Source organism: Echinococcus granulosus, assembly GCF_000524195.1.
Source record: "Echinococcus granulosus chromosome Unknown EG_S00002, whole genome shotgun sequence".
Lineage (NCBI taxonomy): Eukaryota > Metazoa > Platyhelminthes > Cestoda > Cyclophyllidea > Taeniidae > Echinococcus > Echinococcus granulosus.
This window is the reverse complement of record NW_020170382.1, coordinates 2322716-2382243: the sequence shown is the minus strand read 5'-3', so window position 1 is coordinate 2382243 and position 59528 is coordinate 2322716. Positions and strand designations below refer to the sequence as shown.

Here is a 59528-nt window from a genome sequence, read left to right as displayed (position 1 = left end):
GTCACGACGCAATTGAATTGTTTCGAAATTCATAAAATTTATCCCTCGCAACGCACCTTTTATAGGTGGACACGCCGATTCTGACCACCACGGATTGCGAGGGCGCCGGAGAGACCTTCCTTGTAAAATCATCTTCCACGACGGAGAAGGATCAGGTTGCAGCACCCCTACACCTCACCGTTAGCGCGCAACTCCATTTGGAGGCACTGGCCCTGGGCATGAGCAAGGTAGGTGAGTCAACTTCTAGGATGCGGCATGGTTATCTCACAAATTATTTGAATTGCAAGGTTTCTTGTGGAGAGTTTAGTCATTGTTGCGGTGACTTAGGATGCAGAATAGTGCCTTCTTCTTTTAGGTTTCCTTGGTCCTATTGTGTTTATCTTCTAGTGTCACCCGCATGCTTGAAAATAAACCACGTCCTAGATCACTGGGTACCAAGTGCTCCATTTCCTTCACTTTGAAGTTTGCTGTTCCATTCTTTTCATGCTTCACATTGACTATTCCTTGTTTCTATGTTTATTGATGTTTCAAGTGTTTCGGTTTATAATATTTTTCCTTAACAATTATCCTTCTAGCGGTTTTTGTGAAATTGAAGGTGATTTGTGTTTTTTTTTTTCGAGTCAATATTGCATTATGAAAAAAACACCGTCTCTGAAGGCATGGCTAACGGATATAAAGGTTTTTGAGAGGTTCTGACCTGGCGCTTTTAATTTGCGTACTTAGTTCATAGGAGTTGACAGGTGAGCTCAATGCGGACAATGATGCCCTGAATGGTGGGGTGGAGACAAATCATTCTAATACTACTCATGAGTTAGCAGCCAGTTTTAGCCTGGTTTCTGTTTCGGCAGCGTTGTCCTATTTTACACAAAACTGGTCGGAAAGGCGAATTGGGCAAGTAGTTGTCACGAGAAATCGTCACTGCATTCTCCAGATTTTACAACTAACTACCACCAGGAAAATGTTTATTTTTTAAATGGGATCTGTAGGATGCCCTTCACGTTTTCGGCGACCCCAGCCAACTTGTTGGTGGCTGTGTAAAAACTGTTAAAGTTATAAAAGTGATTTGATTGTTAGGACACCTTTGGGTTTAAACACTATTTGTGTACACAATTTAGCACTGTTCAAATTCGACGCCAAAAATTCCATGTTAACCGACCGGATTGTGATCCCTTAGCGGTTTAAGTCGAATGGCATTCACTCAATGCGACTGTCAGAAGCTTCTTTGTGAAATATTATGAGGCTTGTTTGGACATGCAGTGAGCACCATGAGGTACGGTTTTATTTTCGACCTCCAGAAAGGCCGCAATCGCCACTTTATGTAACGGTCACCGAAAGTCACTTTCAGGGTACAGGTTTTCATGTGTTTTCAGTCTATACTTTTAATTCTAACCTCTCATTCCCACTTCGTAGCATCATTTTTATGAGCTAGTCGTCATTATGGACTGTTACTGTTGTGGACAACTTTCCCAGAACCTCCATGAAACGTAAATCTTGAAATCTGTCCTTCGAGTTTAGGCAATTGAAATTCTGGGTTTCGAATCTGATCTTGGGAATATGCGCGGGGGGAGGGTTTCACTGCCTACCGGAAATTCCATTGATGTTATTAATCCTACCTATGAACTCACTGACCTAAAGACCTGCTGTGTATCACTTTCAATCAGCATTGATCAGGGTTTATAACCAAAACTTACTTCTGCCGTTTTTTTTGCCAGTCTACAAAGTTGTCTTCATGTTTTGCGATAAGTGAAAGCAAAGCATTGTGAGCAATCTTTCATTTGAAAGGACGAAGTGTCATAACGATAACAGCGACGGTGAATGGTTCTAGCTACCAAATAGGAACAGATAGTGAAAAAAAGTGAACCCAGGCCTTCAGGAATTGGCACTTTGATTTGTGACCTAGAGCGATTTGTGTGACTGCTTGCTTCCCTCTTTATGTTTTTATTTTAGCCTATCGTTTTACGGGCTTCAAAAACCATTCAACATGACGACTGTTTTTACACATATCGCTAAGGTTGTAGATTTTCTATCCTTTTGCATTTTCATCATGGAACCGCAATTGCTTTTGATTAGGGGGCTCTTGACCTTTGATACCATATACTAGCATATCTTACCCTGCTGCCTGTTTTGTTTGCAAATCATCTCTTTCTTGACTTATTTTTTGATGACTTTCTTCTGCACCATCACTGCAGTACCACCTGGAAAAGGACTATACCATTACACTTTTTGGAATTTTCCTGTTTCATTTTCCTCTCTATTCAGATCGTTAAAACCACAGACCGCCATTTTTAAGGTCGATGCTATGAGGGTGTAAGGCACCTTGATGTGGTCCATCTTCACGTCAAAGTGAAGTGGATTTGGGTTTTTAATCGGCTGTCGCCTTTTCTTCTATGCGTGCCACTTCAGCTGCGTTAAAGGTAACCCCTCCTGATCTTGCTGGAGCCTTTCACTGCAAATGGTGACATTGATTTGCAACTGCAGTCCAAATCTTCACCTTTTTGATTGTCTAAATATTTAATGTGGCTCACGACATTCGAAGTACACGACTCTTGTGCCTAGTGAACTGGCCCAGTGAAATTCAATTTCCATTTAAGCTTCGTCTGCAGTTGTGAATAAATCTTCGGTTCTTGGCTTTGCATGTGTGCGAGAAGGATTTAAACTTACCCACTGTGGTTTCAATCAGCCATTACGAAAGAATGCCTTAAAAGTTTTTTTACAGATAAGGATGTGCGTCACTGTCCAAAAGGCATTAGTATGATTTTACTCCAAAGGAACGTACTTTTACGCCTAATCGTGGGTGGGAATTCGATGCAACAAAAGCTTTAAAAGGTGAATCCTAAATGTTCAAAAAGGTGTAGCTGTTTGGGAAGCGGTAACTTTATCTTGTTTGGTCTTTTATGCGCTAAGGTGACATAGGATCAGTGGAAAGCACTGCTGTCTTTTTACCTCTACGTGCTACCTGATCTTTGGACTGTCATTAAAAAAATTCACTATTTTATGGATCTTTGGAACGGAAGCCCAAATTGTTTAACTTTGTTCAAAGTTAAGGCTTTCCCACCGCTTTTAACTTACGGACATTTAGGTCACCAGTTAGTTCTTGGGGTAGAAAAGTGTTGAGTGATGTAAACTGCTAGAGAGTGGGGAGTTTTTGGAAGGGAATGAAGCAGTTTCTAGTAATTAATTTCTTTCAAGTGATAGTTTATCCACTGACCAGTTGAAGACAGAAATTGATGCAAAATTTATAGAAGGGATATCATTTATGAAATTGGGGTTTTTACCCCCTAGGTGTACACGCTAAGTCCAACATTTCGAGCGGAGCCCTCGCATTCGCGCCTCCACTTGGCCGAGTTCCTGATGCTGGAGGCAGAGTCAGTTACTATGACGACTGTAGACGCCCTCTGCGACGAGATAGAAAGCATTGTGCGCGATATCGCATCCCCTTACCTCGATTTGCTGTCCACCATCTCGCAAAACGTGAGTTTGTTGTATCTAGACAATTTCTTTGGGTGTCCAAGAAGTGTGAAACCTAAGAACTTCAAAAAATTGTTTCAGAGGCACGCATGCTTGGCGCAATCCTGTGTTCAATTACAGTAGACGCCATGTGCTGGAGTCTTGTCGATAATCTTTTAGTGGTCTAACTAGGTTCCTCGTCTCAGTTCTTGATCGGTGCTAATGCCCATTTGTGCTGGTTTCCAAACGTGTAATGGAAGTTGCGTTAAGGTCTTGTCCTGGTGAGTTGAAGCAGTGAATAAGGTATAATAGTTGGCACAATTTTGTAAGTATCATGTGTCTCAGGCAATAATTACACGAATGAGTAGCCACGAGCATAGCAGGTTGTAACGACTAAATACGTTTGATAATATTACAATGAATAAAGCCTTTAAGGGCTACAATCCCTTACTTCATTACGAAAGGAGTCGCAGTGAGTGGATTTATGGAAAGATAACTGTGACTAGAAGTAGATAACATCATCACTCTGACCAAACTTGGAGCTCAAACAACGAAGGTGAAAGTCAACCTTGTAAATAACCTAATGTTGCATAATACCATGAAATAACAAAGTTTGATATCAATTTCTGAAGAAAGATGTCCTTGTTTCATTCTACTTTTGTAATTATCGGAGAACAAATGACGTTTTAGCGCAGCGCCCTGTTTGCGCAGTGGTCGAACAGGAGAAATCTTGTAATTATGCAGCAGAAAAATCAAAATGATCATGAAAATTAAGGATTGAGAAGTAGAGTACCGCTTGTCATAATTATCTTGAATCCCGAAAAACTGTCACTGCTGAAAGGAATGTTGTGGGCAATAGTAGGTTAATTTAGGTTGATTTGCTTAAGGAGTGAATTGGTAAAAGGGCTTTTAATACGATTTTCTTATCAGACTTCGAAGTAATAAACATGTGAAGCATATTGTGTAGCAGTTCATGATAACTAATTGCACCAAGTTGTATCCATAAACGGTCTGGTTGGGTTTAGAACAGTGCCATTGTCGTAGATTATTATTGGTCTGACAGAAATTATATCCGCTTTTATTTTTTAAGCAGCAGTCGAATTAGTCAAAAAAACTAATGACAATTGTCGTCAGATAAGAAAAGCAAACTACTTTTTGGCTGCGGTGGTCTACTTACTCTCGGAGACCCTAAGTGCACACGTATTGAGCGAAATCATGATATTTAGTTTTAAAAAGGATAGAAGCTGTGCCCTGGTTTGGTACTCCTTGCAAAAGTGTGGGAAAAAACGCACTTTTTACGTTCTTTATTCCCATGTTTACTTAACAATAAGCGACTAGAAGCCTGATAAAAAATACTACCATGGCCGGTGTAGCGAGATCATGAAATTTAATGTTGCTGAGCATGGACCCTAATTTTTAGTTACCCTTAGTTTTGCTGCACAATTAATTGGTCAATATAATGCTCCTGGGCATTTCTATCAGCTTTGTGATAGCTGCAAAATCCAACATTCCAAAAGACCAGGTAGGTGATATCGCTCATAAAATAAATGCTGTGACTTCTATGCAAATCCGCTGGCAGCTTTAGGAGCCACAATTTCTTTTGCAGTCCGAAGATGCGATTGGATGCAACATACACTAGATAATTTCAATTAGAATGCAATTAATATTGTGGCGTTTCCAGGGTCGATTTTGTTTTCGAGTGGTTTATGTGAGATGGTCACAACATTGTCATGTTTGCGTTCTACTGATTTAAGTCAAATTAGACGTTATAGGGGCTCTACCACCACTTTAAATAGTTTGATAAACTCACAGTAAGTAGTTATTCATGTTTCGATTCCGATGGTATTTTTTCGCTCATTTTACCGCATGTGAAATGGGTGTTTAGTGTTCAGCTGTCTTCGGAACAGCAATATTTAGGTAGTATCATGGAGCACACAATTTAATTCTAGGTGAGGGAAATGTGTTCTTCGAAAATGCTTCCATTATGGCAGTTTTCACGTAGTTATGCTGTTTTGTTTACTACAATTAAGGTTTTTGCCAACTTGACCCTACCTACTGATTGTCCTATAAGTAGGCACGAATCCGACTTTAAGACTGTAGTCCTGCGTAATCGCCCCTCAAAAAAGCGCCTTAACATGGTCGCCCTACATGAATTAGGCCCACTTTCAATCAGTAAAGCCTTCCTTTATTACCCTTCCAACTTAAAAAAATCAGGATCTGCATCACATTCTCTCCTATCTCTCTGAGACGCCGGGCGCAGTGAGTCCCTCGGAGCACCTTAAGACCCTCCAGTCCGTACTCAGCCGCCCATTCACGCGAATGACCTTCCATGAGGCCCTTGACTATCTGGAGCGTCACGGCAAGCGGAACTCCACCACCAACACCGAAGTTAGTGGCTTCAACAAGGAGGAGGAGCAGGCACTGTGCGTCACTGTCGGCGGTGGCGTCTTTGTAACCGACTTTCCCGCCGCGCAAAAGCCCTTCTACTGTGCACAATCACTCACCTCGAAAAACACCGAGCCTTCGGTGGCTGCAGTTGACTTGCTGATTCCTGGTGTAGGAGAATTGGTGGGCGGATCGGTGAGAGAGTCGCAGAAGGAGGTGCTGTTGACACGAATGCCCGGTGGTGAGACGGGAGCGTTGGGGTGGTATGCGAACCTTCGAGGGCATGGTGGTGCTCCACATGGAGGGTTTGGTCTGGGATTCGACCGGCTTCTGTTATGGTTATTGGGTGTCTACAACATTCGTGACACGGTAACATTCCCCAGGGAGATTGGGAAGATGTACCTCTAGTCTAAACTTTCCCGTCTACGTTTGCTGATGTCTCCACCCGTTAGTAATCAGCTTATATCGACAATCTATACATTATGATTATGAGATCTTACTTCTTCACCCATCGGTGTTGGAGCATTACTCTTTAGTGTTTCTTTGGGGAGAGAGCAAGGCAAGGCAAGCTTCAGGAAGATTCCCCCCTCTAACATCCGTGCATTTATGTCGACAGACCACATCAATCTATCCTTATTTGTGTCAAATTGGAAAAAAAAGTGGTGAGATTAGTTGAATTCAGCTGCCAAATCGTGCATATTTTGGAGCTAATGTATTTGATCTTATGGGGTCGTGTCTACTCCATCTCTTGACATCTGCGTGATTCAATTTCAAGGCTAAAATCGTCTGCTTTAATGGGATTTCCAATATCATGTCGCGAGGGCACTCTCTCGTGCCCTTCGTTCTTATGCTTTTCATAAGCTCACTCAAGATTCAAATATTACAGAAAGAGGAGGAATTCGCTTAAAGACATGGCTATTGATGTTGCGCGTCTTTAATTACTAATTTAAGGCCAAGAGTATTCACGACTAAAATGCTTTTACGATGGAACTTCCTGCAGTTGCAAGTGATTGACGATTTCTTAGCCCCCTAAAACCCACTTATTAATATGGGTGTTTGAAACTTTGTTCCATTTTGATGGGAATGAAAGCTCAAGAGCTTTACTGCTTTATTGTACACTTCCTTAACTAGTCGTATTTTGCACGGAACGAGCTCACATTTTAAGGAAAAATTCATTCGCCCGCCTTCTTCGAAGGGCAGTACAGAAGCATCGAGGACGACATTTTACCCATGGAGAAAATTGCAGGCTTCCATTTAAGTTATTGGTTCTTACATTTAAATGGTACTAAGTGCTTTTTTGCTTTTTTCTTCAGAATCAGCTAGGTTGTATTTCAACGTGTCGAAGCAATTAGACCTAATCAGTAAACATATTTCATACTAGAGATAGGTTTCTTATTCATTCGATGCTGGTGTTTTCGCACGGTCACCTCCAGTAAAATCGCCATTCTTTTTTTCCTTCAACGCACAACTCCAAAAGGACACAGTGAGATGAGCTTTCATGGTTGATTTTCTTTGAAATCGGAAACACTACTTTTTACCTCGGCTTTTTACTGTTATTACTATTTATAGAACATCTCTCTCAGTCCCTGTAGTTTTTGGCAAGCGGCTATTTAAGAGAGTATTGTCTATAGCTCATTTATGGTAGAATGACATTGTTAAAAAGCTCTTAGTTTTTAAGGTAGCAAACCGATGGGCGTTGTATCTATTAAAACCCTATGGCCTGTGTATTGCCGGATTACCTTGTGCTATTCTCACTGTGGCGACTGCGTTCCCCCTGAAAACGGGTTGTGAGATGACCTGCGCGCGGACCAACCTAGTGCTGGTAATCCATCACCAAAATGAGTTGATTTCGACAAGAACATGTCGGACTCATAATTTATTGGCAAGAGACGCTTTGCTAAGTGAATTTAAGCATTAAACGAAAAACAGCATAGCCAGCGTGTCCTAAAGAGTTCATTACTTATGTTAAATGATTAGTGCTAAGGATTTGCAATGTGTGCTGGGCAAAAGGTGGGCTAATCTGCAAAAACATTTATGTAACTAGTGAAAAGTCGCGATTTCAGTGAACGAAAAATGGAAGTAAAATATTCGTTTACATGTCTGAGGATGTCAATACCCATTTGAAGAAGTTTGATATGAAGAAAGGACCCGAAATGTTACTCGATTACTACAACCGGCACTTTCCTCAATTCCTTTGGAATTAAACTAGTATTCTTAAGTCCTTAAATAAAGCCTGAAAAGAATGTATACCTAGGGGAGCGATTACGAACTTTCTAATAAATACTGTGTCACTAAGGCGCTCAGTCAGCATTCATTCGCCAGTCGGCCCGGCTTTCAGGCAATGCCAGTAACCCCAAGCCCTACTGTACGTGGCTAAAAATATTCTGTCCCCTTTCCTCTTCAGGGGAGTCTCAAGACGCTGCAATGGTGGCAGCGGAAGGCGAACACGATCTTAAAGGATTTCTACCTTGATTTATTCCTGAATACTAAACTTTAAAGGAACGGAAGACGGTTATGTGCTACTGACGGGAGGATCGGCGACGGCCCATATTGAAAGGGCTGAAAATGACGCCCTCCTTCGATAACTGCCCCAGTAGTCTTGTGATCCGCAGAAAAGCTATTAACAGTGGGAGCGACGCCAGCCATGAACCATCTAGAAAGGTTACGTCACGGAACTGCTCACCATTTCCGTATAGAGATGCAACTGAAGTGAATACGAGACAACTCCTCCACTTCTTAAATAGGTGGATAGAACCTGGAGATATGGCTGGGCAGTACTTTAGTGAGAACAACGTGACAAGGAGGAATAGGCGTCAAACATTGCTTCTACGGAACTATGCTAGCATGTCTTTTGTTACGTGGCCCTGCTTTTAATCCAGTGTCTCTGCCACTAACGATGGACACGAGTGATGGCCAGCCCATCTTTTCTTCCTCCAGTATGGTTCCCCAACAGGAAGAAACTCCAGATCCGGTAGAATTTCCGTGAGGGACATGTACTAATCAGTTGCATGGAAATTCGATGACTGGAGCTGTTGGTTGGTGGGTATTTCTCTTACAGCTGACATGGAGTTGGACCAAGGGGATCGATGAAGACGATGCTCAAAATAGGCGGGGGGCTATGTGGTAACACTTTGTTTGTTAAACTCTAGTTCTCGATGAGGGGCCGCTTGAGTACACCAGCACCGCACCTTTGCCGAGTGGCCCGGGCTTTGAGCCATGTCAGTAGCCCCGATTCCCGCTCTGTCGACAGTGCACATTCAGCTCGCATATTATTTTTTTTTCCTGCTCAATTTAATCTCCGGGCTCTGCTTAGGGAAAGCTGAGGTGGATGAAAAGCATGTTGTCAGGCAAGAGCATAATCGACAGTGCTGAAACGTGGCTAGCTTATCGAAAATAAGAGGTATTCGACAGTGGCCATGAGTAGGGTTTTATTTCCATATTCATGCTTGCGTGGCAGCTCAGAGATCAATTAAATTACCAAAACGACAAGTAGAAGACATGTTTTTTTTTAACGAATTGTATGTGGCGAATTAAAACCTGTCTTATAGTGGGTAAACATGATTAAATGTTGCGTAGATGAAAATTAGTTTTAATTCATCGATGCAGGAAAATAACTTAACGCCACCAGATTTGTACAAATTCAAAGAGGTAGATTTGTGTAAGTTGCGTTATTCTTACAGATAACAGATTAAAAGAGTAGCACTGAAAGGGATAGTGCAGGTCATTTATCGCTAGCGAGTCCATTAATTGCTCATTGAAGTGGACCAAGTCGAGGCTACCCACGATGGGGTCATTTATTTGATAGATTTGTTCTTAATAAATAGCTCAAAGAAATTATTACATGTGGGTTTTACAAACTAGGGTTGTATTCCTACTCTTAACTAGAAGTGATTCATCTCAAACACTAAATAGCAAGCTTGATTTGCATGAGGTTTGACAGTTCCATTGAAATCTATTGACAAATCTACTGTTTGTCACTCAGCCTTTACAGCAGAGATCTATTCGACTAAGCAGAATAAGTGGATTTTAATCAGAAAAATCAATGCATGTTTGTGACTTTTGAACTTAGCGACATGTTTTTAAAATCTGTCCGAAAGTGCTCTTTTATCCTGGCTTGTGAAGTTTTGCAAGGCTAATACTATTTTCTTGTCGTCCTATCTGGCTCAAAAAACCTTTTGCCACTGAAAATTTCGATATCATTCTAGGGAACTTAATGTTTTTTAACGTTCTATCTGCATCTGCAAAGCTGAACACGTTAAAATCTGTACTCTGATATTAATTTACCATTTTAGATTTCATTAAAGACTCCCCATCTGTTCAATTCAAGTGCTTTAGAAGCACTGCGACCTAATCGATTTTAAAATATTATTTTGATGAGAGGGTTTTATATTCCCCCTTAGCATAATCATCATTAAATTACTTCATCTATTGAATAGCCCATACGTTACTACTGGCAGTGGCGGAGAAAGGATTCCAAGTTGAGTATCAGTTTCATTTGCCGCTAGTCCATTTCTGTTTAGCTGATTACTAGTAATGGAGACGAACCGTCCTTTACGTAGAGGTTCATGAGCGAGTTAATTAGTACACGGGAACTAGTTTGCAAACTAACAATTCCGTATCCTCCCAATTCAACGACTGTTGGGTGCCTTGTAGTAGCGGCAAAATGCCGCGACCACCAATCGTGGTGTGCTACATTTGCCACCGTGAATTCGGCACCGCCTCCATCGGAATTCACGAGAAGAGTTGTCTCAAAAAGTGGCGCGATGCTAATAATAAGCTACCACCCTCTGAGCGTCTTCCTGAGCCCATCAAGCCAACCACTTTTCCCTCCCCCTCTCCGGATACCCAAGTCGCCTCCGACACCACCGTGGGTTTCGTGGACAATCGGCAGATCAAAACCACCGGCCAAGACCCCAACGTCGAGGCCTACAACGCTGCCGCCGCACAGACCAAAACCCTCGCCACCTGTCCCAAATGTAGTCGTCACTTTGCACCCGACCGACTGAAGGTGCACCAGGCGCATTGCAAACCCCCACCCAAACTCGCTCGCCGACACACATATGAGGCGCGCAGACCCGATGTGGAGGTTCATCTGCTCCGCACTCCCCTGGGCGGCAAAACCTCTGTCCCCAAGACTTCCATTAAACGAGCGACCAGTAGCAAGGAGGGCCTTATCGCGTGCAAAATCTGCGGCAGAACCTTCGCTTCCGGTCGAATCGAGCGTCACCAGGCCGCGTGTCGCGCCACACCCGTAAAGCCACCCTCCTTTAAGTCCAAACCGACGGGACGCAGACGTTCAACCTCGACGAACCGCACGCAGCCGAACCAGGCCACGCCGACTTGCGGTAGCTGTGGTGCCAAAGTAACTGCGGGAGAGAAGTTCTGCGTGCGCTGCGGAACTCCAATACCCCCCATGTGCTCACAGTGTGGTGCCCCTTTGGTCGAGGGGGCAAAATTTTGTGCTCACTGTGGTCGACCAGTTCAGGCAAACAAAAATAACGCCAATCTGATGAAGACTCGAGCCTTGTTCGCGACTCTACGGTGCAAGAGGCCAACTGGTTCCCGATGACGAACTTATTGCCTTGTATTGTTTTGTTTAATCTACTTTTAACCCCTAACTTCACAAGTACTTACTTCACTTAGCGACGGTTGTTCACGATCTCTCTTCAAAAAAGAGGATGACGAATATTCTTTCTAACAGACATTTAGTTCCCTCCATCTACAAAGTGTCATTTTGAGAGAAAGTTCGATGTGATGAAGGAGCACGCTGGTATTCTTTTATTCAAACAGTTTGAATCGGATAGAAACTACATTTCAGCAGTGCTGAAAGATGAGTTAGCACCTGGGACAGCTTCCAGAGTCATCGGTTGCAGAGTGGTAGCTGGAGAAGCGGCAGCACTGCTAGGCGGGGATTCGCCCTCCCGTTTGCCGTAAGAGTGTTTGTTGAGATTTTCCATCCACTCAAACATGCTACACGATACAGGTTACGGAAAAATATCAGACCTATCGGTTGCATAGTCAATTCAAGCATGTGAGCGGTAACAAAAGGCGAACTTTTCCTTTATGGGGCTGACCCAACAACTTCGCCTCAGGAAAATGAATGCCGAGACGCTGTCAAGTGACAATTTGGAGAAGACTCTACTCGAGAGGATAGGTGCTTTAGAGCTCACTTAAGATGCGCAGCAAACGGCAAACTTAGTAGTTCACAATAAACCTTCTAGTTACCGTGGTTACTCCTACTTTAAGGCCGTCGATCAGCTTACAGTCACCAATGGCCGTCTTAGGTCCCTTTTATCGAACCGAGTTTACTGTATAGCGTCTTCACCTGGTTAGGGTGTGCTGCATACACTTTACTACTTCATTAACATAGTGGATTCATTCTTAAATAAGTGTTTGGAGTTATTTTGTTTTAGAAAAGGATACGAGTTGTCCTCGACTTCGCGCTCCACCATATGTCGAAATATGTATGCCTCCTTGAATTCATCAATTTGCCGCTAAACTTAGACTAAAGCCAAAGCTTTAACCTTCACCTACCTTATACCTCTCCCAGTCAATGGATTGATGGCTTCCATCAGAGCAAAACCGCTTATTGTAGTGGGTATAGTTAACCTGGTCAAGCAGCAGTCCCAATCCCGGTGCCTTTGGGATATCCATCTGTAACCAAAACATTAAAATTTTAGCATTTAATTAAATAAACTTAGCCCACGAGGCTGTAAAACCCACCTTTTCAGCCTTGAATACATTCTCAAATACAGCCTCGGTTGCGCAGCCCTTTACGATAGCGACGACTAAACCTATCATTTTTCGTATCTGGTGAAGCATAAACGACTGTCCCTGGACGGTTATAACTGCGAATTCTCGGTCTCCATCAAGCAGGAAGGGTGGACCACATTCGATCGACATAATATAACGCAAACAGCTTTTATCGTCGGGTGTTCTAATAGGAAAGAAAAAAATAGTGACAAGGCCACAGGGGATACTTGCCTTCTGGAAGTAAAATTGAAAAAATTATGGGTGCCTTTGTAGTGTCGAAACAGCTCGTTTATGCGAGTCAAGGTCTCCGCCGAGAGACGATACCTCCAGCAATTCTCCAAAGTTATACCACCTCCAGAGGAGAAAGCGAAAGTTGGCAAGAGGTACTGGTAGACACGATAGTTGCAGACAGTTTTGGGATTGAACTTCTTTGTTACACGGAAGATATCTAGTGAGAGAATCATATTAGAAGAGTGCTTTTCAACCCACCCAGTATTCTAATTTGATCTGGTAGATGGGAATTTATTTTGTCGATGGACAAGGTGTCTATTGGCAACTTCGCAGCACACACTTGACCAGCGGCTGACACATTTTTATCGGTCTTTGAAGCGCGTTGAAAATGAATCTGAACAATTTTGATAGAATTACGACATTGGGAAAAAGACAACAAATACGAGAATTGTTGCAACTAACCATCGACGGGGTCTTCATGTGTTCTTCCAAAATATACCCAGAGTTATAGAGTGCAGACATTAACTCGCCTTCTATCGTCCGAAATCCTTCATTTCTACAGAAGTCCAAGTACGCAGCTTTGGTTTCGAGCACTTCAAAGGAAGCACACTTTAGGAAAAACCACTCACCTTTGCATTCCAAAATAACCTGTACCCGAGTACATCATGAGCATTGCACAGTTACGAAACCCACGTGCACTACTATTTACAACTTGGTCGAATTTTGCGACCTTTGCACTATGAGAGATTTCACCATCAGGTTGCTCGTGACGTTTCATCGCAGATATGACGTGTCTAGCTCTCTTGAATGACTGCGACAGAATGCTTAAAATATACCGGATCCCTAAGGGCATATATTGTCTAATCACGGAGACCTAGCTCCTTTTCACGCTTTTCTTTTTCTAAAAGTGCTTCAGCGTACTCTTTTCGTTGAAGTTTGTAAATCCTGTTACCAAAGAGGTAGTGCTTGCCAAGTTTGCAAAGTATGTAACCAGTTAATCCAACCCCACCGAAAAACGATAAAAGAACAAATGACTTGAAGCTTATATCACGTATTCGACTGGAAAGGCTAGGACGATAAGCGCGAGGATGACCTGGCATAATCACAGCGACATCACACACCGATACCTTAACCACTGACCAATGGGTTCAGTAGCTCATTTTGATTAATCACATGTTTAGAGCGCCAAAGTTAAAAACTTTTTTATTACCTAAAATTCAAGGACAGAAAAATTAGGCTACATCTATGAAGTACACTAGCCGTTACTTAACATATATTTACTGTGTCTACACTGCTTAAGTTCCTTTTAAAATACATGCATGGTGATTTTTAGACGTTATTTTAGGTCTGGGATATCCTTTTAATTGTCAAATGCTTGCCTAAAATTTGAAAACCTGTAACTGAATAGGTCTAGCTATATCATTGCACTACGAACTCGATGAAAAGCAACATATCAACCAATGTCGCAATCATACTCAAACAGCCTTGCATCCAAGCCGAAAGTAATAGCTGAGGTGGCCAACTAGTTCACGTGATTAGAGATATAAAATCACTGCAACACATTATTAGGCAATATCTTTATACGCGCGTTTTACTAAACTGCAATAAAGAGTCACTTATTATTTGTTTTTAAAGCACAGGGATTTACATTAAAATAATTGACACCGTGGCACACTGAGTTGCTCCTAAGCTTGTAAGAAGTCATGGCACGCTGAGAGAAGACGTATGACGGAGGTGTGGGAGAACTGAGAAGCTACTGTCATGGCCCCGTGATCATTACGCCGAGCAATTGTACAATGGCGGAGCCTTAGGTGCCCGTGAAGCCAAATCGCAAATTTAAACCCTCCAAGCATTTCAAATACACCCTAGGCATTAGAAAAATAGAGCCATTTTTATACCAATAATATTCATTCAGATGGGGATATAACCCTGAGGCGCCGAAGACCTACTATACCATACGCACTTTGCGCCCCTTGTTTTTATCATAATGTAAGGTAGTAAACGTACTCGATAACCGGAAGAAGTTTGGTCCGGACCCCCTACCCTGGGTTGCGTAATTCGCCCATGACCCACTCATAGGCTTGTCCCCATAATCCGTAAGGATCAATGAGGCCATTAGGAGCAGCTTAATCTGAGAAAACAGCGAGGTTAAGGAGCAGTATAGAGCACAAGCTTAGTTTTCGTAAAATCACCCCGTTAACTAACACCGTGACCCATTTCGAGCACGACAGGGCCCCCTCGATCAATTCCCCCAGAAGAACTCCCAACCTTACACCCGCAGGATATTACTGCCTCTCAATGGAAGTGAGACATACAGTGGTAGGACATAATTGCATTTTCTTTCAAATGTCTATCAATAATTCCGTCTGACAATTGCATTCATGCAAAAATAGCAAACGCAGAATAGATGGGAAAAATTGGGGGTGGAGCTAGTCGCTGACTCAACTAATCTGCCCTCCAAGCATGGAGTATCGATCGACATTGGAGAGAGGCTGTTTGACAGACGCCTCGGCAGCTACCGCTGTCGTCTTTTCATCCTCGGTTAAGGGAGAGGGAGGCGACGGCCGCGAGGCATTCTTCATCCCCTCCTCTACCTTAGAAGCCGGGGAATTCACCACTGTCGCCGCTGCCTTCCCCCCTTTCGCATCCGTCGCAGCCACCTCCTCGTCGCAAAGAAGATCCACATCTACTGCATCTTCCAGATGTGCCGTCTCGTCGTTGAGGGTAGAGCTCAGCTGCTCCAGGATCAACAAACTCGATGTTTCGTTCTCCGTGTGCAATCGACGGCGCGAAGTGAAGTGTACGTGCTTTTCCGCAACTTCACCAGCCATAGTCGATGCTTCTTTACGACTACTTGGAGAGGTTGGTGATTGCAGCGATTGCTCTTGCGGTTGCGCAGATATCGAGGCGACATCGTCCAGACTGAAGCACCGTCGTCGGCGGTGACTGCGGTGGATATGGGAAGGAAGCCGCATGCGATAGGGTATGGTCTTCCAAGATGAAGTAGATAACGGAACAAGAGGGGAATCTGAGGTGGGATGGTGTGGCTCTTGGCGTTGCTGGTGGCTGGGGATTGGCTCATAAAGTGACGAGGTGAAGGAGTAGGAGGTGGTACTGCAGGGCGATAGGCCCAGTTGATTGGGCGAATCCAGCGTGCCTGCTCGTTTTGGGGAGGTGGAGGGCGAGGGCAATTCTATAAAACTCACCAGAAAGAAAGAAACGCTTGCAACAACAACATGGGATGTAGGGAATGTACTGATCAAATCACGAGAAGACAGCACAGGATGGTGTAGTTTCGTGGCGATAAAAGCGTAAAAAAAATAAACGTAAACGGACGTGGGACTGAGACCTGAGGCCTGAGTAAATTGTTGGCGAATCCAGGAGCAGAGATAAAAGGGAAGAAATGCGTACGCACATGAAGATAGGTACTCAACAACGATAGCAAGCTGAGAAAGTGCACGACGTACGGACAATCCTCCTATGGCAGACCTGCATATCATCGGCATCCATGAGAATGTGTCGAAAACGGGCCTCTTTATCCGACGGTGGCGTCTTCAAAAAGCTCCTCTGCCGTAACCACCCCGCAGATGTGTCGGTGGAGAGGCTCTGCAGCGAGCAAAAGTCCTCCTCCACCTCGTCCGCAATGTTGGTTTCTTCATCATCACCGGCAGTAGGGTTGGTGGCGACGGTGGCTGCAGATGGGCATTCAGTCACAACGACAGAGGAGACGCAATTGGTGTCGCTATGGGACCGACGCGGCGGCAGCCGTGGCATCGCTAACTGACCCTCATCTCGCGTTGGTTGATCGTAGCCGGTATAGGGAGGGTAAAAAATGCTCGTCTTGCGCTTGACCTCCACCTCGTCGGTGGCTTCAATGACTGCACTCCTGCCACTGGATGCAGCGGTGGCGACAGAGGTCTTGGTCGAAACGGCTGAAACAGTGGTTGTGGTTGCTGTCATCGAGGCCTCCTTGGCCAGTTTAGCAGTCATCATTTGAGTGTAGGCTTGCACGTGGGCGTAGGCACGGTTCAGCAAAATGATGTGGACTAACACTTTTAACGCGAATAATCTGGAAAAATTGAAAGGGAGTAGAAAGCAATTGTCGGTGGTTGTAGAAGACAAATCCCTCATAGGATGCATCATAGTTTGCATGCAAATGGATTGAAGTGGAAATTTCCGTCCCAAACAGAGGAAAAACCAACGCGAATTCCGCTTACAGAGGCAGAGCGAGGAGAAGAAATATGTAGATCAATGAGGATTTGACAGTCTGAATGATCATCACGTTGATGAGGCAGCTCAGCGATATCGGCGTTAGACCCATGCGTCGGGCAAGGAGTTCAAAATAGTCGGAGGTGTTCTGCGCCAGAGACAACGATGAGTAGTGAGGTAAGATACTAAATTGATTGCTACCATGATGAAAGTTTACATGATGGATTAAGAATGGATTTTGATGTGTACGAAACCAAGCGATTAAAATTCTCAAGATTGCCCAAGATAAGAAGGCACACGGCAACTCGTGGGAATACATGAGTTATCACTCCTGAATTTCCAGTTCCCCATTGTGTGCTTGAAACGAGGGTACAGTAACTGATAAAAATTTGATAGACACTGAGAGATACTAGCAACAAACAGCAAAGTGCTTAAGCCCAGTATTTAAAAGATCGAAAAATGCACAACCCCGAATTTCGCTAAAAGTGGTACACAGCAAATTCCTTTGGATCAAAGGGAAAGCATATTGTCTAAAATTCACATTTAAAATGCACAATTTAGTCAAGTTAATAAGCAATAAATAAAATAGGTGGGAAACACCAACCAACCTTGCCTTGTCGACATAGCAGAAGGTCATACGCGATGCTCACCGTGTACTCCTCATACACCTAGACAGGAAAAATGATTAAACACTTCGAAAAATCGGATTAAGATGAAACCAGCCTAGCGACTGATAGAGTAGGATGTTTCAAAGAGAAAGTGACATTTAAAAGTTGGATTTCCGGAGGTACAATCTTTCCAAAAAAGCCCAAATTTGATGGACTACTTATGCGAGCCGTTAGTTCCCACTTTGAAATTGGTGTTATAGTTCGTATAGACAAAGGCAGAGCTTCTTAACAAAACATAGCATGAATTCAATTAGGCAAGGTTAGAACTTTTACTTCGGATGGATTATCGAATTGCAAAACAAAGGATCATGGTGTAGCCGTCTTACCACCTCGTAGTAGCAAAACTCTAGGTTGGCTTATAACCTGTTTGTTCCTTAACGGCGTTGCAAATTACATTGGTTGTTACTGCTCAATGAGACCATGATTCTGTTCAGTGAGACCGTGTGAGTATCAGTTGTCAATGTGTATTTTAATTGATTGGTGAATTTTCAGATAGATTTTTAGGGAAAACCTGAGTGCCTCAAACCTTAACACATTCGATATTAGGATCTCAGAGCAAAATCGACCAACACACTCCACAAAGGTGTGGCCGGTTCAAAGTTCTGACGCTTGAAAAAAAATTTGCTGTAGAATGTCCCTGGTTTGAGGGCAGCTGCTTTTTCAACTTAACCAATCCGTGTGCGACACGATTTTGTGCAATTAGTTACCATGATCTGATGAAAAGTACATTAACATGATCGGAAAACGGGTGACGAAAACGTCAAAACGTCACTGACACAAGAAGCAAGTTTTTTTTAGTTTTAGACCAGTACTTATGACACTTATGTTTGGCCAAATTACAACAGGTCTTTGGGCGGCAAACGCAATCATTCAGGTTCTTATGGCATGGTTATGCTCCCTTGCCAATTAATATCTGATTAAACTTCTACCTACAGGCAGAAACGCATGTCTCAAATACGAATCATATTAAAAATGAGAGCATATTTTACTCACATCAGAAGCAATAACATTGAATTTAGAGATAAAAGCGTGTTTGATCCAATCAACAGCGATCTCGGCCAGAAGAATTAGCAGGATATCGGGCAGAAGAGCCAGGAAGTCCTCTGGAAGTAAGTAAAATAGTCGCATCAAAGCAACATCGGTGGGACAGCTGACATTTAAAAGGACTTCCAAATGCGGCTGCATACAAAGCTCAAATAGAGGCAGAGCGGATTTCAGTCAAAATGTCAGCCACATTTCTGATTGCTATGACGTATTTGTAACAGCGAGGAATTCGTTCGGGGATGTTACCTCTTCATATTACGACAAAGATATGCAGTGGGTCAGCTAGGGTCGGTTTTCGATGGGGTTGTCCAACTCACCCACATCAGACCAAATTGGTTGAAGTGATTCCGTTCAAAGCGCAACTAACGCCTCGCACTTCTGCACACTATGCTGTTATTAAAACCCCATGCATCAAAATTGTGAAATGGCATTCACACAATTCCTTACGTCTTCGAAAACAAGGCTACCTTAACACAAGCGTGACTGGTATTCTACAGATGTCGCCTTTTCAGACTATAATCCACTTCAACCTCAGAAATGATGAGATGGGTAAAATTGTAGTAGACTTCTTTTTGCCACCCACAATATTTTTATGAATAAACAAATCGTCTGTGAAACAGAATTCAAGTCTCCTCTTGGTAAAAGAAGCACCTTTAGTTTTCACAATCAGTTTATGCAACTGACATCGGTAAACCCGAGGCAATGTCGGAGGAATCAGAGGAGACAACAATTCAAGAGAACATGAGCCTGAGGAAAATCTTATTCAATCTAGATAATGGGGCAAAATGTTATGCATTCTACATCACAAGGACTTAGCACACGAGGGTTTTAATTACATGCATGCTGGTTAATTTAAATTGGTTTGATTGGATATCACTTCGAGGATTTCTAAATGTAAAAAAGAAATGCTTTTTTTGAGCAGTCGGTTCTGGTTCTTTATTTTTTACAGATTTATTGAGATAAGGAATCCTCTTGAAATGAATAGATAAAATTATCCGTTATAGGGCTGTAAGTAACTTCGATTACGCCTATCGCGAAATCTTCCACTTTTTAGTTACACCAACGAAAGTAATGCATGAATTTCTTAGGCAACTTCACCTACTGTAAAGTATTTCGTATTAAACACTGCGATCAATGACTTACTAGAAAACCCTTTTATTTGACTAAATGACGGTTCCATGAACAAAAAATCAGAACGAGTATTAGTGGTTACTACAGGAGTAGTGGTAACCTACCGTACTGCCAGCCGCTGGCAGACATGTTGCGACAGACGATGATGAAAAGCCAAACGGCGTAGTGGAAACGTTCGCGCACGTCGGCGCAGGCGATCTGGAACAAATTCGACTTCCCCATCTTGCGAAAGACATTACCCTTCAACTCAACAAACTGCAACGGTGGAAGAAAAGATAAATGTAGACATGTATTTGTTAAAATTTCAGCCATAAGGCGAGGGCATCAAGCTAGTGTAATAAACATCGGTTAACTGAATATTGGGAAAATTAACACCTAGGGGAGGAATTTATCAAAGTCACAGACTAGTCAAAGCTTAAGCATAAATTAAAATTGTAATAACCACATTTTTTAATAAAATTTTTCGGACGAAATCAGGAAATTTGTGAAAAATACGTACAAAAGTCAATAACGATAAGTAATAAACAGGACCATACCTACTCAGTGTAGCCACGGAGAACTTATGTGTGCGATTAGACTACTTAAGCCATGAAAATTAGAAACAAATGTGTCAACAGTTTGGTCATGACCGATTGCAAACCATGCATAGGCAAATTGAGTTAGAGCTTTAAAAGACCAAATACCATAGAAATATGATGAGATTCGTCAATCTGCGACTCTGCAATAAGCAAAGCATCCTGCTTGATTCCAAGGTGCTAAAAAAGTGCTCTTCGAGTACTTATTCATCAAGTGGGCCATCGACCCAAAGGAGACTAAAAAAAATATAAAGCAAATAAAAAATAACCCAGCAGCAAACTAAAACGAACGAGATATGCATCAAGGAAACACCATTTATCAGATAGCTATGCATTAATACAATGACTTCATGTGATAAGTGGACGCTTTACAACTGCACCCGGTTGTCTATGCACAGCATCATGCAACATAAAGCTGCGGCAGTCTATCGTATTGGTGCGGTGCTCTACACTGTACTCCCTACCACTTTCCTCCCATTTTGAATCCACCCCTGTATCATCACTTGTTGACTAAATGAAATTCAAGCGTGTGATTCAAGCTTGCCTGCTCTACAAACTGAATTTAACGCCGTTTCAAAGTTGCAGGATCTTCTCAAAAAATGTACATAGCACTTGGAGAAGGTCAGATGTGTAGTAGCAGAAAATACCACCACGAAGCGGTTTAAGCAGTTTGGGTGATTTTAAGTGACAAATCACTCGAGAGAATGCAGTACGTTCAGGACGACCCCTTTTTTGGGAAAAGCAAAGAATTACGTGCTGCTATTGTCGCAGTGTGTCAGGGGAGAAGGATATTGGCCAGCCTCATCCTCCGCATTCTTCCAATGTTATCCAAGCAATCTTTAGGACACCTCATCTTGAAATCAGCATTGAACAATCCTATGATCACATGTGAAATCAAATGAACAGTTGGAAAAGGGTGAAGTAAAAAAGCTGCTAGGGTGCGATTTTTTGGCTTCTAGAAAAATTTCGTTTCACAAAGAGAATTCGGACCTAGCTTGTGTTTCAGTGGGGAGGAAACGCCTTTTCCAATTATTTGAGTTTCAACAGAAAAAGTTGCAAGAATTCGGTCGGTTATAGTGTGCAATTATAAGTGTAGCTGAATCCCAGATATGACAAGAGAAACATAGGCCTTCCTTTCCAAAATCTTGCACGCTACGATTCCTCCACTTACAACGCCATTTAAGGTCGAATGTTATGGTGTTTACCTGACCACAACTACACGATAAATCAGTTGACCGGATGTACTTCCAGCAGTAGACAAAGAGTTCAATAACATGAACTTCATTGAATTGAAATATAGTCCAGATGCAATTCCATAGTAGCGTCTTTCACGTACTCCAATATGCCCACATTTATCATCAATCGTGAAAAATATGCCATTTAAAACATTTTAGGGTACCATTGTTCGTTTTAGTCCACAAGTGGAAAACTAGATGATTTACTTGGGATGGGCTGCATGATGCCGTTGTGTCTGACAATACGAAACAGTGATGCTGAATCCGACAAGTTTGAAACAGTAAGCCATCTACCAGAAGTGCTAGTAATGGGTTTCATCCAAAATGTACGAAGGTAATGGAACCGAAACAAATTCCACTTTGATGCAGATTTGATATTAATTTCGAAACAGTTTAATAGGCCTTTTTAACTAAAACTAACATCCATTATAACCACAAGAAGCAGATACCGTTATGTACGAAAGCTTGTTTTGTAAAAGCAAAACACTAAATCCTAATGAATTACCAAAGACAGTGGCCTCGAACTATCTATGATATTTAAGAGGGAAAACGTCGTTTAGGTGATGAAAACACAAAACAAACGCTATAAGAGGGTAGTAGATTCAATCAGGAAGAGGTGGATTCGGTGGCCCTAAAAAGGACAAGGGTCAAGGTCCTCTGTTAAGCAGCGGGAGGTGGTTAACAGATTAAGCTTGAGACTCCCTGAAGACACCCATCAGGTTGTGAGTGGAATGGGATTCAAATTTAAGTGAAACACGCGACCTTAGACAGAGCTCATGGATTTTTCCAGCAACTTTTCAATTAATAAAAGTGAGGAGATATGGGGTATGAAGTTCACTAAGACTGCATCGTTGAAGGGAATGTCCAAGGCTTCGAAAAAGCTCATTTTACGTATGGTCTACGAAACTTTGGCGCTGAGTAAATAAGAACTTTAAGTTGTTCGCATTTTTTCTCTGTCAATCGTGATGCACGGCAAACAGAACTAAGGTCCCTTTACCATATGAATGTGACTACGCACATGAATATCATCATTAAACACTAGAGTAATCCACGCATTTCCAACAATTTAAAACAAATAAATGAAAAAGATCGTGAATAGGATATATACACATTTAAACAAAACAATTGAACTCAGACCAACAGAAAATCTGGTTCGATATTGGAAATTAAGCAATTCATTTTTTTAAAAAAATAACAGCACTACTATCATCCAAGAGTCAGCCGCAAGAAAAACGTCAGCTGGTTCAAGCAAAAGCAGAACCAGATTGGTGTTTCAAAATCCTAAAACCTGATATTTTAGACTCAATGGCTTTAGGAATGGATTAAAGTGTAAGGAACGGTGCAAACTCACGTTGTTAGAGATAATCACAGTAAGGAGGGAGCGGTTTTGTGAATTGAAGGCCACATTCAGGGTTGTCACCTGTGCCAACAGCAGAAGGCAATGTGCAGCTGCAGTAAAAACGAACAAAGGCAAAAGTTTACTTTTTTCTCGATTTTATTGGGCTTTCAAACCGCCTAATCCAACGGGATTGAAAAAAACGACAAGAATTTCTTCCACAAAACTTTTTAGGGATGGAGATTCAACTTAAATTAACACAAATAACTGACGACATGTAGACGAACTACATGGACACGGAGGATTGCAAAATACAAATGGTATTTAAATCAAGCCAGAACTTTTAATTTCACGGGTACATGCTAGTCAAGAAAGCAGGCAAATGTAGTTATGAGTACATGCATTCAACAATGCAGTGATGAAATGTCTTGTAAAGGATGCGAAACTCGTAGTGAGGGGACACTCGACCACACGACTTAAATAGTTCAAAGACGGCTGTATGCTAGTGACGATACCAATCGTAGTGGTTTCGTCCCCAGCTCACATAAGAGCAGCCATTCCTGTGAACATTTAACCAGTACGTGGAACACCTAAACGATACAACCCACCGTGAAATTGCACAAGAGACTACTCTTTCTGTGAGAACGGTGGATATAATCCATGAACATTTCCCATTTCAAGAAGGTCGTGAACGCTGAGCATCGAGACACCTTTCTACTTTGGACCAACACAGAGGGGCCAAAAGCTGCATTTGGGTAAAGCGTTTTAGCAAGACCAGGATTTCCTGCATGCCATCACACGCGACGAAACGTAGTTCACTAAAAGAACGCCATGAATTCCAACATCGATGACGGATTTAAGTACTATCCTACAAATGTTCAGTCGTACTGATGAACATTCGCGTTATTTAAGCACAGGAATAAGTGCATAAACATATTAGAAGAATACGGCAAGAAGCAAACGCAAGTTGCGTACCTTGAAATGCATTCTTTCCCTTTGTAACCACAAAAGTCCCTGTTTGAATTAGATGACCCTCATAATTTGTAAGGTTTGTACTTCCCAAAAGATGTGATCTGTTTACTATTGAAACCAAGGCTACCTACTGTGGCACGTGCATAAGGGTAATCTCGAAAATAAGATTTGCTCATATCGCCTAAAAAAGACCGCATTCCAGATGCACTTTGCTAAAAAAGTTGCTAGTCGAACAAATCGACCTGACAAATAGAAAAAAACAATTAGTTTTACTTAATACAGCATTAACCTTGGTTCGTGGGACATTCTTTGGTACGACAACAAACAATATCAAAGGTCGGAAAGGGCACAGCTCGGTCGGTTCTCAGAGCTGTGAACTTTTGAAACAAAAACGCCGGTAGCTTTGAAGTGTATGCCGAAACTAAATAAGCTGCAAGATTGCTTATACAACCAAGTAAACAAGGCAATAATATGAATAAAAGGAAACAAATACAATAGACTGCGATCAATGCCAAACAGTTCGCCAAAAGTTTAGTGGGTAGTGCCAAGATCAAATAAGACTGAGATGCTATTGAAAAACGCTGCCGCAGGCTATAGAGAAATTCGACGAATTAGAAAGTTTCATTCCATGAAAGGTAAAATCAGGGCGAGCAAAAAAAAGCAGGTAAACAGGGTTACAAGCAAACCATTGAATATCGGTTTTGAAAGTAATGCTTACATGATGAAGAAAACTATAATGAGCGCCTACAACCTATGGATTGGCTTATTGGAGAGATAAACTAACAGTTCTGAGATGTAATTTGACAGCCGCGAACGACCTCGACTCTGGGGAGCCACTTTTTGCCAAGTTGATACAAGTCTCAATGAAAAATGCGAGGACAGAAGAAATAAAAGAATAACTGTAAGCGAGCCTTAAAATGGCCACCTATTTGTCAATATAATGTTTGAATGAAGGAACCGGCATCAATACGACTGGAAAAAGTAGTTGTTTGTAACTATATCACTTGATCGTATGGAGCTGCACCACCAATTGTAGGACAAATTTGAGCCTGAAATGAAACAAACTTTACTGTGAAATAAGGTTTTTCACGGTTCCCGGAACCAGATAATCACACGGCTACTACACAGCATCAAGCCTGATTCTAAGTGATGTTGAGTTTCGGAGAAAAAATTTAACCCCTCACTACAGTTTTGTAGAGCACAGAAGGAAACTGAGCTACTATCGCAAATTATCCATCCTGTTACACCTAATTCGAACGTTGTAGAGACTGTTGCACCGGTAAGTGATAACCGCGACGAAGTACTCGAATCAAGAACAGGCGATCATTTGAAATAGGCCAGAAAAACTGCCCATGATTCCAACTACATTAGAACATACGAGGGAAAAACGTCAACGCAAAATATCACGATCCAGGGGGAATTAGCTTTTCAATAATGATTCGACGACTACTCGATGGAAGTCTAACTAGAAAAACCTTTGAAGAAGAGCTGCAAAAGGCCCCAAAGCGACCTGTCTACCCTTGATAAATGTAACCTTAAAGATACGTTTCACATATTTTAAAAGTACTTAATCATAGAAGGATATCTTGCGAAAGACAAGCCCCAGCCCCTACGCAGAAGCTAGAAAGGCATGATTGCTTTAACAAAAAAAGCCTTTCGAGAATTGCAGGGACACCGAAGTAATGCAAATAGTTTAATATTACCGCAAATTAGTTCTTCCCCTCTAGCACATTCTTCTTCCATTGCATCCTGCTTCCCGCATCAATTTTCAGCATCTGCGACACCATATTCGCAGGGCCACTTGCTATCACATTAAACTCTACGACAGTATTTGAAACTGATGAAACACGAGAATATCACGAAGTGTAGTTTACGAAATTATGTTTCAAAAAAGAGTGTGCAAGGTGACAATGAATCAATTCATCCCCTCTGAAGTAGACCTCCTCATTTGTAGCACAGTTCCACCATAAATATTCCTAATCTTTGATACATACCTCAAAAATGGACTTTGGAAGAATCTTGAAAGATAAAAAAATTAGAAAATATGAGTTACAACAAAAGGCACGGTTACCAAACAGCAGGCTGCAGTAATAAAAGACATGGCGTTCAATACGGACTGATCTAGAAGACGTTAAGCGACATTTTTAGCATCGGTGGCTGAGCTGCGGCTTTTCGAGAGAAATGGTGAATAGTTAAGCATTATTTCAAGATTAATAACTGGTGGTAAGCAAAGAAAACAGTAAAAAAGTGTGGCGGTTTCGATCACCGTTTAACTGCATACTATCAGAAAAAAGAAACAGGTGTTTCCAGCACTAATGCCAGCAGAATAATTAGACGAAACTGGTTTTAAAAAATTCAAGCCTTAATTTTTATTGAGGTTCTGATATTCTTGTTAATAAGGGAAAGAGGGGTGGAGAAGATATGGGATAGGATGAAATTAACTGAAAGGAGATCAAATATCACTCCGAATTGAATGTCTCCAATACCTTTCTCAACTCCACAGTTATAAGATCTGACTCACAGAGGCAGGCGAGGGCGAAAAGGTATTGGACGAAGAGAGCTCCAAGACCCACAACCTCTGTGGAAGGGCAAGAGGAAGGGTCAGTAGAAGAGGCACCACTGCTGGTGGTTACCACGTGATCACCCGAGGACGAGCGCTGCCGTCGGAGACCTGAGAGACCTGCCGAGACGGTGAAAAGGACGTCGTCTACAGCATCCAGGTAGACAGCGGAAAGGAGACGATCGGCTACCTAAATGGGAGGATACATGAAATAGAGGCATCATCAACACGCTCATCTATGATCGCTTCACTCATCATTTAAACATTCTAGTCCTTTTTAACCTTTGCTTTTAGTAAAAACCCAGCTCCAGAAGTAAGTGTTGCTCACAGGTTAATCAGTTTTGGACAGAATAGAGCATTGCCAACCCAGCAGATCCATTGAGTGCATCCTAGGCGCCTTTACAGTAAGTTGGTTGATGGGGACTCAGAGTAGATATACACATTTCAATCCACAAAATGGTACACAATTACGCACGATCTGATGCAACTTTGACACTACTACCTGTGTAGTACCTCGTAATCGCAGTAGCGGCCAAAATTCGGATCGTCAAAGGCAGTATACAAAAACTGACCTCGATCCACGTAAATATTTGCACCTTAATGTACTTAGTGATGAATAAACAGACAGAAATCAGTTGACAGTGTGTCTGGGAACATATTTGCACATTTATACATTTCGAACTAGAGAAGAAAGCTTAGGCTAGCTTGGCATCCCTATACAGCGATATTAGTTATCTTCTGCTGTAAAAAAGCTTGGGGGAACATTAATAGCGGCCCTAATTGTAACAATAAAGACCATTAGGAAGTGTGCACTCGCAGTGACCATGGATAACTTGCATGGAATCATTCTGCCATGATCGCAGCAGGCAATTTTTTTCTCCTCATGTTTACATTATCAGCTGACAGTTTCATTAAACATCTTAAACTGAGCTTCTTTATCGATTGTAGCAATCCCCAAAATGACCGATTGTTTCCAGGTAAGAAGACTTACGGCATTAAAGAAGAAAACGAAACGGTGTTCTTAGCCGGCTAATTTTCTATAGATTGCCTCACCAGTAAATACCTGTATAGCCACATCTGACTTCTCTAGAACGGTCTTACAATTTAGCGATACCAAACGCCCTCTTCCATAAAAAATACTTCGGATGAAGAAAAAAAAATGAATTAAATAATGTTAACTACTTTTGTTCCGATTTCCTTGTCATCCTCAATTTTCATGCAAAAACTCACCTATGATATAAATCGATTTGCATTTCCGAAGCATCAAATGTCGTGAATATTCTTCACTTAGGTTCTACGCCCGTGAGACAGGTGTCAAGCTTTTCAGCCCGCAACATTAAAAACACTGCTTACTATATGCAGATAAGGTTAGCCGTTTCACAGTTTTACGCATTCAAACATGAATTCACTTGTTACGATTAAGCGCGAAATGATAGTACAGCAGCACATTAGAGCACTCAACTCAGGCTCTTTAGTGGGAAAACTTACCTCCAGGAGGTTGAAGAATATGTAAATCTTGATTATTGACTGAGTTCGAATTTCATGATAGGCGATGGAACTGTCGAAGGTGTAGAGGAAGATGGTGCAGATGCAGACGAAGGAGAATTTCACCAACTCCCGTGCATCTGTTGCATATAAAATGAATTTTTGGGGTCTGAAAAACGCCAAAAAGGCTGTTCTTTGGGCACGTGACAGCTTAGAGAGGGTGGAAGGAAAGAACAATCAAGGAAACCTACTTGAGCGACGGCACACAGATACCAACAAGACTGAAGGTTATAAAGGAAAGAAAGGAAATGAAGTTGATCATACAGCGTAAAGGAAGGAAAGTGTAGACCATTAGAATATGATCCAGGCACTGCAGAAGGCCGTAGAACATGAACTAAAAGTGTGTAAAGGATAGATATTAGCATAGAACCTAAAGAGAACGGAAAAAGGAAGGGAAAGAGAAGATATGGTCTCACCGACTCAAAATACTGTGGGATAGAGAGGAATTTCCACACACGATTGCGGAAAGGTCCACAAATCTGTTCTTGAAAGTTATTCACCTCGTTGAAACGTCGGGAGGACTGCCAGATTTCCTCTCTTAGGTAATTCCTGAGATTAAAATCTGGCAAAAGTACAATGCATGAAATACCTTACGACATGAAAAAGAAATTCAAAGTTAACGCATTCTTAAATCTTACTGATAAGAACAGCAGTAGAGAAATAGCAAATGCTGTTTTAAGCCACTTAATCTCATTTTAAGTTTAAATGATTTGTTGTACAAACGACCCCGCCTACATATCATCAGCTGAATCGAATGAAAGAGGTCAGTGGAATATATGCCTTTTGGAGGATGCTCAAGACAACTGGTAAGAGAGGAACTTCATGCAATGCCAAAAGTAGATCAAAAGTGGCTCCCACCTAACGGCACAATTGGCTTGCAAATTCTCCTGCCTTAGTCGTCTTATTAAATTCGATTCACGAATGCTACCAAGCTGGTAGATGAACTTGTCCTTTAGGCTTATAACGCATATTCACTTAAAAGTTGAACAAGCGTTTAAGAGTATGCAAAATCACTCCATTGGTCAAATACAAGCCGGGACAGAAAAAGGAAGTGAACAAAGCTACAATACTGAGCTTACTCTGGAGAGGGTTCTTTATGTCACATTCACTCTCTGAGTCCGTGCGTCCACGCCACGTCTCTTTCGTATCCATTTCCCTTGAAACAGGACACTCTGCACACACGCACATAGACGCACAAACCTTGAGAATGATGAATGCGAAGCACACACTCCACCAATACATATTGGACAAAAAGCAAACAAACGACATGCATTATAAGAAGTCTTTATTGCCAGAAAACGTGTACAACAAGCATCGAGGCCGCAGAGGTTTTTCACTGACCCGCCTGATTACGTAGAAGTGCATAGATGTTCTCCTTGATCCAATCCTTGGTATGGGGCACGTAGGTACCAGTGGCAGGATGGAACTCCAAGCAACTGAGGTCAGCCAGTTGATCAATGAACTTGAAGAGTTGTGAGATGTCGTAAGTGATTGTGGGCGCCGTGGGGTTCTGCTGTTTAAGCTGCTCCTCGTATATCTTACATACGCCCTCGAGGCACTGATTCAACGTCTCGTAGTCCGCCCAAACTCGTGACTCCGGCTTCTTTACTTGCTGCTGCACCAAAAGTATTGTGTGCGACATCTAGGGAAGCAGAAAACCCACCCTTATTACAAACACTACGGACAAGACATAACTAACGAAGCATGAATATACTGTAAGAATAATCAAAACGTAAGATTAACAAGTAGAATGTTTTCTATTATTGAAAATAATGACAATTAGTATCTATCACAAGGAGACAGGAAGGAAGAAAGCGGGGAGAAGCAAGAACTGAGCGAAATCAACTTAGCAGGAGCAAGCGAGTGTGGTTGTAGGATGAAAGCCAGTGAGAAGCGACAGCCCATTGTGGCAAACGGTGCAAAATTCGGCGCATCGGATCGGACACACCTTGGGGGACACTTTCATCCATATACTGGCTGACTACAGCAATGTCCACACCAACATTAGAGTCGGAGAGATCAGGGTTGAGTGAGACAGGGTAGACGGAAAACTGGAGCCAGAAAACCCACGGCTGAGCCCATTGACCTGTCCTTGAGGTGGCCACTGAGGGGTCAATGTGGTTGATGTAAAAGTGCGCTGATCTAGGTCCATCGGCATCGGTTTGGTGGGACGTTCCGCGTGGAATCGGCACAGGCTGGGGACAAGCCTGCTCAGGAGCGAATGACCAACGAGTGAGTCGGACATAGTCAGGCGCAGTTCGTAGATAGAGCTGGGTGAGTGGAGCACTCGAGTCAATGGAAACAGTAAGATTTACCAGTTGAACACCATCAGACGAGGCCTCCTGGTGACGTTCGGTAATTGCGAAACCGGTTGAAGGCGAGTTGTGCTTCGGAGCGGGAATATAATAGATGGTATCAAAAGCATTCAATAGGGGGTAGAGTACTGGCACGCCACAATAGGGCACAGTGTGATGGAAAGTAAATGGCTCCATCTGCTCGATTTCAGGGAAGTAGAAAGTCTCTGACGGTTCAGAGGATAAATACTGCTGGAAACGAAGCATGAAGGGGTTCGGAGCTGGAGAGGGTGGATGGTGGTAGTAGCGGAATCGGTTAGCATCCAGTGGAAAAATGAAGAGACCAGAGTCCTCGCGGGTGACGGTCGAATTAAGAGGGCTTTCACTGAACCAGCGATTAGTATGAAAAACAGCAACGCGTTGTTGACTAGGCGGCACCAAATGTCGGTTGTTATCAGGCATTACAGTGTAGGGGAAACCCAGGAAGGAAGTATGCACAATAATAATGAAACTTATGCATCCGTTGATTGTAATTCGTCGAAGTACACGAGAGGTTTCAGACGATGTTAGATGAACAGAATCCGCGCAAAACATCAGTACAGGGACAGACGAAAAAGCCACAAGGCCGCCTATGATAACATCCGGTTGTGCTTCATGCCCAGAGCGACCCATGATAGGTATGAAAACTTCAAAGAGTGTATATACGGAGGAGATGTGAAATATTACCAAGGGAGGAAGAAGCACCAAAAGAACTTTGGCAACATAACAAACACCAGTCCTTCCAAACATCATAAAATAAATGAAGCGAAAAACTGTAGCGAGAAGGCACCAAAATAGGGGAACGTAAGACGCAGGGCTATTATAACACAGAGCGATTAAAGTCATAATACTCATGACAAGAACGCTGCCTTTAAAAAAGTCATTTTCGATAACTAGAGTCTTAATGGAAGTAGTATCGAACCATAGGCTGCGTTGAAGCAAATATCGCAATCCGGGTAAGTGCCAAAGCGAACCAGATGGAATTTTTAAAAGTACGGAATGGTAGAATAAGAAGTAGGAAAGCAGTGGCAGAAGATAGAGACCGAAAAGATTGCACTTGTTGGTGTACCACGACATTCGACAACCGTACATATGAATCACGTAACCAACAAGAAGAGAAAAGAGATGACCAGTGATAAAAAATAGCGTCTGGATTAAGGTTGCGAGGAATAGACCACTGTGGCTACCGCCTCCAGACTTCTGGGATAAAAAGATCCAAAGCAGAATTACAATAAAGACACTCCAATGAATCATTCGACCGACAAACCACGGGTAGCTCAAAATAAAATACCCCAGCACGTCAAAGTACACATATCGAGCAAAGTTAGACTCTACTTGAGCATTGGAAAAAGCGTGTATGTTGCCCAAGCCACCCTCAGGAGAGAAAATTATTTCATTTTCCACTTTTGGCTCATTTGAGCGTTCCAATTTCTTCATTCTGTTAACGCTGGGATCCTGAGCCATCAACTTGACAAGCTGCAAAAGATTATCTCCAGCCAAATGCAAACACGATGGCGAAATGCGTTCTTCGATATCATGACATGTGTGGTATGCATACCCATTGCCAATGTAGGCTAGATCCAAACCCGGAATCAACCCATAATCTCTAAATATTCGAAAATCCGTATCGGATGGAATGAAGCCAAAATGAAACACCTCCTCTCCCACCACAGAGGCAAATGGATAGCGAGCTGTAGATGAGTAAAACTGAATGAGAGCTGAGCTTGCTGGTCCGGGGCCACTTTGAAAGACCAGCAGTTTGCCACCAGCCCCCGCGCCTTCCAGATTGATGAAGACAGCCACTTCTTCAGCCCAGGGATGCTGTGTTATGAATGCATGGCTGGCAGGCAGAATATTCTCTTCGGCAGAGTTGAAGAGGAAAATAATGTTGTTCCTTAATGTAGTGCCACCACCTGCAAGAATACGAGCCACTTCGAGAGAATTGGCGCATCCAACAAAGGCATCAGATGCACCAGGGCTTTGCGGAGCCGTGTCGTAATGACAGTTAACCAAAACCGAACGTGCGGCCGAATCGCCTTTGACGCGAGGATCACGCAAACGAAGAAGGAGATTCGGAATGTTAGCGTAAGATGTTATGTGAACATGGGTTTTAAAGGATGATGGGCGAGCGATCTGTTCATCGAGGTCAGCGACGAGCCCAGAAGACTGGGCCAATTCAACAACCTTCTGGATTTCAGATAGGAGGTATTTTCGAGCATGAATTTCATTGTTAATCGAACCGCCGGTACGGGGGCCCAACCTTGTAACATACTGTAGATGTTTTCGGGCAAAGAGCTCCTGAAAGGTGGAATTGGGGTCAGTTCCACTGGGGACAAAGTCTCCGCAAGAAGTTGAATGCAGAGGTATAAAAACAACCAAGAATAATATAAGGCCAAAAACCACAACCCAATCCCATAAGTGAACTGATGCTTGAGGATGGTCTACGGCGAGCAAGGAACGACTCTCCGTATCGCTGCCGGATGTGGTCGAAGAGCCGGTATTCTGTGATCCTTCTGAGACCAAATTCCTCCTCCGCACTTCCATTATAAACGCCGGATCATATCAAAGCCCACAGATAGAACAGCGCAGAAATGGGCGCCCAAACAAGACTCACAACTAACAACCGCCTCAATTGTTTTAATTAGCGGTCAATTGTGTCAGTTACTTGCAAGAAAATAAAAAGAATGTTGAGAAAATGCGCATATTAAAAATAAAATATATTAGACAAAATCCAAAGTCCTCTAGATATCTATGAACATTATGAAAGTCGTATTCCAAAACTTGTTGATGATAACGCCTAGTTGCGTTAAATAGGAAATTGAGTCATTTTTTATACCATTAGGATAAAGTTTTTGCTTAATTACACTGATTTACTAATATGGTGACAGATCTATTTGCTGGATAAAACTTTACTAAAACTTGGGACGAACATAGTAAGGTTGCACTCTACAGATTGTTGCGCCTTACTTTTCCTCGATTGTTTGCTTGCTTTATTTTAAAACAAAGTATTTGTCACCTTTGAAGTTTGATTGATCTTCATTTGATAACTGTTCCGCAGACTCCTTCAGTCTCAAGGTGTACGCTCATTTTATTCAAAAATGCAACGACTTGCGGAAATAAGTGTAATACTTATGTTGTTTTAATGTACCTTTCAGGGAGGAGGCAATCAGGAAATTCGAGTCTCGTGACCGGATCGTCCTCTCCCTCACCTAGTGACTGCGGCTCCCCTCCTTCTTGAACATTGTATCTTTCCTCTCCATCTTGTCACCTTTAATAAAGATGTCCAAAGCTAATCAACCGGGCTTGTCTAGGAACGCTAGGAATAGGGAAGCGGATACCGATGAGTTTCGCTCCACATAAGAGCCTGACATGCAAAAAATCAAAATTTCTGATTGAGTCAATTATTACACTTGGTAAGATGTGCCACGTCAACTAAAACATGTCTTACCTTAATCTGCTACGCCTCACGGCATTCTGTTTCAAACTTTGTCTCCCTAAGCAGGTGCTGATGTAAAATACCTTTATGAATGTATTAGTAGTGCTTCAAGTCTTCCTGGAAGTCGGGAAAACACTTTCAACTGTACAGAGCAGTTAGTAGGTTATTGGTATGCCCCTAGGCAATGCCGCTTGAGTAAACATACAGCCTAGCTAAAAATTGTCAAAGCGCTATGTCCGTTAGTTCATTTTCCACAAGTTTAACATGTCAGTCGTTCAGTACCGTCAGTTGGTACTGCAGCATGCACACATTCTTCGGTATCTCAGATTAGACGCTGTCCCTCTCGCTGATAATAAGCATGGCATTACCAGACAAATTGAGTTTTTGCAAGTTGTGACATGCGCATACACTGATTCCCGCCCACAGGTTACTCATCACTAAAAGTAAGGGGGATTTCGAGGTTGAACGCATTGCATTCGAGGATAACTTTCCAGAGAATACAAAAAGTTTGTCTTGCTCACCTTGGCCAATCAATTGTCATGATAGCAGATTTTGAACAGCTAGACACAACTCATATCAGAGCTATAGCACAAATGATGCAGAAACTACTAGTATTGGCTCAGTTTTGAACACAGAATCGTCCTCTTGTCCTAAATGATACTCCGTACCTTACAAATAGTGAAAGTTGTTTTCCAGATTCGCAAAAGTAGTTGACAATTCCGAATCTGAATCAACTACAAAAAGTGGATAGCACGACCCTCTGGTCAATGAATCCGCGCCTTTTTGCTTATAGTGTAGTTTTCGACTAGGATAATATTAGGTCTCAGGAGCAGCTCGAACTGGCCAGGTATGACCGGCTTCGGTTATCAATTCCATTGGAAGGCAAAAATTCTTACTAAAGCTGCCTAGCTACCACATTTTACAAAACAGGATAGTCCCATCTAGACGAAATGGATGACATGAAAAGGGTTTTTCCAAACATGTCAGTCACTTTTTACAGAGCATACAACGCTTGCCCAGTGAGGTTCACAAAAAACAAGTGGACGCGATTACAATCAAAAGTGTGCATACTGACGTCTGTAATCGCTTGCCTGGTTATTCGCAGTCATGTACATATACATATTAGTAGTAATGCAACCAAAGGAGGACAGAATCTGTTCACTCAAAAGCGCCTAAGGAAAAGGAAAAGCTTTATTTTCTGTATACACGGAGGTAAGGATCACAGCAGTGATGCTTCAGCGATGTTTTTACACCTTAGTGCTATCTACCTTCTTCGAAGTCCCGGGCGCCTTTTGGCTCGTTTCGCTGTTCTCATTCGTCGCCTCCTTCGTTTCCCCCGCCCGACCCTCCTGCTCTTCCAGAAGGTCCTCCTTCTCGAACATCTCCACCACATCAGATAGCTGACTCGTGTTCAACTCCACCTTCTCCTTCTCAAACATCTCCAGCACCTGAGGGGAAACAACAATGGAATGCAAGCTAGGTGGTGAGACGCCGCATTACCCATAGTAACAGTTCAACTCACCGCTAGCAAGTGTTTGAACTCGATTTTGCCGTCGTGGTCCTCGTCTAGAGCCTCGAGAATGAGTTGCCAGCGCTGGACTGCCTCGGCGTCGCTTCCAGAGGCCTTCTGTAGCCGTTGCAGTGACACCAACACATCGTTGATGTCAACCACGCGCTGCTGATCAGCACGAATGTTCTCAAAGAGTTGTTTTCGTCTCTCCTCGTCCGCCTCAGTCTCGATTGCCTTTGCCTTGCCCCCATGAGCCTACTCACCACTCATTAATAATAGAGGAGAGGGGGGAGAATAGAAGAGCACAAGTTACATACCCGAATCTCCTCCAGAAGGTCCTGCTTCTGTCCACGTAGTTTATCCACCAAGCCGTCGATTTCATCCAAAAGACGGTCCACATGAGCACCCAGACGTTTAACAGCCTTCTCTGTCTTGGCTGCCTTCTTTGTGGCCATCTTCTCCTTCACTTCTGCCTTTGCCGCTGCCTCTGCTTCTTCCCTCGGCGTCATTTCTGGCACCTCCTCCGCTTCTATCTTCTTCTTCACCTCTGCCGTCGCTCCTACAGCTGCCTCTATTTTTTCTTCATCCGATTTCCGTGGTGGTGGTGGTGGAGCCGATTTAGGCACTGCTTCAGCGACAAGCATCTCATCCTTTGTTTCCTTCCCTTCCTTTATAAATTCCGCTACAATTTCGGCCTTCTCCGACTCCTTTTGCTGTTGTTGGCGCAGCTTGACAGCCTCATCAAGGTCGGCCTAAAAGAGAGGCACAAGATGGTGTTAGTGGTAATGGCGTTGAGCAAACAAGCGCAGGAGATGTTCACCTTCAGATCAAGAAGATGTTCCTCCTGTAAGGCCTTCTTTGACTCCTCCATGCTCCCGATGGCAGCTTTAATGCTGTCAAGGTCCTTTGAAGAAACCATCGGCTCTTCTTCGTGCGTCTTTGAAGTCTCCTTCGTCTCCACCCCCACAGGCGTTGCGATCGGTGGTGGCGCTGCTGTGGATGCCTTTCCAGTGCTCATGGATTCGGCGGCATGAGTAACGGTTTCAGGCGCTGTATATGAAGTTTGAGACGGCTTAACTGGCGGCACAATCGGTTCCAAGGACTCCTGCAAAGCGAATAAGTTGGAAACGCTCCCAAGACTATATTCCATCAAGTGTACAACCAGTGCCCCAAACCAAGTTCTCATCAACAGCAGCCGTCATCAAAGTACAGAGAAACATGAAATAAATCAGTTTCTCTCCCTTTTTGCTCCTAGAATGAAAGAGGTGACATGGATTTTACCATCTCCGATTGAGTGAAGACATCAATATGGTACTTACACCAGGTTCACGCAGCCTTAAAGTGACCCTGGGGGGTTTTATCTGCGTACGGAATGATTCTAGTAGAGACGGGAACTAAGGCAGAGCTTGTGTTTAAAGCAGGGAAATCGATTATTGTAAAAAAAGACTTCCTACCTGCAAGGATTTTCCAACCAGTTTCTCCGCCGCATCCTTCACTGTAAACGGAAGAAAAGAAATACTAGGTTACGTGGCTTAATGAAGCTGTTTTTACGCAGAAATTCCGATGCTTAGGCGGAAAATATTAGTTTCTGTTTTTTAATCACCCAGTTAGTTGGTGGCTGGAGCGCTTGCCAACTTTTGTCCCAAGGGGCAGATTTACTTAGTGGCATGCCGTGCAAGAGAGTAAAATGACGCCGGTGAAGTGGATGGCTTCCGCAATTCCCAAAATAATACTTTTGCGCGGTCAGGTTATTGAGGCCACCACAATATAAGAGTAGGAATAAATATACAAACTATTTTTTTTAAAATATGGTGGTTGCAAAGTTAAAACAATGGGAGAGGTTGAGCGAAATAGACAGAAACAATACAAAATCGGATGTTATGCCGAAATTTCCCACCAATTTCTCACCCAAAGAGATAAAGTGTACTGTGGGTTCATCACTAAAGCACAAAAAATGGAAGATGAAAAGTCAAAACCTTTTTTCTCTGATCTTCAAAGCAATCAGTCTAGTTTATTACTTGAAATAGCTCAATGCCTGTTGAAAGTGAAAAAAGTAAATGAGGAGTACGACTTCACAAAACATTACTACACTCCTCAAAATCCCGGTCACTATGATGAACACACAGAATTCTGTTTTGCTCAAATAAATCCTTTCTTAAAATGAGTTTTACAAAATTAAACACTTAATATGCTTGAGCATAAAAGGGACGCGCACTTTAAGAAACCTGGTTGGGACAAGGTATTTTGAATAGACATATATTCGATGGTACTTTTCACTGACCATGGCACAGGTGACGAGTGAAACGTTTCCGGTTATTTAGATAAGTTTTCCGTTATGAATTAGTTGAAGCAGCTTAATTAACCAATGTTTTCTAGTCAATTGGGCGAAATTCACTCTTTTGTATCCATACACAACGTCAACGAAAGATCAAAACCGATGTCTTTCAAAAATACGCAGTGAAATCAAACATTCCATCCACGCTGAAATTCGCATGAATGACACGAATAACCGTTATAAAAGTCCGATTTGCACTTCCAAAAAAAAAAAAACAAGACGTGAAGCTCAACCGCTAAAGCGGGAGTATGAACCTATACACGCATAAAATTTTAGCCAAATTCAAGCCTTTCACTGGTTATGAATAAAATTGGAAAAAGGGAAGCCTAGAGGCATCATTTCCACTACTGCTTTGGAAGAGACGCGACATTTAGCAAAGTTTTTTATAGGAAAAGAAAGCATTCGAACATTAAAAGCTTCATATTATCTGTGATTAGTTTTAAGCCTCAACGCATATTTTGGGTTTGGAAACAGTAAGAAATACTTTTCCAATCTATAACCCCTGCTTGTTGTTCATGTGGCATCACTTTTTGAGCTCACTGTCCCGAAAACCTTTAAACAAATGAGGTGCACTTTGGGGTATAATTTTTCTGACTCTCAAGAACCGGTGGCATTGATAATTTCAGCAGAGCCAGTAGTTGCTTTGGTAACTTTGCATTGTTACAGTTCCCCTTTATGTCTTATCGTTGACTGGATAGCTAATAAACCGATGTCAGCAACATCGCCTGAACGAATTCAGTACAACCCATAATGTTTGAAGCGCTTTACCGTTTTCACTTTATTGAAAAAAGAATTTGGGGATTTTTCCAAAAGGCATTCAAACATTAGAATGCTATTTTCTATTGCTGCTTAGCAATAATCCTGGAGTTGACGGAATACAATTTGAATCCGAGGGGAAAAAACGAGACTGGTATGCGAATTTTCGTGGCTGATTAGGTAACCGGGGATATGAAAAAGGATAACAGATTAGAGGAGTCGACGACTACTCCATTAGTTGTAATGCATTTTCTACACTTGGGTCGTAGCGCGTTCAGGAAAAAGCATCGCGCTTTGCAGCAACATTAAAGAAAGATTTTAGTCGGAATTGAAATCACCCAATCTAACTGTGTTAATTATCGTTAAAACAACTCCAAAGACGTAAGGCACTTGCTCACGATGTTCGTAATTAGCATCAATAACGGCACGCCCATTGATGAAGTCAATGGAAGAAACTAAATGCATTTTTAATGTGAAAATGGATTGGCATATACGAATGTTTTCAGAATCAAATGACACTATTATGAAGACCTTTGGATTTGACTGGCTTTGAAACACATAATAAGGCACAAATCAATTCGGAACTCAGAAGTATGACTTGAATTCATAGTTCTTTTGAATCATTTCAAATTTTTTAATTAAAATTATTTGAAAAAGTTGCATTGCAATATCACAACTGTTTCTGGTAGCCATTTACACAAAAAATAATCACATAATGAGATACAGCAGATCCCCTTTCCAGTTAATTCGACTTTCCTATTGGAATATTCTCCAGGAAGTGACACATCTTTAAAAAAAAATAATAAGCTGATTAGTTCCCTTATATACCGGCTCCTTTACAAATCAGTCACCGAATTTTGAGCCGTCGTTCATAACAGCGTCAAAATATACCAGAATGAAGTTCCACGGAAGCCAAGTTAACTGAAGAAGGAAATTATAACAAAGGAATGTCTACTATTTCCGAAACCGTGTAGCGAATCGAAGAAATAGAATACACTCCTTTCCAGAGGAACAGCTTGAAGTTTGGAGAGACGTCACTTAAGCGCATTTATGCAGTAGTAGAATGAGTTGAACTTAGACAAATTACAGAGTAAAATAGTTTCTCGACTTGATTATCCAATCAGCATTAATTTGTTACGCTGATTACGTTGATACTTAGGTCAACTCTGATAAGATCTCTGTTTCTCATCTGCACTTCAGCGCAACGACTAAACGCTTTGACTGCAAGAAATATCACGAAACTACTCCCAACATCGGAATTTAAAGGAAATTACGCGACGTTGGAACGCCAGACTAGATGTACCGCTATTCGACCCTTAAGAAAAGCAGTCTTCTCGATCAATAATTTCCAAATTTTTTAATTCAGTATGCCAAATAACTGGAAATGTCTGTAAACCGTTTACAAAGCCGAGCTTCCGATTTTATAAATTAACATTCATTCGATTCAGCCAAAATGAAACTAATGACATTTTTCCCAAAATCGGCATGACTTTCGAGTTTTCACGAGCAACCCAGTCGTAAAGAAAATGTACTCCTTTTATATCGCTTGCAAAATCCTGGCTACAATGGTACATTATTGCTTATTTTTGTATTGAACACTTCCGACTAACTAATTTGTAAACGTGTGCAATTTACATCCTGGCACTTTCAGTTCTATGGAAATCGTAGAAAGAGATTCTGAAAAATGCACGTTCAACTAAGCAAAATTTCCCCACAGGTTACCCTTTCCTGCCGGCCCACCAAACCCACGAGTCGGAGAGTGCTCGAAAAAAAAACAGGCTTCAAAGTATGGCAAGCAGCGGTAGAAGTAGAAAGGGCTGCTTCTTAATGGACAAATTCACGTCTTGACCTGCACACAGCCATTGCCGATGGGGAGGACGAGAAAGGTAACTTACGCTCCTCGGAGGACCTGAACTCGAGAGGCTTGGCCTTGTCGACAAGGGGATCCTGGGAGCCAACCTCAACGACTTTGTGTGTCTCTCCCTCGGCGGCCTTGCGAGCGGCTGCGCGCTCCGCCTTGATAGTCTCCTGCTCCTTGCGCAGGAGCTCCATCTTAGTCTTAGGGTCCACATCCTCCGTCGACTCAACCGCCTTCACTGCCGCCTCCTCTGTCGCCTTATCGGGCAGCACCGAAATCGCCTAAAAAGGAAGAAAGACCAATGGCACAAGCTGCCCTTAGAAACATTACAAAGTGGACAATTGTTTCTTATTGCGGCTCGCAAATGCTATAGTTGAGACCCACTTCTACGAGGATAGATCATAGTATTCCCATTTATTATAGCCGAGGGCAGCACTGGGATAATCCTTGTATAGAAAGAAGACCGCTATCATGATTTGGTCTTGTGACCGATGAAGAACCAAGAAACGGTTTTTATTACTGCTCCGGAACATGCCAAATAGGACATAGCCACAAGAGAAACAGAATCAATACCCTTGGTTTCTTAGATGAAGTCTAGCTATTACTGCGCACCATAAAGACACCAACGAACCACCTTGCCATGAACGTTTCTTAATTGAAATGACATTGTATTTTTTTCCAGACCTTTTAAGTACCTGCTGTAGGGCACAAATAAATCCAAAATTCGTAGGCCCAAAGAGCTAAATTGCTCGTCTAGGAGAACTGAACCGGATGTCCCAATCTGGTCAATTTGAATAGTTTCCCTCGGGCCTTTTAGAATTGAATAATACGTCATTTTTCGCAAAGATATAATTCTTGTACCAAATTACGATTGCTGCTGATGTCAAAAAACAATTAGACAGTTATGGGATGTAAAGACATTTACAAGATTTACGAAGGATATGTAAGGCACTACTATGCGTCATTCATCCTTTGTAGTTTAAATGAACGCTTGTTCCTGATTTCAAACACACCCAATTCGTCCGCTTTTAATGTTTTCAATAAAAGCATGTAGTGACTAAATAGTATATATTGTCGACATAGTCCCACATTTTTACCCGCAAGAGCCCTTGAAAAGGCCTAAGCATAGTTCTCTCCGCCGTGTACTGTTAAACTGCAAGCATCATAGCTGATAAAAAGTCAAGAGATGGGAAAAAGAACTGGAAAAAATTCGGGCAAAAATGTCAACAGAGTCTCATGTCTACAAGACGCATAGCGTCAGTGAAATGAGGGGAAAATAACTCGTAAGGGACAGATAATCAGCTTCAAAAATTCTAAAACAGTTTCAATAATCCACTTTGACATGTAGCGAAATTATACAAACAACAAATATCCAAGTACCATAAAAAAAAACCGCCCCAATAGGGCACGATACAAAATGACGATAATTAAAATCAGGAATCGCAAATATTACTACTCACGCAAGTGATACCGCGTACTAGGCAACTAATTCCAGATTTATTTAAAAATAATAAACACTGCAAGATATTTTAATAAAGAAAATTTAGAGAAGGATCGAGGTTTCAGGGTTAAAAAAGGCTAAGGGTGTGAAATGGAATAATCCCAGAATTGGATTATTGTAGAAAAAAAACATCCCAACACAAAGAAGAGATCAAAACGCTACGAGAGATGAATCAAACAAGATAAAAGCTCGTAAATAAATTAAGATCACCTTCAAAGTATTAGTGGATACACCTCACTAAAACATAAAAAGGGTAATAGAATACATTAGTGCCAGACGCCTTTTATGACAATGAAATACAAAAATAGAACTGAGTCTGTTTGGGTACCAAACTTTTGGATGGAAAAAGTGGCCATTCGAGTATCATTATCCGTTTACAAAGGGTCAGCTCGAGACATTAGGTCCCGAGACCACTATGACAGTACCAGATACTTTGAATTAGTAAACGAAATCGCACATATTCGGAGTGCACAAAAAGTGAAGGTCCTGCACATTCAAACACCAGAACACTGTTTACTGTCTCTAAAACATGTAGAACTTACAAATGCGTTAAAGTGGTTATCATTTTGACTTTTTAACAAAGATGAAAAATTATCCACCACAATGAAAGCGGTGGCGAAAATTTTGTGAACAAAACCCCAGGTTGACGAAGTATCGTAACAGCAACAAGCGAGTCGTCTAGAAGACGTTAATAGATGCCAGTTGAAACGACAATAAAATTTACTAACATCATTGCTGGCCAGCGCTTAAAACTCCATAGGGAAAACAAATAATACCGCAGAAACTAGTGCACATCGCTTGAGCCTATCCAAGATCGCATTTTTTTAGGGTCCTTGCTAAGGACATAAGCATTCAATGGGAAATTAGGATGACTCACATGCTGAAGTTGCCGTTCAGGTGGAAGAGTCGTGTCCTGCAGGTACATGGCTCGGGAGAGAAGAAGCAATGTAATTGGAACATTCTTCTCCAGGTGCAGCTCCAGCCACTGATTGAGTTGACTACGCAACCGTCCCTCAGTCAGACCGAGAGACCGCATGCCGCGGCTACGTGAAAGAGACTGCAGTTCCCACGATGGTATCTGGTCAACACCCTCCTTGGCGATCAGCTGTGAAGTAAGAAGGGGAAACAGTTAGGTAAGAAAGACTCATCCAAGGGTCAGAAAGTTATCAGAGCCCACCTTGTCCTCAGTGCGCAGTTGACGAACCCGGAGCCACAGCTGGAAGCGAAGAAAATTGCTTGGACCGATGGAGTTAATTTCAAGTAGTTGGCATAGGGCCTTCAGCTGAGCATGATCCAGAGAATCGAGCGTCACTTGGTCTTCGAAGAGACGGGAAAAACGGAGGATGTCTGTAGTGTCGGCTAGCTGACCCGACTGTCGGACCTAGAGCAGATGATTCGAAAAACAGGGGAACATTAAGGCTTACGGTTTTCAGAAACTCCTGAAACTCGACAATGGTTGGGATATCTTTTGACTTGCTGGTTTTGGTGGTAGTTTGCATAACGGTTTCCTGTAAGAAACGAGCCACTTCCAGCTTCGCTTTCAGCCGCTGGCGAACCTTCTCCTCCTAAAAAAAGTGTGAAAGTTCCAATAAAAGTGCAAACCTCCTTTCCCTTCTCCTTGAAAGTACTGGGCAACATGAAGGGGAAGAATTTGAGATAGACAGGTAACAAAAGTTCCATAAAGGGAACAATTATGAAAACAGCGAATGGCACCAGTCGGAATATATCAGCCACCGTCCGAACCAGCTTAGGGATTTCGTAAATGAGGTGAAAATTCAAACCTGGTTCCTTTCACGCCGGGTTAGGGTCTTCCCAGTTAGTAGACGGAGGCATATACCGCCAGCAATTATCGTCTCCAAGCCAAGAAGGCGAAAGCCATGGTAGTAATGGATGAGTTCTTCTTTAAATTTTACCAAAAATGATTTCTTAGGTTTTTTGGGTTCAACCTACATGCTGATAGAAGGTTTGAAATTGTAAGTTACAGCCTTTTGTGGGTTATTTCCAGGAGACTGTGATGCCACCGGAGCAGGGGTCGGTTCCTTCAGTGATGCAGTTTGCGATTTGTCTGAAGAGTTGGGGAGTGGAATCCCGGTAGTCGGTGGCATCGGAATACTAGATGTTGATGATTTGCTTGAGATGACTTCCAGCTCGCTCAAAATAAAGGATGTATGGAAATCCAATTTGAACTCATAATTAAGACTCATTGCGGTCTTTTCGAAAACCTGTCTTGCGGTTACATAAGGCGTAGTTCTGTTCAAGGCATATCCGTGCACAAAAACGTGACTTCTTCTCAAGCCGATCAAAACTCCACTTGCATGCCCAAAACCAGCCACATGTCTGCAGCTCATGATTAACGAATTCAATCTAGCTAAATCAACACGAAATAATGGACACTAAACCTTAGTAGGCGCATGATTGGTGGGAAATGGGGAGTTCAACAACAGGAGGCGAGTCGGAAGTTATACCCGGATACACGAAGCCCGACCGCCTTCCAATTTGTACCCAACGTACCGTGCGGTCATATTGCCTTATTTCCTTTCAAGGTAACATAGAGCATCAATAGCATTATGATGCCAACTAAAAATAGTTCGCTGAATTTGGTAACGAAACCTAAAAAAGTTTAAATCAATGTGGCAGAAGATGCCATAAAAATGCACTTTTTAATGGGTTATGATTACCTGATTGAATAATGGTTGTAGCATATTGTACGTTCGTACACCTACCACTACTAGCTGTGAATGACTTTTCGTAATACTATCACAGCATTATTTTTGTTGTGATTATTAAAGTTAAACTTTGTGTTGTAATCAGTATTTTACATGCGTGTACTCATCTACGCACCACACGCCAGGTGTTACATTTCAAGTGGGTTGTGTCTATTACATTTATGTCTGTTGCATTCCTCTCCCTTCTTTTCCACCGCTATTCATCTGTAGCGTCCCGAAACTCCCTGAAGACGAAAGAAGACAAAATACTCGGGCAGAATATATATATTCAGCACGGAGAAGGTGTCTGGGCTATTGTCATGGCCCAAAAGGCCAGCCCACCCAGCGAGGTACAAGGGGGCTAATTCGAAGTACAAAAGTGGCGCCTCACCAGAACCGAGGGATAAACCACTATCGTATTACACATCGGTATTGCTTTTGTCGTATTCATAAAATTTTTATGCGAACACAATTCTACTAGAGTGCATCTGTGTTAGTATTGGCAGATATCGGCGAAATGGCTCTTTTAAGGCAATGCAGAAAACGCGTATTTTACTAGTGGGTCACCAAATATGTGATAGTTTATGTAATCGATTAATTCACCCTTTGATTCTTACTCTACGCGGATCTGCCACATAACATTACCTTCTTGCTTGATAGTGCAAATTCGGTAATACAGTTCGAAAGCTGATGCAGTGCGATGGGTGTTACTTAAATTTATCATGATTACTTTGCAATGTCATGCGCGCGCTTTAGAGAAGTCTGGTCAAAGTGTGCTGGTAGAAGGCTTCATTATGCGCATGATTCCCTCCAGAATAGATAAGAACTAAACACACCACCCTTGGAGGGCATTGCACTGCAAGTGTGGAAACATGATGGATGCCTTGTTTCTACACTACCCAGTGTGATAATTCATTCAATTTCAACCGCAACTGCTTGTACACTCGTCACAATATGGTGATGATTGCAGCTATGAGGTAGTGTTAGCACTACACCGCAAGATATCTTGCTTTCGTGTAATTAGCTTGGACTCTTGGGGGGGAGGGAAAATAAGAGATGCTACGTTGTTGACCAACTCCGACATGAGCATAGCCTCAGTTCCAACAATTAAATAAGATGTTTTAGACATAAAAGCTCTTATTTAATCCAATTATAAGTTCGAATACCTAAATAACAGGAGCCTCAATGTAAACGTTGGAGTCAAGTACGATAGGATGTCAATCCTCGCTCGATAACAGACTATTCCTGACATGAGGACCCTCTGAAAAATTAACGATACATTTGTTTTTTTTGGTAATGGTCTATATGAAACGTAACAAGGCACTTTATTTGCACAATCAAGCGAACTTCAGAAGTACCCAACATTGTCAGCCCTGTCATCTTGTTAGCCAAATTACTAGTTTCATTTAAAAGGCGAAAAATTATGGCCCTCCAGCCATGTCCATAGCATTCCAGTCCTTCTATGAGTAATCGATAGATCCTCCTCCAGACTGGTACGGCTTAATTCGATTTCAGCGAAGGTTCAGAGCCCCGGAGAATCCCCGCAGACCAAGGGAAATGCAAAAGCATAAAGCAAGAGCGGTGCTAGTACATTGTATCACGGATGCTTGGTCCAACAGAAACCATGGCTGCTCATAAGGGCTGTGCCATAACGGAGAGATTAAAAGGGAGGTAGGGCTATAGAGGGGAAGGGCGCAGCCTTACATAAATACATACTTATTCACCAACCCTCGCACCCATGGAAGTCCCTAAGGCAGGTGGTATCGGTAATAGTGGTGGTTGTAGGGGTGATCGCCTTGTTGGTGTCGGTGTTGAAAGTGGTGAGGGCTATAGAAAGTAGGTCTATTAGTTTCCACAACCAACTGCTGGTGGTGGGTTAGGGGCTGATGGTGTTGGCTGGCGGCTCTCATTCGAAGGAGGATAGAGTCTAGCGACCTGTTCACCGACCGCTGAGGTGGTAGGGGCGGGGTTGGCGGGGTGAAGGCGTTCAATAAACTTCCTCCCTGACCCACTGGATCTATTGGTTCATAGAAAGGTGGCGGCATTGTCGGCCGCAGTACAGAGGCCCGCAATGGGGATGACAGTTTTTCCTGATCCAACATTGCCTCCTCCAAAAAATCAGTGTAAATCTCTGTTGAGCCAGTTGGAGAGTGCTCAAGCTTGGGGAAGTTGATATAAAGGGGTCTCCTGGTAGCCAAAATGCTGTCATCTCCACGATGAAGAACACTTGGGCTGTAATTCTGTGGGTCTTTCAGTGGAGGCATTAGCGAAAATGGTGGTTTTGCGACAACAACGCAAGGGGCATTGGTGTAGTCGTGGAGATATTTTGATGACCCATACTCTCCCATGGCCTCTTCACGGGTCGTGCGAAATGCGGAGGAGGAGGTAGCGTTGAAGAAGGGGTCATTGAATCTTCTGGAAGAGTGGAAGAATCGGACGGGGTTGTCAAGATTAGAGATACGAGACACTGGGTAGCATCCCACAGGGTTCAATTGCCACGCAGGGGAGAAACGCTGGCGTGAACGCAGACCTGTAGCTTGGGTTTGAGGTAGAGAAACTAGAGAAGCCGAAGAATATTATAAATCATAAAATTAAATAAAGTAATTGTGAGAACTCTGCCTACCACCACTACTGAAGTCCTCCGACTTGCTGAATTCCGAGAGAATGATGCGTTTGGGAGCAGGTGGTTGAATTGGGCTCCTTCCACCGCCATCGTCAGGTGAGTGGGTCTTCTGTGCCCCGAGAGAAATGCTTTCCGACATGTCATGGGGCCGCTTCTCGCCCGAGGTGATCATGCCGTGGTAGGAAGTGGAGAGGTCACGACCCCCGTGATACTGATAGCGGTGATAGGGTTGCAGCATGTGAAAGCGCGAGCGCGGCGCCACCTCTCGTCCGCAAACGCTGCCGCCACCGCGGCGCCAGGCCTTGGCGGCAGGCGGGTACGTGGCTATAGGGCGACTGGCGAGACGACAGCTTGGCACGCTGCGCACGGGTTCCAGTGGCTCCTGCACCACTGACGTCTTAGCTGCCACCTCCTCCTCTTCCTCCTCTTCGATGAAGGAGAGGTCACTGCTTCGAGATGGCGCTCTCTCCACCTCCGCTGCTGCACTGACTACCGCTCGAGGTGGCGTTGCTCTCGCCTTCAGAGACTGTTGTGAGTCTGCACTCTTTGCACTGTTGCTCATCAGAGGGTTCTATAGTCAAGCCAAGAAGTTCCATACTTAAATGCTTATTATTCAACGACACGCTACTAAGTTTGCACTAGCAAGACCGCGAAGGAAAGAGTGCCTTATAAAGCATTTAAGTAGATTATTATAAATAAGCATGCTACGCTATAGCATAGGTCTTTAAGGTTATCGACGTTCCAGGTATAGGAGGCTCCGACATTTCAACCGCATTTACAGTCGAAATGTCCTGCGGATTTATAATAAACAATTTTTTACAAATTTGTATTCCTCATCATATATCCAGCAATAATGCAGCTTTCAAGCATCAGATGAGTTTCTTGCTAGGCACTGCATTACGTTATAATCCTCCTACTTCAAAAGAAATCGAATTTTATTTGACTTAAAAATGTGAATGAGGGTACACTCCTTTGGCACCGACTCTAGCGATAATGCTAAACCTTGCCTTTGTTACTATTGTAACAAAATACTAACGTTCTTTAGCTCTACTAATGTTTATTTTGCAACAAAAGTAGGAAGTGAAACACTATTTTTAAATTGATCCATCAGATCCTTAAATACATTTCTTCTTCAAAAATGGTGCCGATTCAAATGTTTGCCCTCATGCTGTACACCAACTTGTCGTATGCTGTCACAAATTGGGAGTATGGTAGTGCAGAAACGCTTGTTTTGTAACCTCCTACGAGGCCACTTGGACCACTCAAAAGTTTTTGACAGTAACTGAGGCTCTTTCTTTAACACTGACAGGGTAACAGCAAGGTTATGCATAATGACAGGATGAAATGTAAACTTAAGGATAAGGAACTTTCTAGATTTGAGAAAAATGAGTTGCAGATAAATACTACCAACACCTAGTGTCGAGAGATTGCACATCGCATGCATAATTACCACAGAAAATAAGAATGAAGGTCAACAAACAATTCATTAGAATAGCTTAGCGCGACACAAAGCGCGCATCACCACACGTTCGGAGGAATATTTGGGAAATATATTGAATGCTTAAATGGGTTCTTGATTTTGGCAGCAATCAAATCGCAATAAAACTTTGTTGAAAGTAAGGAGTTTGCATTTAAAAATTAAGTCTGTTTAAATTGTCGACTTGAAATGGCTAAGAAGCTATTATTATTCGCAACATTTTCCTTTAAAGTTATTTCAGAAGCACCTAAAGACGAAACCGATTATTTAACAATAAGCTTATGAAGTCATCGGTGGCCTTTTTAGAGAAAAGTACAGATTATCCACTACGGGAGAGGATTATGAATAGTGTACCTTCGTAGGACGTTTGCTAACGACCTCCTTGGGTGATTTCCAACGACTTCCAGTGCTGAAAAGGGAAACATGACATTTTCAAGTTCTCACTCACCGTAGACGAAAAGCGGTCCGTCACTATTCAACTTACTGAAGAGAGTCGTCTTCGGTCTCCGAGTTCCTGGCTGATCGATGTACATTGTGGGTGACGGCACCGAAAAACCGAGCCAGAAGGTCAGCCGATTTCTAAGCAATAGAAGAGACAAAAGGCAATTATGCGCTAAAAGGGGGTTGGGTGGAGTAAGGGGTAACTCCAGCCGCCAGGGAGTGGGGCATGCGCTGTCTAGGTTACTGAATTGACAAATCGGAGGCGATAACCGCCAGTCGGCACAAGCACATACGAACACAGCGACTGAAACACAAACACGCACAGAGTGGACTAGACGCCTAAGAGTTCCCTTCTGGCATATTTTTTTTTGCGTCGATGATATTATTCACCAGACCTGGAGCCTTGAAAGAAGGTGTGGCCTTGGAACGTTGGTGGAGGTCTCTGTCAGAAAGTCCGGAGTCTGTGCATGTGTGTGCAAAAAGGTCAGACGTAAACAGACATATCAAACACACACAGGTCAGATTAGTAGAAGGGTACGATGGTACCGGTAGCAGTGGTACGAACAATAAGTCCGCTAAGTAGGCATGCAAAAGTGCACCAGAGTGGCAAATAAATCAGTGGTTGATGCGATAAGTAAAAATGAGAAATATTGCATGCCCAAATGCACAAACAGAGCTCTAATATAAGTAGTAGTAGTAGTGGTGGTAGCAGCAGCAGTAATATCAGCAGTTATAGTAGCATTAGTAATTGATAAGGCGGTAAGTAAGTATTCTCGGATAGGGGCAGACTACCTTCGATCCACTTGAGGATGAACTGCTCACTGGTGACAGCTGTAATGATGCCAAATTTTTCAATGTTTCAGCATTTTCAAATGGTTACATGGCTGCATTAAATCATTAAATAACGGCTCCTTTCGGCAGTAGCGGCTGGTTTTTGCCAACCGGTCGTAAATCAGTGAATAATTATTTGAAAAACGTAATAATGCACTCATTTAAATTTTCTCAAATTACAGCGGATAATCCTTAAAATTGAGTAATTTGACTTGGGAAAATCTCGTCCAGTGGTTAAAACGCAGCTCACCGATTGGTCTTTGCCTTGAGGATGTTTGGAGAGTCGATAATTTTCGAGAATCAGCAGGCCTGCGTAAATCTTTCCGACTGTCATCTTGTGATAGACGAGCTCTGTTAACCGTAAAATAGTTTAAGCATGCTACTCGCGACCTCATAAGTAGACTAGAAGTCACTTGTGAACAATAACTACCAAAAAAAACAACTACTGAACCTTCTGCCAGTAAGATATGAAAACCGCAAAGGAAACAAATGATACTTACGTTGCCGGTGTCTTAATAAGTTCGCACAGATAACACATCGGAATTAAACCACGCCTTACGAAGCTTATACTCTCGAGCAAAGGTTGAACTATTCAAAAGTCGTCATACGTTTAACCAATGAAAATCAGATTATTAAGTAGTGAGTTGGAGCACATACAGACAGGTAGTCAGTAAATTGACGAAAAATCGTCCGCATGAAAAATAAGAAGATACTATAAGCAACTGAAGGATTATCAAGGAGTCTGAAAACTTGTTTTAGGAGAAGGGTGGTTTAGTGAGGACATGGAAAGTGGATAACCTTCTTTTAATTAACTGCACAATCAGTTTAGAAAGTTACCAGGTTCTTTTATTTGATCCCACTATATTACTGTTCTAATTGAAAAGAAATAAGTGACATTTGCTCCAACTAAAACTAAGTAGGCTTACCTGAGTCCGGTGGGACAAGAATGTTCATCATACGTTTGGCTTGCACGGGCCAGAGTTTGAGTAGGCTATAGCGCAGTTCGTTGTCACGCTGGTCCATAATCTCTGCCGGTCCCATTTTAATGCTTAGCGACTCACGAATCAACGCGAAAAGGGTGGTTGTAAAGTGCACTGTTCCGTTGTCATCGACGGGCATATTCATACGGATGAGTTTCTGCAAACGGATGGATACGGAGTGCAGTAAGATTAATTTCGAATGAAAATGGTATTCAACGAAAATGTGTGAAAAGCACTAACCCTGTAGGCTAGTCGGTAAGGGCATTTCTTCCCGAAACCAACAGGCGGTTCCATATTTCGTAACATTTCGTACATATCGGTGTGATGTATGCGACCGCTGCAAGAGTCGACGATTAAAATGGTTAGCTTATCGGACTTATAACAGTAAACGGAAAGTTTTGACCAATTGTTTTAACATCACCAATTTACTTCGCACCTTGTTACAATACCATCTTTTCCAGTACAACCAGAATCCTAGGTCTTATTCTATTCACAAAAGACCGCAACGATGCTTTGAAAAGAACTTAAATGTCGAAAAAAAAGGGAGTCTTGATAGATGGCTTAGGTCGCTTAAAAATACCATGAAGTAAGTATATTATTTGTTGGTTAACCACTTCCCTAAGAGTTTAGATTACTTTTCACCGTAAAAGCACGAAATCTCCTGCAATTCTACTACCACTCAAGGGACGTGGAACTACGTTTATATCACTTGTAAAAATCTCGTATCCCTTCTGTGTGTTGATGACAAACCTGCTTATAGACTGGTGTGATCTTCAGTGTCTTCAGGGAACTCATGTTTAAGGAATAGTCACTCTCTACCATGATGAGTGATTGCACGAAAAGGCAGGAGTGAATGACTTACCGAGCGGTGGGATCGTACTCAGCCCAAACGCGTACAAATTCATCGAGGTGGTGAGGCCCGAGGATGGAGGAGTCGCGTGTGAGGTAGTCAAAGTTGTCCATGATAACGGCCACGAATAGATTCAGCATGAGAAAGGCTGAGAGGAAGATGAAGGTAACGAAGTAGAGGTAAGTTGTCTTGCTGCCGCACGATGTACCGGAGCCCTCGCACTCCCGACCCGCGTCGCAGTCTAGCATCACCTCCTGCCAATTCTCGCCAGTTGCACACCTGCCAATCATCAATCAAAAACACAAATCATTCCTTCGGTACTGCCCGCCTCTTCGGTGATATCCTTTAAACATGTCTAAATTGGATCAGTAATTGTAGCAGATGGACGACCCTTCGAGTGCGGCACCTGCTTTCTGCTAAGACGCAAGTGTGAAAAGGATTTCCAGAGCACATTCGTTACATCGAATAAACCTTTCAATTTCATTTAATTGGTGATCAAATTTTCACCCAAGGTCGCCCCAAAAAGTCACACATTTCGAATATTCTCACTGAACCCGTCATTTCTCAATTAATCTGTCGTCAAGGCAAGTTTGACCTTGAATTTTCGTCCGATCCTTCATTGCTATCACTGGAAATCGGAGCATGCCAATGCGAATGCCTGAGAAATGCAAAGCATTCTCTTCTTTCGTTTGGCCTAGAATCGTTTCGGTTAATAGCAACAAACACTTGGCAGATCGGTATAGCAGCAAGCAGAAATTATTTGCCCTTTCATTCATTCATAAGGTATTTTTGGGTGTCGCACCATTGTTACCTAAAGTACTTCCGTAAGTTATTTTGTGAATACTTCAAAATAGAATGTTTTCGTATCTACAGAAACATATCATCTGCAAATATAGGTAAAAATTGCGTTTGCGAATAAAAACGTACGTCTTGACATTTAGAGAAGTTGGTAAATTACTAAAAAGCAGTTCGAAATTGCGAATCCTGTGCTCATCGCCAAGGAGGGGGAGGATCACCACTTTTACCACAGGTTGACACACTGGATCAATGTACATAAATGATGTGGCCACCACCATCTATGTATCGTATATTAACTAAATCTTAATTACTTAAAAATTAACGAGTTTCGAAGTTCTAAAAGCACCAATATCATCAAATTGCTCCAAATAATTTATTTCAAATTCCTATTTTGCATCAGCATAGTTTATATCTTGATTGGCTTACCTAAAGAGGAGCAGGATACCGCTTCCAAAAGTCTGGAAGTTGTTGTGGTTATTCATCTGCGTCATTGGATCATTTTTTATGTTTCCAAAAACCTGAAAAAATGTTAAGAGGCGTGTCTCATTACGGCAAAAACCCGGAAGGAAGGGGTCACGCAGGACAGGGCATTTTACTCACCTGCATGCCGATGATGCAATAGATAAAGAAGAGAATGACAATTAGGAGGCAGACATAAGGCAATGCTTTCACCGACTGAATGAACGTCCACAGGAGGATGCGCACTGTGTAGCCCTGTCGAAGAAGCTTGATCAAACGCGCTGCTCGGAAGAGTCGTAGGAAACCAAGACTTAAAAATGCTGATTGCTAGAGAAGAAGGTAACGAGGATGTATAGCTTAGACCACAAAAGCAGGTCCCAGGGCAGATAGCATATCAAGCTGGTCTCACCTGAAGTTCAGAAACCAGAACATCTGTGATGCTACCTATCACCGTGATGAAGTCGAAAATGTTCCATCGGTCGCGAAAGTAATTCTGTAACAAAAAGTAGCCTTCCAGGAGCTTCTAAAGCCTTAATTTCCGTGAGGTTAATCAGTGAGAAATAACAAATCCAACATTTGTAGAAAGTTGTTGAACATTTTTAAGCTTTTTGACGGAAGAAGATTTTTTGATAAAAATTTGTAATGGCCAAACCGTATTACAAGTTTCCTTTGGGTAACTTGCATCAAACATTCTGTTAGATCTTGTTGGAAAATCAAACTAGGATAGTAACTTTTACCCGCATTACGTTCGAAAATGCAAAACCGTCGAGCTTATTTGCCAAGTTTTAAGTAAAGTTTATCCAACATAACGGCAAGTCTAACTTACTTCAAAATAAAAACAACACAAAGAAGTACTTAAGTAACCATTTATTAATAAACCAATTGAATGTTTTATCATGAATTATGGGATAAGGCGGTGGTGTTATTTGTGAGGTGGTTTAAAACACTGAGACAAATTGAAGCGCTGGTAACGCAAGGCAAGTAAGTATCCCATAAAAGACTTCGAACTCAATTGCGATTTTGGAATAAATCCCAAAGAAATCTAAAAGCTCATTTCCACCACTTTTAACTTATGCACTATTAATGAGAATAAACGGAAAAAACATTCAGGGAACAGGTCTTGCGACCCTTGCAACAAATTATTTTAAAAATATTATAACCCCTAAGTCCAAACCTGAAAACATTCATGAAATTGGACTTGTTTTTTAAATTACTAGAAAGAAGATCATACTCCATATCTCAAATGTTACATCAAAGTAAGGGCTTGTTCATTTTTCATTGAAGTCAATGCTTAGAAAACGCGGAAAAAGTCGACTAATAGCAGATAGGCGTTAGTGCTGAAAAGTTGAAATTTTACTGCACTTACCTTCGGTCCGAACGCCATGATTTTGAGAACACACTCTACGGAGAACATGATGGTGAAGGCAGAATTTAGAAATATTAGTGTGTTGCAGTAGTTGTGGTAGTTTTGCTGAGCCGTGTCAATATTCGTTGCCACAGAAGGTCTCCTCTCTTGTCGATGATACTGGAAGAAAAAGAAGGCAGGGAAGAAGCAAATCCTCAATTTCAAATTCCAAATTGGTATAATTCTACCTAATTTATTAATAATTGCTTGCCTTGAAATACTTAGCATGGTGTTTCCATTGGATCTAAGGGTATCGTTGGAAATTTTGATACACGCATTATGCACATTTTGAGATGTCATTTATTGTGCCTAATCTATTGAGATTTGGGAGTATAAATGACAGTGGAATTGGCACAAAAAAGCGTGTACAGGTGGGATGGCGTGTTCTTTGGGAATTCTTAAATTAACAAACTACATTCCGTAGAGCACCTCTTATCTAGTAGCGCCATGGATGATTCCTTTGTGGACTGCAAGGTTGAATCACTTACCTTCATCATGAGGATCAGTGTGTTGAGTGCAATCATCACCATGATGTAGTACTCGAAGGGTGTCGACACAACCAGACGCCAAATGCGATACTTCCACGAGCGCTTGTTCTTTGGCATATAGCGACACAGAGGATGAGCATTGATAGCAAAGTCCACGCAACGTTTCTGTGACGTAGAGCACCAAAAGTAGTAGTGATAGGCATATACGACCAGATAAAATGGCGTGACTTAGTTCTTCTTAGCGGACACGAGCATACTGAATGATTTACTCATTTTTCGTTAGTTTGGAGCAGTCCAGAAGTCTGTTGGGTCACCTGACGGAACTAACATCTCTCTTGTCATTCAGTTATCAATGCATTTATTTAAAAGTGGGAATGAGATTTTGGCAGCAAGTCGGGACATGTTTGTGTAGCTGTGACAAATATGGCTTATTCTTTTGTCTTGGGCATTTCCACTTTTTAGGTAAAAAGAATGGAAAAACGTCTGATGATGGGGGCAAAACAGAATCAAAAAACATTACGCTTAGTGGTTTACCAAAGCGCATTTCACTAATCTTTTTATTGGAGTTAAATGTTCAATTAAATGGTGGATTAAAGCTTCGCATAAAATTGAATGTTAGGATTTTTTAAAAGTTTTCAATTCCCCCCATAAATGAACACTAAAGCTAGACTATTCAAAAATAACAGTAAATGAAATACATTGCAGTGAGCACAAAGGGTCTCCAAATCCAGTGTCAAGCAAAAGAACACAATACTTTACCTCGAGCAATACAACTTTGTATTTAGATACAATCGACAAACTCGTTATTTTAAAGCTATCCACACTGGCATTTGGAGGTTACTCTTGGCATTCATAACGTATTCTAAAATTGGAAGCTTGCTTACCTGATTTTTGTCCAGCTCCAGATCCATCAGTTCATTTTCACCCTGCTTTTGGAAGGTGATAATAATCAACGCAACAAAGATATTGACGAAGAAGAAGGGGAACACAACAAAGAAGGTGATGTAAAAGATTGCTACTTGTTGTTGATAGTCCTCCAGAGGTCCCCTATTTACATGTGTCGCGTCCATGGAGTTTTTCAGAACTCTGAAATTTAAAGATATGTGGATATTACAACAGCATATGAGTGGATTTGAACCACTTTTCTAAATATCTGTAAAAATATTAAACCTTTTTATGCTTCCAAGCAGCACACAATATCGCAAAGTGAATTTTTCACATACCCGGGCCAACCCTCACCAGTGGTTACAGTGAAAAGTGTCAGCATTGCGTAATAGACGTTATCGTAATTGAATCCATGGGCTTTCCATTCTCTCCAAACCGTGGTTGGAACACCATCTGCGTTATAGTCAAAAAATTGACCCCTGAAAGGTAATAGGTATTCTGTGAAATTATTCAGCCGGAGTTCCTCGGCTTAAGCATGACTTGTTTGTTATATCAGTACTGACCAGACCAATAAAGAAAAAAAGCAAAGATATTTGGACAACCTCACAGTAATTGCATGCGACTTACTGACATTCTTCTTTGGTTAATTTTGAGGCGTCATTGCAGTAGAAGAATTTGCCCTGGAACAGTTGCACGGCAATGACGGCGAAGATGAATTGGAAGAGCACGAAAACAATGAGAATGTTAAGAACATTTCGAAGAGAGCTTAAAACACAGTCGAAGACGGCCTGAAACATGAAAAATGTGACACGAAAATACGCAAATTTTGCTTTAGAACAAAACCAGTAGAGGTAGACAGAGACTTGAATGAGAGTGATGCTAACATTTCCGACTGAAAGTGGTCTGATATTTTTGGCGAATACCGGTTGGCCTCAAGGGTGATTGAGAATAAATGCAAAATCCTCAGAACTAGTTGAATGCTCTATCAAATGTACGATGCACTACTTATTGCTGGGACTGGTGTTTAGCGGCCAAAGGTGAATGCGGAAGTATGAAATTATTTGTCGTGTGAACAAGGTGATCGTGTTTATATTCACCCTCCTTCAAAAATAGGCATTTTAGAAGCAAAAAATCCCATAATGACTCAAAGTGGGGAAATATAATATTGTTCCCTTCCAAAAAATTCAAAAAGACAATCGTGTGTTCGTTATGGAAGTTTAAGCATTAAACTTTGGTAGAATAACAGCTTAGGCGTTCATAAACGAAGGTAAGGAACAACTCTTGAGAAACGATCAGAACTGAAACTGGACGGTACCCTGAAATTAGCAAACAAGGAAGTAATTTTCAAGCACAAATTGCATCTTGTGACAGAGGGTGAGTGCTGCACAAAGGTTTGAGGTCATAAAACATCGGACATTATGGCGAAATAAATTGACCAAAAACGGCGTGGTAATAATATAAACGAAGTCTTTTTATCAGGGCGGTCACCACAATCAACAAACATTTAACCTGACTAAATGCATTCGAGTCATGATGATAACACGAAATACGAAGGTACTTTTAGGAATGTAGGTGTATGAATAAGCTACAGGGGGAATTTTGACTGCTACAGCTAACTTGGATTGGTTGAAAGGCTTACCGCAGCACTTCAACCGGCCCCTGCAACAACCACATATTGTCAAGTTTGCCTGCTGATATAACTTGGGGCCAGTCCTGCCTCTTGTTAGAATTTGATGGTTGCTAAAACCATCGCAGAAATTTGTGTACGATGGGGAGATATGATGGAATCGTTTTGTTATTACAGCAAAAAAATGGCAAGAACCACGTACTTAGAACAAATTGCGTGAAAAGAACAAAGATATTATCAAAGTGGTTAATTAGTAAGCGCGCAATTCCCAATCAGTGCTACAGTCGAGAATTTCACCTTCAGTTTAGGCACTCGTTTGATCGTCTTCAGGGGACGGAGGACACGAAGCACTCGGAGCGATTTAATGGTGTTCAAATTCTTAGCTGAAGCGCTGGTGGCTGGTTTGCTGAAATATTTAAAAGGCAAAGTTTCATTTTGGTAAATGGGTAATTAATGAAATGATTAAAAGAAATTTATAAATAATAGAAATAGCTATGAACTATAATAAATATAGCAATAGAATCTACGTGGAAAAGTTAGATGTACTAAAAATTGTTTAAAAGGGGACACAAAGGTAAAAGCAAATCTGTTTACCCTTAGATGGTGTTAGATTGGTGATAATGATTTTCATAATGTAAAGCGAAAACTATTAGTGGTTAACCGCTACTAAAATGTTGGGGATATATGGATAATTGGCGCTATCTTTTACAAAAAAAATTTGTTTTAAACAAGATCAAACTAAAAGTAAAAAACCTCAAATAAAAATAAAATTAAATTACACTTTTGCATCACCATTCATATTGTTCAGTAATTGCAAGTGGTAGATACAAATACCAAATATAGTGCGGATTTCGGTATCGCTCGAAAAAATGATTTGATGAAATTTGTAGGGGCTTGGTGAACGCATCCCACTGTCTTAGCACACGCTTTATACAACATAAAGATGCTTCGGTCTATCGCATCGGTACGGCACTTTTCAGTGTGCTACCGACCAACTTACCCCCTCTTTCACACCCATCCCCATGCCATCAATTGGTGACTGAATGCACCTCATGTATGTGACTCCAGCTTGTATGCTCTACAAACTGAATCTGGCGCCCATTCGACGCACAGTTGCAGAGACCTCTCATCACATGCACGTGACATTTGGGGAAGGTGCGATGTGGAGCACTAAAACGCACCACTCTGGTTTACTTCGAAATACTCGACAATTGACTGCAGCGATGAATCTCTCAATGTTGGACACATCACTTCCAGAGCATTCTGTCATCTTCTTGCCTTAATAATGCCAAGAACAACATCCAGCGATGCTTAGCGCAAGTGGTGATGAAACAATGGGTCCTCGACCAAACCAACTGGGAAGGAGGAGGAGTCATGGCGGTGAAAACTGCTAAGCAAACGTGTCCCACTAACATGTCATGCACTAGCAGAGGGCAGATGGTAAACTTGAAGGCCTACCGATTGGATGTTCTCCACCTGTCTCACGTGTGTTATGGAGACATACCTTCCATTTTGCACTGTTGACTGACTGATTTATGATGAGAAACGGTTTCATGCTAGACATTGCAGTGTTTGGTGAACGAGCTAACAGATCATTGAATATACCCACACGATCCATTCACTACTCACGCCTCACCTCCAAGCTGCGTACCACCTCATCCACTGAACATATTGCTTGCTCAGTGTGCGTGTGTGTGTAGGCAAATGCAGGCGGACACAATTAGACACTTGGTGAGGGCTCGACAGCAATCACGACTGCGATCGGACCTGCCAACCCCGTGCCACCCAATGCGATTCGAGGGTGTGCATTGCACGTCCTATTCTTGCACCATTGCAGCACGAGACCTCATACCACCGCAAAACCCATCCGTGAGAGGATTTGCATTTTAGGTAGGGTGCAAGGAAGGGAGGAAGGAAGGTAGGAAGTGTGGGTGGGAGACAGGGATGTAGAGAGGGAGACTGCCTCATTCTCAGCCTTATCCTCATTCCCCACATTCCTCTGATGATGTTTCTCCGAGTAATAACTGTCACCATTTCTTAACACGACACAATCACATGAACATGTGCATAATGGAATGGACAGTTGAGTGGAAATTGAACTGCGTTAAAACAAAGGCGATCGGGGCTGGCTTTTCTTGG

General features: G+C 42.2%; 7 protein-coding genes across 7 annotated transcripts in view; 2 read left to right on the top strand and 5 right to left on the bottom strand. All coding sequences in view use genetic code 11, as the record gives it.

Moving 5' to 3' along the window:
• EGR_00604 (putative asparaginyl-tRNA synthetase) overlaps window positions 1-6240 on the top strand; it is a gene marked incomplete at both ends in the record, with an annotated part of 17880 nt that extends 11640 nt beyond the window's left edge. The window contains 3 exons of the mRNA XM_024489853.1: window positions 66-227; window positions 3283-3471; window positions 5662-6240. Coding sequence (XP_024355850.1) covers window positions 66-227; window positions 3283-3471; window positions 5662-6240 — 930 coding nt within the window. The remainder of the gene's footprint in view (window positions 1-65; window positions 228-3282; window positions 3472-5661) is intronic.
• Window positions 6241-10495: 4255 nt separating this feature from the next.
• EGR_00603 (Zinc finger protein) lies at window positions 10496-11401 on the top strand (the record flags this gene model as incomplete). Its single annotated transcript, XM_024489852.1, has 1 exon — window positions 10496-11401. One exon carries the CDS (start codon window positions 10496-10498, stop codon window positions 11399-11401), a length of 906 nt encoding a protein of 301 aa, XP_024355849.1.
• Window positions 11402-11639: 238 nt separating this feature from the next.
• Window positions 11640-29243, bottom strand: EGR_00602 (tRNA pseudouridine synthase A; the record flags this gene model as incomplete). The annotated part of the gene is made up of 22 exons (XM_024489851.1): window positions 11640-11802; window positions 12256-12326; window positions 12367-12486; window positions 12556-12769; window positions 12796-13033; window positions 13075-13210; window positions 13279-13372; window positions 13446-13659; window positions 13685-13909; window positions 14860-14947; window positions 15297-16009; window positions 16284-16885; window positions 17034-17173; window positions 17634-17693; window positions 18687-18796; window positions 19973-20123; window positions 23030-23127; window positions 26508-26736; window positions 28035-28200; window positions 28283-28425; window positions 28508-28653; window positions 29171-29243. 22 exons carry the CDS (start codon window positions 29241-29243, stop codon window positions 11640-11642), a joined length of 4194 nt encoding a protein of 1397 aa, XP_024355848.1.
• Window positions 29244-29424: 181 nt separating this feature from the next.
• Window positions 29425-29733, bottom strand: EGR_00601 (Enhancer of rudimentary; the record flags this gene model as incomplete). Its single annotated transcript, XM_024489850.1, has 1 exon — window positions 29425-29733. One exon carries the CDS (start codon window positions 29731-29733, stop codon window positions 29425-29427), a length of 309 nt encoding a protein of 102 aa, XP_024355847.1.
• A 199-nt stretch (window positions 29734-29932) lies between these two features.
• EGR_00600 (Endoplasmic reticulum metallopeptidase) lies at window positions 29933-32968 on the bottom strand (the record flags this gene model as incomplete). The annotated part of the gene is made up of 1 exon (XM_024489849.1): window positions 29933-32968. One exon carries the CDS (start codon window positions 32966-32968, stop codon window positions 29933-29935), a length of 3036 nt encoding a protein of 1011 aa, XP_024355846.1.
• A 1708-nt stretch (window positions 32969-34676) lies between these two features.
• EGR_00599 (LETM1 and EF-hand domain-containing protein) lies at window positions 34677-44168 on the bottom strand (the record flags this gene model as incomplete). The annotated part of the gene is made up of 13 exons (XM_024489848.1): window positions 34677-34769; window positions 35129-35308; window positions 35383-35625; window positions 35688-36122; window positions 36191-36475; window positions 36825-36865; window positions 40357-40600; window positions 42698-42925; window positions 42998-43201; window positions 43245-43385; window positions 43423-43566; window positions 43602-43766; window positions 43803-44168. 13 exons carry the CDS (start codon window positions 44166-44168, stop codon window positions 34677-34679), a joined length of 2769 nt encoding a protein of 922 aa, XP_024355845.1.
• A 2105-nt stretch (window positions 44169-46273) lies between these two features.
• EGR_00598 (Voltage-dependent calcium channel type A subunit alpha-1) overlaps window positions 46274-59528 on the bottom strand; it is a gene marked incomplete at both ends in the record, with an annotated part of 16480 nt that continues 3225 nt past the window's right edge. The window contains 18 exons of the mRNA XM_024489847.1: window positions 46274-47082; window positions 47149-47719; window positions 48980-49034; window positions 49110-49204; window positions 50148-50248; window positions 50824-51034; window positions 51118-51214; window positions 51740-52006; window positions 52952-53043; window positions 53126-53311; window positions 53394-53477; window positions 54351-54509; window positions 54878-55042; window positions 55762-55963; window positions 56101-56241; window positions 56390-56665; window positions 57402-57502; window positions 57687-57795. Coding sequence (XP_024355844.1) covers window positions 46274-47082; window positions 47149-47719; window positions 48980-49034; window positions 49110-49204; window positions 50148-50248; window positions 50824-51034; window positions 51118-51214; window positions 51740-52006; window positions 52952-53043; window positions 53126-53311; window positions 53394-53477; window positions 54351-54509; window positions 54878-55042; window positions 55762-55963; window positions 56101-56241; window positions 56390-56665; window positions 57402-57502; window positions 57687-57795 — 3721 coding nt within the window. The remainder of the gene's footprint in view (window positions 47083-47148; window positions 47720-48979; window positions 49035-49109; window positions 49205-50147; window positions 50249-50823; window positions 51035-51117; window positions 51215-51739; window positions 52007-52951; window positions 53044-53125; window positions 53312-53393; window positions 53478-54350; window positions 54510-54877; window positions 55043-55761; window positions 55964-56100; window positions 56242-56389; window positions 56666-57401; window positions 57503-57686; window positions 57796-59528) is intronic.